Here is a 51,659-nt window from a genome sequence, read left to right on the forward strand (position 1 = left end):
CATGTTAGGACAGCGAAAGTTTTAATACGTATGTAAATTGTTTTTTTTAAAGTTAGATGCTGCAGCTTTAAGCAGAGGTTCGGTGTGAGAGTCACTACCAGGTGGAGCAGAAGCGGCGCTCCGTCTGTCAAATATTACTACCTGTAGCGCGTAGCAGCGGTTCAACAGCGAGATCAGAACCAGCGTCTTACATCGCAGCTCGAAGACTTAAATTATTTTGCGGGTTATTTGTTTAGCTTTCTGACCGTCATGCTAATCCGGGTGAGTGTTTGTAGCTGTGCGCTGCTTTACCTGCTGTCTGATCCTCCATATGTCCTTTTTACTGCAGTGAGCCTCGATGTAGCCAAATTCCGTCAAGTATGGCATTGTTTTTATGCCATATTAGATTTGTCGTGTTGATGCATTTTGACGTGCTTCAATTTTCCGCCGCAACACGCAAACTTCCCCATTCACTCAGTGCGTTATAGTTCCACATCGCTTAGGATTTGTTGCTGCGCGTTTGCGCAGTGTGAAGGAAAGAGGAGACCAGCTGCACAGGCAGGCTGTGAAATGAGATGCAGGTGATCGGTTTGTGTGGTCGGCAACAAGAGACCGTGATTGGCGATCACCAATCATACACTTTTTCACGGAAATCGGCCGATTATGATCGGTGGCCGATCGATCGGCACATCTCTTAGAATAGCAAGAAAAGATTTGACATGCGCAAATTAGTTCGTTTTGCAGGAAAAAAAATTCATGAGACAAAAATGTGGGATTTTAATTTTAAAACAAGTTTTTTTAAGCAAAACTCAGTAGGCTTTTCTCATGGCGATATGCATCAATTTTTTTTTCTGCAGTTCCACATTAAAGTTTGATGCAGCTCTGCTTTCCCGAAAGGACCATCTTCACTGCAAGTGCAGCAAACAGGGCAGCTTTTTTTTTCATAGATTAAAGTCCACTAAAGGTTGCATTTGCCATGTTCGGCTTTAACCTTCTGACCCACATGCAAAATCAACAAGCCTGAGTAAAGGTAAGGATTTTATTTTCCTTCTTAAAGACAACAGACAAATCTTCTTATCCTTCTGGGGTCGGTAGTGTCATGCAATCAGAGGTGCCTGGAATGAGAATGGGGTTACTGGTGGCTTTGATTGTGTATCTCACAATTTTGTAATTTATCATTGTTAAACACTGAAAGCTCTGTGGCTTTGTTAATATTCTGTCTTATAATGCGGTTAGATGTGCCCCTTTTTTTTTTGAGCACCTGCCCCTTTAGTGGCCTCTGCACGGCCCTGTAAATAAACATTTTTGTACAACATACCTGACAAGAATACAAAGACAAAACAACCGTGTTAAAGGCTGCCCGCTCAAACTCAGAATTCTGACTTTTTTAAAGTCAGAATTCTGACTTTAATCTCAGAAGTCAGAATTCTGACTTTAATCTCACAATTCTGACTTTAATCTCACAATTCTGACTTTAATCTCAGAATTCTGAGAAAAAGGTCAGAATTCTGACTTTAATCTCACAATTCTGACTTTAATCTCACAATTCTGAGATTAAAGTCAGAACTGTTTTTTTTCCCAGTGGCCCTAATCCTCTTCCGTATAAACTGAATGTATTTAGATGGAAAAATAAAGTGCACGCACCTTTCCCGCAGGACCACATGACAAAAGGGTAGGGGCTAATGAGCGCAAACAATTTAAAGACAATACCACAGAAGAAAAAATAAAAAGGAGGGGCTTCCGATCTTAAAGTAACATGATTAAAACAATGACAGAGGTGTTTCAGTAAGATAAAGAACAAGACAAATAATCAAAAAAAGACACTTTGTGTAATTATAACAAAAGAGAATTACAACCAGGTTACACGCGTGGCCACCGCACATCTGAAAAACCCGTCCAGAAACTCGACCAACCAAAATAGTTTTTGTGTCCCCTTGTTAAAAACTCAGCAGACACGAAATGGAAGAGCTACTAAAGCCACATTAGCAGCATTGAATTAAATCTGCGCAGTGCAGCGGGTTTAACACATAATACAGGGTCGGAGCAGAATTTGCTTTAGGGGCTTCTTCTGTTGCTAAAAACATCAGCAACTCTAACAGCTTCTGTGTTAGATTTAGTGAAATCTAGGACAGGGAGTAGTTTAATTGGCAAACCTAAAAAGCAGTACATTATAATTGCAGTTTACCAATTTATATTTGTGAACAAACGGAGCTGAAACTAAAAGATTAAACTCACAGCATCAGATGGTTGCTATGGTAACAAACCTATCTGACTATGAGTATTGTTCTTTGAACTTCTACAAAGTAAACTTGGGAGCTCCTTAAAATCTTTCGTATAAATGTTAAATTTAAAATCTTTTGATTTATGTATGCTGAAGCCATTATGTCAAATTTAGCAGCATTGATAATCTCAATAAACAAATGTTACATTTATGTATCTGTGGTTTGTGCTTAAATATTAGCATTTATGGGGCCCCTGAAGCTCTGGGAGGCCTGATGGAGCTGCTGACTTAATTTGGATTAAAGAAAAGTGGAAATAATTTATATTTATTTTAATTGTATTTTTTGATTAGTTATTTTTAAGACTAGTTGTGGATTTATATAGCAGTTCACTGGCAATGTTTTTCCATAGCATATAATTACCCAGTTATATTTTTACTTTTCCTGTCTACTTAACATATTTTAATACAAAAACACGGTGGACCGCCGGTGGACCGCCTCAGCGCCCTGACCACTGGGCTTAGCAAGTTTTCTGGGGGAAACCCTGAGATTATAGGTGGAGGACAGGCAGTACTACCAGCACTGAGTTCAGTAAACAGTGTGGAAAGAATAATAGCATTATCAATCCCCTCAGACATAGCAAGTGTTTCACCTTCCAGTGTACTTCTGACAATTCTCTTTGACTGCCATGAAATGGGAGAGAACCGCCCATTGTCACCCATCAAAACAATGAAGTGCCCATCTTGAGTACCCCCTTCTGAAAGGTTTCCAAAAGATACATTAGTGAATGTGACCATATTTAAGTTACTGATTTCTCCAAGGTTTTGAAAATTTAATTCAACTGACTTGGCCTTGAGTTTACACATAACTCTGTTTGCGTCATTAATGGTCTGTACTGCAGCCTGTTTGAGACGAGATGCTAAATTACTAACATCAAACATGACATCAGGCCTTCTTTGTCTCACCACCCACAGAAGTTGGCTGATCTTAGACCTGAGCTGCTGTGTCTCTTTTTCAGTGAGAAGTGAATCTGACTTTGCTGCTCGTGAGGATGAGAGTTATATGGGCTGCAGGTGCTGAATGTTTGTTTCTTGGTGTATTTGTACCTTCTTACCTTCAGTAACAAGATCTACACCCACATAGGAAAAGCTATTGTATGCTTCATGACCGATATTAAACTTTGACCTCAGGTGAGGTATGACTGACTCTGAAAACGTGTGATCCACATCAACATGCCAAGCAAGAACACCAGTTACATTTTTGGCCTCATCCAGCCAATAGAAAACTGCAGGGTCAACCTTAGACGTGGTGCCTCCTGCTTCAATCATGATGCTTTTTACCCTGTTGTACCGATACAGTGAAGCATCAGCTAAACCATACACACATTTTCTCCAAAACATTCCTGTGCTATTGGCCTCTGGTGGAGGTTTGATGAGACAGTTCCATTCCTTGTAAAAAGGAAGTCTGATCGACTTATTTAAAAATGCCGAAGAAATTAAATGCCAATCAACCTCTGACCTTTTTATACCAGAAAATAGAGAGAGTTGATCTCAAACGTGAAGGTTCTCTTGAACACGTTGACTTTACCACATGGAGGAATGGATATTACATTCCCCATTTTCTGTGATACAAAACCCTTACATTTTGATTTGAGTGTTGATAACTCTGACCTTTAACCTAGAGCTGACTTACTGTATCTGATTCTTCATTAGCCAAATATATTTTCCTGTTTCACTATGAATATTACTAATCATGCTTCACTTTGTAGTTCATGTTAACTTTGGAAATGTTAGCCAAAATTCTATTCTGGGTTTATGAAGAACTTAATTAATAAACAAATGGATTATACTTTATCTAGATGGCAGGAGAGCACAGTTTAGTAAATCTGTTGAGTTTATAAGAGGGCTTTGTTTCACAAATGCCTGTATCTTTTTTACTACATATTATCCAAATCTGCCTTTGCATTTACATTTGCTTGCTTTATATCTTGTCCTTTTGTGTTTCTCTAATACTTTGTGTTCTACTTATAAATAAAGTCTACTATTAAATTCAAAGTAACATAATTGTTACTCATTGCGACCAGTGACTCCTTTTGAGGGGGGGGGGGGGGCAGAAGGGGCGTGCTGATGCCAATCATGGCAGTCACTTGGACAGATGCAGATCCAGAGCTACTATCCTACACTGGTTAAATGCATCCAGTCCTTTTTTTATTTTGACTAGGCCACTCTAAAAACTTTATTTTGTTATTTGAGGCACTTCGAGGACAACTCTCTATTGTTTCAGGGTTAATGTCTTGCTGCATAACCCAGGTATGCTTGGGATATGAGGTCATAAACTGATGGACAGACTTTCTCCTTCAGGATAATCTGGCCCATGAGCAGAACTTGTTTACATCAGAACGGGACACAAATCTCCAACAAGCTTCTACTTTTGTCTCATCAGTTCACAGAATATTTTTCTGAAGGTCTTGGGCATCATCAAGATCATTTTTTTCAAACATGTGATGGGCCTTTAGGTTCTCTTTGCTCAGCAGTACTGATGCACACTCTCAGTGTAATTGAGGAAACTCAGACCTGCAGTACTTTAGAGGTTGTTCTAGGTTGTTTTGTGACCTCCTAGATTGGTCATTGATATGCTTTTGTAAGTATGTGATTTTGTGTGGCTTCTGTAAAAGTTGACCACTTACTTTGCAAGTTATTTGTATAAATTTAAAGTTAGGTCCAGGTTGATATTGCTTTTAATCTTTTCTTAAATTTACTTGAATCAGGACATGATGTGATACTTTTTGAACATTTTTAGCCTTCATGTTGTTGTAGCCTTCATGTTATGTTCTACTTAAATGATTTATTAAATATGTAAAGCACTTTGGGAAAATGTTGATGTTGCTGGAAGAGGTTTGTTGGACAGTAACAACATTTAGGTATTACGTTATGTAATGCATGTTACACATTTATTAAAAATCTAATAAATGTTTTATGATTTAGTTTTTTTGTCTTCAGATGAACTTGACTTGTTGGGATCCATCAAGGTTTCTGAGTTTGAAACTGTTGGTTAATCATGACAGATGAAACCAAAACTGAATCCTGAGATTGAATCAAAAAGTGGTGCAACAAAGTGTTAAAGGTGGCGCTGAAAACTAATAAAACTGGTTTAATGTAATGCATTCTTTACTTTTTACTTTTTTCAGTTAAACTGCACAAGATTAATCAAGTGAAAGATGGTAAAAGCTCTCAAATGACTTTAGTCTCATTTTCTTTAGATCACAAAATCACTGACAATTTGTTACAGTAATACAGTCCAGCTCAGTTCTAATTAAGGCTCATTGAAGCCAAAGTTGATCACATGGTCCAGTTTAGTGAGAAGATGGCTATGTACACATTTTTCCAACCTGAATAAGTATTTATGTTGACAGTGTCATTTGTATTTTCTGTGGAAAAAATAATACATACTAGCATGGTAGCAAGTGACGTGGAAACAAAGTCAAAAGTTATTTTTTAATCATAATGTTAGCAGGATGTTCCTTGAAATAGAATCTCTTTTACAAATGATTCCTGGCCAAGAGTCACACTAATGTATGAAAAACAATTATTAAAAGGTCCAGAAAAAAACACAATAAAACTCACTTAAGTATAAATGAAATAGCTTATAAGATCACAGCATAAAATTAAGACTTCATAAAATAATTTAAGAATAGCACTTATTTAGCAATATATTAAACAGCTTTTAAGTTTTAACTTGATTCATGGTAATAAATTGTTGGAGTTTAATAATTTTTGTTAATTGTTCTCTTTGCATTTTCTAATAATTGCGTACAAACAAAACTTACCAACAGAGATGTTTCATAGGTGGAGTCACAGTTATTAACAGACAATATGCTGTACAGTCAGGTTTCTACACTGAAAAAAGAAAACATGTGATACAATTTTTTAAAAATGGAGTTAATTTGTTTAATCAAATTTAGTTTATTCAAGTAAATATATTAAGTTTATTAAGTTGTAATGTTAAACAAATGTAAATAGTGTAAGTTTGTCAAACTTAATCTGATTACATGAAAATTTTTATTTTTTTTTTATTTAAGTTGGAGCTTCGTAGTCTTACCCCGTTGTCTTAAAGGAACAACAGCTCCTGTCTGCACTTTTAGTTTCACTTTTACATCGCAGCCATGGTGAGTAGCAGCTGTCGGCTTCCGCTTGTTTATTCAAAATTACACTTTTTTTCACTTGGAATCGAAACAATGTCTGAACTTTCCCCCTCTACTCTCTGTTTTGATCCGTCCAGGCCGGAAAAAGTACGAGGTGAGTTTGCTGATCCCACTGAAACACATCTGCGTCATGGTGCGTTGACGAGCGTCAACTTCTCTCTGTTATTTTTTTAGACAAGAACAATTTCTGAAATTGCAGCAAGATTTCAGAACAAATGCCTTCGAGATTATTAATCAGATGGTTGATTGGTGCAATACGACTACCGGAAGTAGCCACCTGGTGGACGAGGTGAGTAACAGCTGAAGACTAAACCAGTCGCGGTTTTTAAAGAGGTTATCGTTCATGTTTTGTTGTTCATCAGATACTTCACAGCATCTTCTTTCTGGGAAAAATCAACACAACGCCATTCACTCCAGAGGAAATTATCCCCAATGAGGACATGCTAAATACCCTAAAGGAGAAATACCCCAAACCATTTAAGTGCTACTTGACTCACCTTCCCAGGCGCAGTCCGTTCTCCTGTGTGCTGGACATGGTAAGATATTAGTTTGACCGAGATGTCAGTATTAGTTACACAACACTAATCCACCTTTAACACCTCAAACTGATGGTAATCACAAAGTTATTAACTAAACTGCAGCAGTTTATACCTGAAAAGCAGGTCCAATTTTTAAACGCATCATAATCTAAAAACCAAACAAAAAAATGTAAACTCCAACTTATATTCACATGTTAATCATTCTTTTTTTCTTTTGTTAATAATGATGAAACAATGAATTTAAATAAAATTTGAAAACAAGATTATTTGAGTTTCTTAAATCCATACAGGGTTAACATTTTACAAACAGATTTAATTCTAGACAAGGGGAGCGAACTGGGATTCAGAGAAATTACAAACTGTAAATCTGGAGTAAAGAAGAACAAACATATCAAAATCTAATAGCACAAACCTAGCTCAACAAATCAGCTGGCACTGTAAGATCTAAAAGGTAAACAAACAACAACAAAAATTACCCAAATAAAACCCAAAACTCAAACTCACAACGACAACGCCTCCATCATCTGATATTATTTTGACTGAATATTTGACTACTTTTATTGGTAGAAGTAGATCAAAACAGATTATTTATTAACTATAATATTTGTAAGGGAAGTATTGTTTTTAGGTAGGAGAGGCTGGTGTAGATCATACAAGGATATTGTGCTGAATTATTACATTTAAAAAAAAAAAACCCTCAGAATCCAGCTGCAGTTGACTGATTCTCATAATTGCTTCCAGGTTGTCCTGAAGAAGAAACCTGAAAATGAAAACCAGGTAAAACAGACTTTGAGTGATCTGGTCAACTGTCTGAAAGAAGGTTTTCTTGTCTCCACCACCATCTGTATCTCGAAATCCAACAAGTTGGTGCAGCAATATGGAGTCTCCATGTCCACCAGCGGCCGTAATCCTGGCAGGATTATGATCGCTGCTTCCTGCTTGAGCTCCTACTGGGATGAATATGTGGCTGGAGCAGTGATGACCTTCTATCCCGTCAAGACGAAGAAGCAATACTTTGATGGAACCTTGAAGCTATCTAAAGGCGCCACATGCAGGGCATATAACATCAAAAAGGAGTCTGAAATGGAGCCTTGCAAATCATGTTCAAATCTCTTTGGCTTCCAGGAAACTTGTCAGAATGATTGGCCCTATGGCAACTGTGCTGAAGTTGAGAGTCTGAGCAACTTGTTTAAAAATGATGACCAAGTTAAGCAGCAGTCCAGACCACAATCTGACACATTCACACCAGAGAACAGAAAGAAGGTCAGAGATGAAACTCTGGAGAACCTCAAGAAAACCCTGAAAACGATTCAGTTTAAAACGTGGAGCGGTAAATTCTACGTCCCATCAGAGTAGTGGACTTGTAGAGAAGGTTGAGGCTTTAATATCTTTTATCACAAGTTGACTTCTTATCTGTTTTTATATAATTACCTAATTGCTAATTATAAGTATCCTAACTGCCTTCTAAAAGTTTACTTAGTATGTTATATCATCTGATGCTGTTAATTAATGTCCTAATAAAGTTTGGTGATATTAACAAAAAATATTGAAGACTTCAGTTTTTAGTTCTTGCTAAGATATATTTTATAATCACATGAGGCACATGTGTCAAACTCAAGGTACGGGGGCCAAATCAGGCCCACCAAAGTTTTTTTATATGGCCCTTTAGACTCCAAATTACATCAATAAGTTCTTCTAGGTTTTTCACAAATCTGCAAAATTCACACAAAATCAACAAATCTCCAATTTTGTTTCAGATTTTACTGGACATTTTCTCAACATTGCTCAAAATCATTGAGTTTAAGTCACTGAAGCCTTAATTGATGTCAAGTTATAGTAAATAATACAGCAAGTAATAAAAAGTCCCATTTAATATCATACATTTGCGCAAATATAAAAATTTCTTACAAACTTTTCTAAATTGGCACCACAAAATCTGCAATTTTGATATAAAGAAAAAGAACACTAAAACAATCACAAAGTCCTGGAGTAAAATATATGTATTGATATATTAACAATTTAATTGGTTTTATCAATGTTTTATCTGGGAGAACCGGCCCTTCAAGAACATTCAGGTTTTTGATATCAGACCCAAAGTGAAAATGAGTTTGATGCTCCTGACATAAGATGGACAGACCAACCACTAAATGGCAGCAGAATCAAACAAATTATTTTGCATTATATTTTACAGTTTCTCAGACACTTTGGTGCGTTTCAGAATAGAAATTCTCAAAACTAATCGCTTGCTATTCAAGTAATTGTGTCCCTTGTGCACATCAAACAAGCAGTTTCTCATTCCTTTGAGCAAAGTGCAAATCCTTTTATATGTCCATTAAGTAATTCTAAACAATTCTCTGCTTTTTGACATTGTCAACTACTTGTGTGTTATGTCGATCAAAATATACAATGTGGATCCGTTGAATCTGTCCACATCTTTGTCCTTCCAATGTCAGAAATGTAATATTGTGTTGTCATTTAGTGGTTCAAGGGTATGGAGAGAGATTTCAGCCAAAATTAAATAAATAAATATAGAAATAAACAAATAAATTAGTAATTTGCATCTTTATTCCTAGTTATATTTATTCATTTATACATTTATTTATTCCTGACTGTTCTTTTAACCCTTATTCATTAATCCTTTTTCAATTTTTCATTTACGCTTATCCTTTTTTCATTTACCCTTTTTAAGGATAAATAATAATATGATAATGAGGAGGGGCAGCATCAGCAGGCTACAACTTCTCTGGTTGGTTAGCATCACACTGTACTTTGCTTCAAGAAAGATGGCGACCTATCACCAGCCTATCAGTGAGCTGGAGCTCAGCAACTTCATTATAAAATAGTGTTATGACTCATGACTATTATTTTTTCATGTGGACGCTCCGACAGTGTTTCAGTGAGGATCAATGATAAAACATTTCCATTAACTGCACTTTACAGAAACCTACAAAAAAATAACAACAGAGCAACTAAACAGAGAAAGCACTTGCATTTTAAAGAGTACAAAAAACAGCAAAGAAAAAAGTCAAGCTTACAATTTTAGGACTTTGTGGACTCGCTATGTATGTGACATAATCAAAACTAATGATAATTGGGACCAAATGCCAGGAGTGAAGAAGCATTTCATTTCATTAACACACCAGTTTTTGCTGTTGTTAAAAATGTGGACAACTGCTTAGTGTAAAAAAATAGAAGAAAACCTTCCACCATGAAGACAATGTGGAGGTTCATCCTCAGAACTGGTTGCTGATCTGGTGGAACCAGAGCCTCTTTTGAGACGTAAAAGTCTCTAGGTTTTCTAATTCCTGATCCTGGGCTTCATCTTTCATCTTCATTTGCTTAGACTGCAAAAATATGTTGAAGATAAAAACAATGATGAACGCGTTATAACAGCAACCTCACAATATCATAGACTCTTTGGTGTACTGAGCTTAGTTAAAACTAGTTTATGAAGAAAACTATATTAAGTCGCAACAAACAGCCTCCATGCAGTTATAACATGAAGCTGAATGATTGTTATAGTAATAATCATAAAAATCACAATAAAACTATTTCTGAAACCAACGTAAGTTTGTTTATATATGTACTACACCGTTTATTTATAATTAAACAAATATTTTTAGCATTTTGATGCAAACTTACCGCTGGCTAGCAAGACGTTAGCAGCCTTCGTCCCTTCGGTTCCTTTCGTGACCCACATTTCATTTCCATCCGGTTCTTGTTCTGTTGTGTTGTCTAACTCAGACTAGAATGCCACAAGCTTAAATTAATCAAACTCAGACTAGAATGTCACAAGCTTGAATTAATCAAAACTACTATTATCAAGGCCCTCTCTACTTTTAATTCAGTATTATGCGAGTAAAAATTTGAACAGCGTCTGTTATCTTCTCTGGTACATGGCTTTTTGATTAATTATGCCTTCTCTATTGGAGAACTGATCAGAGCTTTGGGTAGAATAGTGCCCCAGGGAAAGATGAAGTGTGTTATATTAAAGCCTGTTTATAACCAAATCTCATTATTTCTCTAGGTAATTTACACCCAGAGGTTCTGTTCGGGTCCTAAAACTGGTTAACGGACCTTTTGGAGCCCAGAGACAGAAATTAATGAACTCTAACATAAGAGTGACTTTCGTAGAGGGAGAGGAGCAATGGAAACTGCTTAGCAGAAACTGCTAAGCAGTTTCTTAGCAGTTTCTTAGCAGTTTCCTAAGAAACTGCTAAGTTTCTTAGGAAACTTAGCAGTTTCCTAAGATGATGTTAGGAAACTGCTGCTGCCGTGTTTTTTGATGTAGATAAAACAGGATATTCTGTGGAGAGAAGGGTTAATGATTAAGTTACATCAGATAGGCATAGGAGGAAATATGTTTGGTTATGGGATTTTTTTATATGAACTGTTCAAGTTAAAATAGGATGCTATGGACGTGTATTCCAATTGTTGGATAAATATAAAAGGTCATAATGAAGATCATCCAGTTAAGAAAGTGTTAGAAAATTGTTGGGAAAGAGCAAAGGAACAAATCAATAGTTTTGGGCGGGTTGGGATAATAGAGCAAAAACATTTAATGATTTAGTCCAACAGTATTGTGTCCTTTAGACATACATGGACATGGAAATACTTTTATGTAGACAGATCATTATCAAATATTAGAAAATAAATATTACAGATATTTGCCAAGAATTATATAATCAAATACAAAATAAATATGACTATTTGCAAATTTATACTGATGGTTTGAAAGATCCAAAAACTGAAGTACCAAGTATCGGTTCCTGAATTAAAGATTAACATATCAAAAAAACATCTAATTATTTGAGTATATACACAGTAGAACTGTGTGCCTTAATATTAGCTTTTGAGTGAGTGGGGGATAAATATATAAATAAAATAACATTTGTAGTGATTCATTATCAGCATTGTTGAGTATTGAAACGGGAAGTACAAATAATCACCAGAGGTTATGGCTGTTCATCAAAGTTTGTTGGTTGGCAATTTGTTTAATTAGTTAATTAATTTCAGTTCGGAACATGGGTGTTTCACAGTATAAATACGTAGGTTTAGGTAGCTCATTATGCACGTGGGTGGTCACAAGGTTTTTTGCCAGTTTACCAGTTACTTTGACAGTTAGTCTACCAGTCAGTACCAGTCAGTCAATCTGCAGGTGAAACAATCAGGTAGCCAAACATTAGGGCTCATGTGCTTGTACCATGTTCAACTGTGGAATAATGGTAATGGCGAACCAACCGGACATTGTGGTGGTGGATAAAGAACAGAGGAAAGTCGTTGTAGTGGATGTAGCAATACCAAGTGACTACAACATCAGGAAAAAGGAGCATGAGAAATTGGAGAAGTACCAGGGCCTCAGGGAGGAACTGGAAAAGACCTGGAAGGTGAAGACCACAGTGGTGCCTGTGGTCATCGGGGGCCTCGGGGCAGTCACCCCCAAACTGGAGCAGTGGCTCAAACAGATCCCAGAAACAACATCAGACATCTCAGTCCAGAAATGTGCAGTTCTAGGCACAGCCAAGATACTGCGCAGAACCCTCAAGCTCCCAGGCCTCTGGTAGAGGACCCGAGCTCAGAGGATGAAACAGACCACCCGCGGAGGGTGAGAAGGGAATTTTTTTATAAAATTTTTTTTTGGAACTGTGTAAGTCGGAAACCCTCTGTGCATCAAGTGGCTATTTGAGTTGAATTCTCTTTTGCTTTGATCACCTTGAAGATTTTTGGTTTTTGAGTTTTTGAACAAGTAATCACTACAGTGTACATACTGCATCTGTGTATCAGAGTGTATTTACAAATTCATTGCAAAGGAACGCTATAAATGTCCCCCCAAGGTACTCCGTATGAATCCTACAGATCTGATCTGTTAAAAATGATCAGATCTAACATCTAACATCTATTTTGTTAATGTCCACTAGGGGGCGATGTTGGTTAATTTAGTATTGAGGAGAAAACAAAGCAAGATATTTCATTATTTAAATCTCAGCTTTTAAGAAAGGGGAAAAAATGCTGTTTAAGACCTTGTCCGGAGACGGTGTGTTGTCTTTTTTGTGTTTGTTCGTTACTATCCGCTGCTGCTGACGGAAGGAGCCATGTTGGTGTCTTTTTATAGAGCCTGCAGTCGGGTCCTGGCTGGAACAGGCCCGCGTGCTGAGAGACAGCACAACCAGCCAAACAGGTTGCTGCTCAGATCTCAGGCGGAGCTGGTAAATATTGCATAATGGTACACTTGAACATTGCCCAGCTGGTTGAGTGAAGAGAACAGGAACAAAGAGCGATGCCAACACACACACACACACACGCACACACACACACACACACACACGCACACACACACGCACACACACACACACACACACACACACACACACACACACACACACACACACACACACACCCTCGTCACCACCGTTAGCCAGCCGTCGACTTTGGTAAAAACAATTAAGAGGATGAACTGACCGGAGAGGTTAGAGGTTTTAATCCATACACCTGAGCAGCATAATTTAATTCATGTCACCTTCACGCTGTTAGTGCGTTTTATAGCATTACAGCAAACAGTTAAATGAACAGACGTCAGGTGGAAATATACTTATTAGTAAGTTAAAGCTGTTCATTATCAGGACAGATAAACGCGCTACTTTCTGTGCGTAGCTCTGACGTTTGAGCTTACGGCGCTGTCATTCATGGGCACCAAACCGGAAACGGTAACAATTATTCTTTCATGATAAAAGCCAGAATCTATTTCAGTTTTAGTACACAAAAGAAAATCAGTTTTCATGTTAGTATTTTATCCGGTTCTAATTGGGTTATATTTACATCCCCTTTATTCTAACACGTATATCAAATTAAGCAGTTTTATTTGGAATAATTGCTCATGAAGTATTACATGCATTTCATTTTATTTGTCCAACTTATTACTTAAATAATTTATAAAAGGCTTGTCTGAAATATTGGCGGCTTTTAACATGAGTGGTATGGCTCTCTGCTAAGGGTGGCATGACGTGGAGGGCATCCCAAGCATTCGGGAGTCCAATTAGATGTGCCCTAATGTGCTTTCCATTCCATTGCTGAATTTTAAGTTTATTTTAAGCCTGTTTACCCCCATGTTTTACACACTAAACCCTGCATGAAAACATGGCTGAATAATGACTGAAAACTGAATAAAGATTTTGTCTGATTCGTTGTTTCCAGTTTAGTAATAACTTAAAAAAGTGATTTCACTGACTTTTTTTTCTTCTTTAAAGCATCTTAGCATGTTTGCTAGTTTGTTTTAGACAGTTTATCTTCCTTTATTATTAGGGGGATAAACTTTTGTATCTATAAATAGATACATCTTACAATATTGTAGATGTATCTGTAGATACACTGATAAGGCTTAACATTGCAACAGGTGAAGTGAATAACTTTAACAAACTTTAATTGTTGTTTCATCATGGCACCTGTTACTGTGTGGGATTGTTTGGCAGTTGTGATTGTTATTTTCCCTTAAAGTTACTGTACTGCATCACAGGGAGGCATTATGGGTAAGATATTAGTTCTTTGAGTGAGTTTGACAGGTGATAAATTGTGATGGTTAGATGACTGGATCAGAGCATCTCCAGAACTGCAGCTCTTGCTGTTTTGAGGATATTGGGCTGGTGTTCCCAGTCTGCTGTGGTCAAGATCTATGAAAAGTGACCCAGGGCAGGAACACTGATGACTCAGCGACGCGGGGTCGTGGGAAGCCAAGGCTCATTGATGCATGTGGGAAGCGAAGGCAGACCCATGTGATCCAATCTAATAGATGAGCTACTGTCACCCGTACTGCTGATGAAGTTAATGCTGGTTCTGGAAGAACGGGGGACTATTCTTAGGCAAGTGGTCATAATATTAACACTGATTGATGGATATGTAGTCTTATACATGAGCAGCTATCAACTGATGCATGGTAGGTTCAATAGATCCCCTGGGCTTTAGCTCCATGTTGTTCCAAAAAGTGTACTATCACATCATAATTTTCAAATATTGAAATTGTGTCTATTTTCATAAAAATCCTTAAAACAATATTTAACATTACATATAGGCCTTTGAGTTTAACACAAAGTACGATGTTTTCAAAACACAAATTAATAAAAAGAAAGAAAATATTGTAATATATACATTGTATCTGAATGGTTTTTTCTACTTGTAAAACTGAAAAAGAAATGCTTAAAAAATAAGAAATAAAATCATATTTTTGTGAAACAGAATGATATGGATAACTTTCTTGATGAAAGTAAAAAAATATATTTCTATTTTTCTGTTTTTTGCAAAATGGGCCTTGTTAGTTTAGTGTAGTTGAAATGGAGAAGGGGGCTGAAGAGAAGAAGTTCGCCCAGGGCACCAATAATAACAGAACCACCTCTGCTTTAAGAACAGTTTGAGTTTCAAGATAAAATCGAGTGTATCTGAGATAATTGCTGATATAGATTTAATATGCTTAGTGGGTTTATTATTATCATGAACAATTATTATTATTATTATTATTATTATTATTATTATTATTATTATTATTATTATTATTATTTCTGACAGCTAAATGAAATCAAATCGTCCACAGCAGCAGTCTGGGTCCTTTTATTTTGAAAGGCCGGAGCTCCGCATCATCCTGCTACCTGTGTTTACTTGGCGCAGCTAATAGCGCCAGAGCGAAAGGGAAACAGAGGGCTTGAGTTGACAGTGTGACAGATTAACTCTGGACTGTTTGGGAGCGACCTTCCGCCAGTTCTCTCAGTGTAAGCGGCAGCAGTGTATTGAACTGACCGGTGACGGATATCAACCTGGTTAGAAAAAAAGAACAAGAAGAAGAAGAAAAATACCCGTCCGGGAACCGCGCACAATCCCGCAGCATTGAAATGGACCAGATAGGACGCCTGGCGCTGCTTCGGATTTCTCTGTGGTAAGTCGGGCTGGTTCTTGGTGGGAGAATGCACGCAGGTAGAATCCGGGGTGTTTGATGTAAAGTTGGGTTGTGGTTCTGATGGATTGTGTGTGTTTGTTTAATGCATCATGTTGCAGCGCTGGCCGATGTGCCGTTTGGCGCAGGCTGCTGCTGCTGCTGCTCTCTGCGCTGTCATGTTGTTGTGGATGCAGCCAGCAGGCGTGTTGACAGCAGCAGATTTCATGTGCAACCACAAACTCTACATTAAATGTTTAACTCTGGACACTGACCTAGTCTGGATGTACAATGTTATAGATAATTCACAGACATGATGCTCTATCTGTGCTGAGGGAGCTTCACTACAGCCTTGCATGTAGAACGAGGACAACATTGTTCAGGCAATGCTTGTATTAAATTAATATGTAGGTCATCATACACAATTATTTAAGGTTGTATTGTGTTTAAAAGAAAACGTGATACACTAAATTGTTTTTTCCCCTCATGAAGGCATCATATACCACATATATCAGATCATAAACTATCCTGATGCAACATTCAGTGACATTAAGAAATCTGTAAAAGATTGAGTAGCACTTAAACCAAGCTAAAAATGTTCTGGTTAAAACCAACCTTCTTCCATTATAATAGTTGAACATATCGATTACTTCGTGTATAATGTTAAAACAATTTCTTGTTGATTTGATTCTGCTAAATATTCAATCTTTTAAGGATTTTACAACACTATAAATATATTAGCTGGTTAATTAGCAAATCCAAAGTTGGCTCTTAACAGGTGCCTGTCTCAAAATGGAGTTACTTTAAGAAGACGGATGTTTCCACCCCAATGCTGTTCATGTGTTTCACATGAAATAAATCAAATTAGTCTTCTTCGTTTAGAGTAGATTTCTTCTTTCCGACAGCTGACAGGCAGTGCGCAGCAGCCTGTAGGGGATGTGAAACTCTGCACTACTTTTTGCTCCGATAAATTTTTGTCATCCTCTTTGGTAAAAAAGGATTCCAAACTGCATAGCACGAGGAATAATTGTTCATCGTTTTGGAAGAGTGTAGCTTTTTAAAACCTCGATAAGCTGAAGCTTGGAAAAAAAAAAAAAACAAGGAAAAGAATTTGTAAGATTCGATGGAACAGATTCAAAAGCGTGCCGTTTCCACACAAGCATCTGTACGCACCAGGTTGCAACATGCTTCTAGAGAAAACGAGGCCACATTTTATCGTACGTTAAATTCCCCCCCGGGGTTTTTTCCAACTGCCACCTGGAGTGTGCAGCCATGTTTTCCTTCAGAGGTTTGACTGTTACTCTGTCTATCATGGATTGAGCAGACAAAAGAAGCAAAAGAAATGACTGCAACTGACATCTCAACTTTTCTTTCTTCATTTTTTTTTGTCAACCACCTCTAGGCCTGTCACAATAACATTTTCTGGACAATAAATTGTCCCAGAAGTTATTGCGATAAACGATAATATTGTTGCTTTGAGACCATTCTCAAATATTATAATTCTGTTGGAGTAATAACGGAATAACACAATGTTAAAGATCAATAACCTTTCTAATGATCATTTAACTAAACAGAAACAACAAATAAAAATGAATTATAACATCTCTGTAAACAAAATTGTCCTTCAAAATATCCTAGTTTAGACCAAAACACCAGACTGAAGACCAATTTTGGTAGAAAAGAGAAAAACAATAAATCCAGCGAATGGAAATTATGGAGCTAGTTTTAACTTATCATGCGATCAATTGATTTATTGATTTATTGCTTATTGCAAGAGGCCTAATCACCTCTCATCCCTCAAGTCTTGCTGCCCTGGATGGAGAGCCATATCGTCCACATCGAAATCAACCACCATGTTTGATAACATAATTTGTACATAAAATATCTAAGCTAAAAAGGGTTATGTCTCATTAAAAGGAGCTTAATTCATAGGAAAGGTAAATTCTTTAGGTTCACGTCCAGGTATTTATCGGCTGATCCATATTTCAGTTTTTCCTTGGTTATTCTGAAGCAACATATCTGGGATGTTTCCTCACCTGGGTGTCAAAGTTTCTGCTTATATGCCGAATTAATCAACAGTCAGATCACGCTCTTATCTGGGATTCATCGGAAGCTGTGGGAACAGTGCAGCTATTAAAACAGGCCTTTGACCTCAGATGCAGATACGTGTATCTCCCTGAACACACACACACATACACACACACAGCTTACTTTGTAAATCAATACACCACCAGCTAACTCCAACGTGTTATGCAACCAACACTGAGGCCTGTGAATAGACGTGTCACAAAAGCCTAGCAGAGGGTGCGTAATTAACAATTCCTAACCTCATTCTTAGTTCGCAGATTTGTCAATCGGTTGCTCTGAGCCAATCAAGTGATTAAACACTCCCCGTTTAGGCCAATAAGGAGTCTGGATTTAGACTGGCAGATCAGCCATTTGCTGATAATTAGCGGGTTTGACTGAGGCCAGCTCGGCCGCCGAGCGCCGCGCCGCAGCAAGCATTGATCTCACCTGGCCTGCCCCATCATCAGCACTCTGAGTGTGTGTTTGTGTGTGTGTGTTTTGCCCTTTCGTCGCCTCGGTTACTGGAAAAATCAACACGCTTTTGATTGGCCGTTTCGAAGAGAGAGAGGGTATACAAGAGTTGGTCTTTTTTGTTGTTTTTTTTTACATTTCTCTTAAAGTGTGTTTGTCTGTATGATGTTTAGTTGGAAAACTGACAAACTCTTTTTCTCACAGTTACAGTTTCCCAGTTTTGGATCAGGCCAAATGCTTTCCGAGCCTTTTATAGTTTCCTTTGAGCAACCACAAGTTTCCATTTAACCACAGATGGCAGATATTTCTTCATTACCACTAGTTATGCCCACAGGTGTGCTTCCTTGGCAACCTTTATTTAGTTTTATGTTGTCTTCTTCTCGGAGCCCGTCGACAAACGGGGCACGCCTCGGAAAGCATCACCTCCCTGGAATGTTCCTCGCTGGTACATTGTGTGTTTCGTGCTGCAAGTTTTGATCTTGGCACGCAGGTAAATTCCTGGAAGTGGAATGGCATCCTTGCCTGCAGGGTTTTTCTTTTTTCTTTGTTTCACAATCAGAGTGATGAGGCCACATGCCGCACGACCGGAGAGCATGAATGATCCGAGCAAAAGGTTAGAAGTGAGCAAGACACGCAGCGTCTCAAAAGAACACAGCGTTTGAGTCATTGCTGGGAGGAAATATGCATTCATGCAACTTAAAAAAAGAAAAACAGCTGATGAGACATGGAGATGATTGCTCATTTTTAAAGGAGTATAACAAAGCAACAATTGGATTAATTCTTAGGCCTGTCACGATAACAAATTTTGCAGGACGATAAGTTGTTCCTGAAGTTATCGCAATAAACGACAATATTGCTGTATTGAGACTATTTTATTTATAGTTTTGGTTTCCTTCCCCAACTTGACCACTAGATATCACTTGCCTTTGGATAACTGCTTGTGTTTTGGTTTTCCAGTTCACATGTCGTTTATTCAGCCAAGAAATTTTAACTTCAAATGAACGTATCTAGAGTTTTCAAGTTGATATATGTTATGATTTTACGTAGCGTTTTAATGGGCCTTCATGGTTTTGACGACCAGTTGTTGAAGACTTTTTCTCAAGCTCAAAAGAAAACCTGCTTTATCATAGTTTTATTTTTATTATTTAACATAAATAACAGGTAATACTTATGGGAAAATATGGTTGTTTGGATTCTGGTTTAAATTGACCAAACCATGTCACTGAACCCAGGACCTGGTTTGGTAACCATAGCGATAGATGCATATTACAAAAAACTAAGAAATGTTTCCTCAGGTATTAGAGAGTCAGTGTTTATTTATTATCACTCTTGAATGAAACTTTACTGTAAAAATACCTAACATGTCAAAAAGCCATTGATAGTACAGAGTCATCTGCATATTTAACTTAAGCTGAGGTTAAGTATAAATTTTTATCTAACGTTTATTTTTAAATGCACATTTTTATTTCTGTGTGTGGGTCAAGAAAGTTAAACTTTTATAGTTTTAAAGAATAAATTGTCAGAAATCATCTTTTATAACAGATTAGTTACAATTGTACAGCTGTAGACTTCTGGACTAGAATCAATGCACAGCTTCAGTTATTACAACTAAAAACCAGCGATCAGGCCCGAAACCTGGGAGTACTGATGGACTCTGACCTGAACCTTCAGAGCCACATTTAGACAGTCACAAAGTTGGCCTTCTATCACCTGAAGAACATCTCTAGGATTAGAGGACTTATGTCTCAGCACAATCTAGAGAAACTCATCCATGCGTTTATCTTTAGCCGCATTGATTACTGCAACAGCGTCTTCACAGGTCTGACTAATAAATCCATCAAACAGCTGCAGCTGATCCAGAACGCTGCTGCTCGTGTTCTCACTAAAACCAGGAAGATAGAGCACATAACACCAGTTTTAAAGTCCCTTCACTGGCTCCTTGTAGCTCAAAGGATGATGTTAGTTTATAAATCACTGAACGGATTAGCACTACAATACCTTAAAGATCTGTTATTGCCGTACCAACCGTCTAGACCCCTCAGATCATCTGGTTCTGGTCTGCTCTGCATCCCCAGAACCAAACAAGGAGAAGCAGCATTCAGCTTCTACGCACCACAGATTTGGAACAAACTTCCAGAAAACTGTAAAACAGCTGAAACACTGGGTGCCTTTAAATCTCAACTTAAAACCCACCTGTTTAGAGTTGCTTATGGCTAAATTAGGGTTAGAGTGCGGGTTTTGATGTCTTCGATGTTTTTAATGATCTATTTATTAATTTCTTTTTATTTCTCTTTCTCACTGTTTACGTTTTAATGATGTAAAGCCCCCCGGAAAACGTCCCAGTTAAACGACGTTTAACTAAAGTCCTATGGGGTTTAGAGTCGCAGTTCGTGGCGTTTCAACTAAAAACCTATAGGTTGGAGTTCTTGTCAAACGGTGTTTTTGACTAAAGTCCCAGAGGGTTAAAGGACTAAAAGGACTTCTGCGGGTTTTAATGTTTTTATCTTTTTTAATCTTTTTAAAAAAAAATCTCTTTCTCTTTCTCGCTGTTTATTCAATGTCACAGGCTGTTTTTATTTTAATTATGCAAAGCACTTTGAAATTCCTTGCTGCTGAAATGTGCTATACAAATAAAATTTGATTGATTGATTGATTCTGTACTTTGAGTGAAAAATCACTCACTATTATTAGAAATCACAATCTTAACCAGATCACGTTTGTTACTGTCACATTTGGGGTAGAAGTCAGTTTTAATATTTTTCTTTTTTACTTTCCTCGCCCTCAGATCACCACTTGATGGGACTGAGTTAAGCCGAGTGCCGACGGCACAGCAACACAAGCCTGACTATTTAGCGCAACAGCGGAGATCCCAGCCAATCGCTAGGCTCTGTACGACTACCTCAAGACACGGGAATGAAATAAAAGCTCCCAAAACAACTTCATCTAACTTCAACTGACTCAGGGGAAATGGAGAAGTGACAGCTGAAGACCAGCAGGCAACAAAAGGCTGATCCTTCAGACATGTCAGGGCTGAAGCGCCATCATGACGGGAAGATCGCCGGGCTGTACGATCTCGATAAGACGCTGGGTCGAGGACACTTCGCAGTGGTCAAGTTGGCACGACACGTATTCACCGGAGAGAAGGTACGCGTGTACATGAAGCACATAAAGGTGTATTGCTGTAGCTGCAAATCCATTACAAATTAGTGCAAATATATGTGTCTAAAAAACACAATTTTCCAATTGTAAAAGTAGTTTGTTTCTTGACTTCTCCCTCTGACTCTCCTCCAGGTTGCAGTGAAAGTCATAGACAAGACCAAGCTGGACCCGGTGGCACGGGGCCACCTTTTCCAGGAGGTCAGATGCATGAAAATGGTCCAGCACCCCAACGTGGTGCGCCTTTACGAGGTCATCGACACGGCCACCAAGCTCTACCTCATTTTGGAGCTGGGCGACGGGGGAGACATGTACGACTGCATCATGAAGCACGACGGAGGCCTCAGTGAAGAGGTGAGAGGGGCGGAGAAGGCGGACGGCGTTGGATTGTGTAGTTACCAAGAGCTCGTCAACCTATTAGCCAGAACCGCATTGTTTGTCTTTCATGTCATCGTCTGACCTTGGACTTGCCTCAAGAGAATTAAGAGAGATAAAAAAAGTTCAAAATTAATACTCATTATCTTGGGACAGGATGAAAATCTGCAAATGGGAATTTAGATGGATTAAAATCCCGTGTTTTGAAGTGAGAACAATGTTTTTGGTTGAAGGCAGTGCAGCAAAGTTCAACGTTTGTCTGGGGCTTATGAAAGCATTGTGCAGACAGATCCTTTGAAGTTCATTAGTTTAAGACCCCCAGGGGTAAGTCTGTGGCATTTAGCATAGCAGCACTGCAAGTCAGGGCACAGAAACGGACGAGTTGTTCAGTTTCAATAGACTTTAGTTGAACTGTTTCTTCTTATTTAGGTATCCAGTGTCTTGAATCTACTTTGAAATAATTTGGTTTCTTGGCATATGAGAACAGGGTTACAATTTAAAAGGTACATTTTCTTGTTTCTTTGAGTCTGGTGTTAAATGAATTGGATTTTAAAAATGTATATTATGCCAGTTATAGGTTTTTAGTTGATATTATTGCTGAAGCAACATGTTTTAGCTTCTTCCTCTTTATGGGCAGCTAAGTCCACTTTCCTCTGACTGGCTAACTTCCAGAAGCTTGCTGCAGTGCTCCACAGAGCCCCATTAGCTGTGCTCCCATTACATTGTAGGTATGCTGCACTCGGATTCTGTGGCCATATAAAGAATTCCTTTACTAGCTGACATTAGCTTGGAATGAAGTTGGAAAAAAATAGCTGTAAACCTAATACTTAAAGCAGTGCTGACACTTTTATCTGGGGTGATGGAAACTTTCTTATTGCATAGTCATTTAAAACTCTATGCAATAAACTTTCCTCATGCTATCTTTGGACTGGGTTAGTTGTTTCTCACCTAGATGTTCTGCTATTTTAGCAAAGAAATAAGAACTATGACTTGTTCATACAGATAAGTCTACATTCTGATAGTTATTTCTTTACTATTAATTTGGAATAGCACACATTACTTCCAAAAGTACAATTACAATCTTCTTTTTTAGCTTCATGCTAAAATGTTTTGTTTTTTTTTGCTAACAGCTGTTGTCTTTTTAGCTAGTTAACAGGTTTCTCTGTTCTTACTGTTTGTTTTTCAGCAGGTTAAAAGTCCAGCAAATTTTTTATATTTTAATGTCTGACACTATGTCACACTTGTGTTTTTCTCTGACATCAGTTATTTTACATGTATTTATTTGTAACTTTTACCAAATTTTCACCGTGTGCTAGCTTGATTCCCACCAATGTTGTAGCTACTTTAGCAACATGAACAAAACAAATCTGGTTTCTACAAGTTCACATACAGAAAGTCGCTCACTTAAGCACTTATTCGTATGAAATTATGTTCTTGACCCTATGTTTTCTCCACTTTCAACAGCTTTTAAGAGATGTTAAACTTACTCACTAATTATCTGTTTATTGCTCAGATATTGCTAGCTGCTTAGCATGTTTTATTTTCTGTTCTTGCATGTTTCTGAGCAAGAAATACTATAAAACAGTGGTTCTTAACCTGGGTTCGATCGAACCCCAGGGGTTCGGTGAGTCGGTCTCAGGGGTTCGGCGGAGCCTCTGCCGCGGAGGTAAAGACACACTTGTGTAAAGTCGAGATGACGCCCCGCTTTGCCATCACTTGCTGCAGAGGATCACGTTACATTGCTTAGCTAATCAGTGCTGCGGAGGAGCAAGGAGTTCCACTCTCAGCATGAATTTGAACTTTTGTCTTGAATAACTTCAGCAAAGCTCACAGTTTTTACCAAATTTTATAGTCTAAATCTGCTCCTTAGTCGCATCTTTTCGGGGTTGGTACTGCCTCTAGTGGTGTGGGGGTGGTTACACAGCTAATATAATTACATTACTAAATCAGAATACCGCAAAGTATTTTGTGTGTCGGGGTGGGGGGGTTGGAATAAGAAGGGTTCGGTGAATGCGCATATGCAACTGGGGGGTTCGATACCTCAAAAAAGGTTAAGAACCACTGCTATAAAAGAAATCTTTTGCATTAGCTTCAAATAATGTTGGGGAAAATGTTTAAACATCAAACTCAGCCGTTCTGACGGGTATTTGGCTGAGATAAATGTAATTATTTAAACGCTCTGTAAAATGACAACCTTCTTCTTTCAGCCACACCCTCATGTTGCGTAGGCATAATGACTGTGACATACAGTGTACATCCTAACCTTGCTAAACGGCTAATGGTTATTGTCTGTTTCTGCAGTTTATTGTAGGCGGTTGAAATACCCGCCAGGTAAACTGAAAGGCGTCCATAAAACCACAGTTCTGACTGTGTTTCTCCCTCATCTCTCGTTTTTTTCAAGGTGGCCAAGTGCTACTTCGCCCAAATCGTCCACGCCATCTCTTACTGCCACCGGCTCCACGTTGTTCACAGGGACCTGAAGCCTGAAAATGTTGTCTTCTTTGAGAAGCAGGGCGTCGTCAAGCTCACCGACTTCGGCTTCAGCAACCGCTTCCAGCCCGGAAAGACGCTGAACACGTCCTGCGGCTCGCTGGCTTACTCGGCTCCTGAGATACTGCTGGGGGACGAGTACGATGCTCCGGCAGTCGGTAAGTCCGCAGTGGGAAGGAGGCTAGCCTGATCCCAGCAGCCACTGGAATCAGTTGTTGCTGATTCTAAATAAAAATAATAATAAGGCGACGGTGTTTCCGCTAAAATGACCTAGAGTAATAGCGTTGACCACAGTGTTTGACCTTTTCCACTTTATGGATGGACTCTGCTGACTACTTTGGCCTCCTGGCAGCTTATCAGCCAGCTGATAAAAGAGACGGAGGTGTTCGATATCCAGAATGTGCAAGTTGCAGCTTAGAAAGCAGGTAATCAGCAACAATGCACTCTTACACCTCTGATCTATTTTTGTTGGTATTTTGCTTTAATTAACAGTATTGGCCCTTCTACCGATAACAATAAATCTGCCTGATCGGGACAAAGCAGATTTCTGTTTTTCTGCATGTACCTAAAGTAGCTTTGCCGTCTTTGTTTCCACCGCAAAGACGCATCTCTCCCAAAGATAGCAAGCATTTGGGTATCAAATGAAATTGTAACAAGAAACCAAATCAAAACGGCGGCATCGCAGACCCCTCGCTACGAGGGGAGAGAAAGAGGTGCAAGGAACAAGAGGGAAGTAGACGGAGCGAGGAGAGGCATCAGCAGTTCTTGTCTGCCCAGAGGCCACTGCGTCAGAGCAAATGCAGGGGAAAGGAAAGGCAGCAGCAAGAGAGAAGCAGTTTCTGTTTTTCTGACTGAGTGAATTTGCTGTGGCTATTTCCATCTGTCTCTCTCTCTCTCTCCCCCTTTTTGCCGAGCATCTTCCATATTCCAAAAAGTAGAGTAATCATAGTGCTCTTTGGTTGGATGTGTGTGCTCTGTCTGAGGACTTGTTTGTGTATATTGTCAGTGCACGGATGTGCGTGTGCGTGTTCTGTGCTGTGGAGCAGCTGCATCGCCCCTGCGTTATTGTTCATTCGGCTGAGATGATGATGTTTTGATTGTTGGGATTATCCACCCAGCCGGCATGTAATATCGTTCCCCGCCGTAGTGGCGGCTAAAGCCTGATGCAGAGCAGTTTGGAAGGAGGCCGGCGGTCCTGACATTTAAGGGGCTCCGGGTTACCTGTTCGTGGGTTACAAGCAACAACGGCGACAGATCCGCAGGACGCCGAGGTTCCTCTCAACTCACTCCAAGTGGCACGGAGCCCAGTTTGCAGCAGAGATAAAGAGGCTGTTAACACTCAGGCTTTATCGAGCCGGGCTCGCTCAGAGGTTGTCGGTCGGATAAGGAAAACCTTGAGAACAAGAGATAATTCGACCAGGAGTTCATGTAACAGAGTGGTTAATAAGTCACAGCTGAAGATTCCAATAAAAAATAAAAAATGCTACACGCACAAGTAATGACGCAAGTAAAATTGTTGCCACCCTTTTGCAAAGATAATCTCCAACCTTTAGTTTCGGTGCATTTATTCAGTTGAGGGGAAAGAAGTGCCACAATAAGAAATAATTGTTTTTCACTAACAAACTTGGAAAAAAATCTTTGAAGCTCATTGTTAGAGAATTGCAGCATAGCTTTGCTTTTTTTTTTCAGTTACCTATTCTCCATAAGAACCACTAGATATGAGCTGTGCAGGGTAGAAAATGGCTTACTCTGTCCTGCAATGAGGAACTTAGTCTGTTCAACTTTACTTAACCTCGCCATTGCAATCTGGCTTGATTCTCATCTCGCTTCAGTGCTGCCCAGGTGAAAAAAAAGTATACTTTAGTATACTAAATTTTAATATACTTTAGTATACTTTTATCGATGCACTTAAACTGTACTATTTTGGAACAACTAATTTTGTGCTTAGTATACTTTAGTAGTATTTAAATAGTATTAAATTACAACTAATAGTATATTTTAGTATACTATACGTACTTTTTTGGAACAACTTCAAGTGTACTTAAAGTATACTTTTTAAATATAATATTTCAGAGCTTTATTATTATTATATTTTGAGTGTAATAATTCTGTCTCAGAATTGTTAAAATATATATTTAATATACTTCAAATATACTATTAATATATTAGTAATGTATTTAAATTAAACTTAATTTTTATTTTTGATTTCCTGCTATTGATAATAAACTACAATTTTAATTACTCATGAAAGTCTTTATTCCTACGTACCCATTTTGAACATGACATGTTCAAAATGTCATTTTTAGTACTTACATTGTGTTTTAGTACAATGTAAGTACTAAAACAGTACTTACATTGTTTTAGGCTAAAATTACATGGAAAGATTAATTACACAAGATGCCCAAGGTAATTCAAATATTTTGTTTTATTACCGACATTTTAAAATTGTCCAGTTTTACTCACAACTTTATGAACTTTACATAAATAATCAGTTTACACATCAAAAGTGAACACATGAACATGAAAATTTAAGTGTGACAATAAAACATGAAAGTGAGGATCAACAACAGAACATTCCCGTTCACTGCACCTTACAGGAACCTACAAAAAAAGAACAATAGAGCAATTAAACAGAGAAAGCATTTGTATTTAAAGAGAACAGAAAAATGGCAAATAAAAAAAGTTATACTTACAATTTTAAGACGTTTTGTACTCGCTGTGTATGTGACATCATAAGAACTGATGATGATTGGGACCGGATGCCAGGGGTGGAAAAACATTTCTGGGTGTCTTCTTTGCCTGTTTATGTTAGAAGTAGAAAAAAATAGTCAGCAATGTCATAGAGTCAGTTTATGTTGGCATTAACTGTGAAGCTGTTTTAAGTGTGGACTTAAGGAGACAAACTACCTTAAAATCTTTCCATCCATGATCTGAACACACTGATCCTTGCAGGGTGGTGAGGGGGGCTGGTGGTGCCCATCTCCAGCAGCCATCAGATGAGAGGCAAAGTTCACCCTGACAGGTCACCAGTCCATCACAGGGCCCTGAAAGTCAACAACAAATTAAAAAAAAAGAAAGAAAGTTAGATTAACAAGGAGAAAAATTCTTTCCAGTTATCTTTAAATCAAATCATGTTTATTAATCACTTAGTGTTGGTAACAGCAGTTTTTGTTGTTGAAAATGTAGCTAGCTCCTCATTGAAAAAACAAACTTACATCATGGAGACGATGTGGAGGTTCATCTTCAGAGCTGGTTGGTGATCTGGTGGAGTCAGAGCTTCTTCTGAGACAGAAAGTCTTTAGGTTTCCCAACACCTGATTTCTCTGGCTTCCTCTTTCATCTTCATTTGCTTAGTTAGACTGCAAACATATGTTGAAGATAAAATCATTGATGAACGAGTTAGAACAACCTTACAATATCAAAGTCTCTTTGTCTTATGGAGCTTAATTAAAACCAGGTTAGTTTATGAATTAAAGTATAAGTCGCAACAAACAGCCTCCATGCAGTTATAACATGAAGCTGAATGATTGCTATAGTAATGATTGCTATAGTAATAATCATACAAGTCACAATAAAATTGATAAAATAATTATTTAAGAAACCAACGTAAGTTATATATCTTTACTGCATTGTTTATAATTAAATGAAGATAATTAATAAGCAAACTTACCACCAGCTAGCAACACTTAGCAGCCTTTGTCCCTCCTTTTGTGACCTGTTGTGTTGTCGTCTAACTCGGACTAGGACGTCACCAGCTTGAATTTACCAAAATTAGTAACTATTGTCAAGGCCCTCTCTACTTTTAAGGCAATATTATGCGAGTAAAAATGGCGAATTTGAACAGCGTCTGTTATCTTCCCTGCTTCAAGTTTTTTCTTCTCTTTGTGGCGTTTTTTAAATAAATGAAATTTATTACCACCACCATCTGGTCTGGAGTGTGAACTGGAGCTAATGCCGTTGATTATAAGGTTTTACATCACACATCTGAAAATTGATTTACTTTCTTAAAAATTGCATCATGTTTATCATTTTTTTTAAATTGTATGCAATTTTAAGAAATAGTAAAATATTATTAATCACTTAAAAATTCATACATATTTTGTTCACTTAAAGTATACTTTTATTTAATATATTAAAAGTAATTTGGTACAATTATGTTTAAGTGTGTTTAAAGTTCTAATTTCAAAATTGGTACAAGTGTATTTTTAGTATACTTCAGATATACTTATATTTAGTACACTTAATAATTAGTATACTTAAAGTGTACTTTTACAAATTTAAGTATGTTTGAAGTATACTAAAGTATACTTTTTTTTCACCTGGGATGCTTCTGAGATTTCTCCCATTGAGTTGGATTTCTCTGCTAGAATTTCAACCAGGCCGATCAGTGCGCTAAAGGAGGAGTTGTGAATGATGACGTAGAGTTTCTGCTCTGTTTTTGAATCGTTGTCTGCTTATGGTTGTAGTTAGCAGTAGAGGAAGTAAACGAAGCCATTCAGTCCACGTTGGCCACGCTTCTAAATATTGAGCAATTAATGTCTGAGCAAGAGGAATGTTTAAGACATTTTATTACTGGCAAAAATGGCTCTCCTCCCTTGGGGTTCTACAGAAGCCTTCAGGGTAAGGCCGTTTACAGTGCATGTAATTTCCAGTCAACTTTATAGCGTAGCTTCTTCACAGTTGCCCTAGCTTATTACATACGTCATGGCCAAATGTTAGCGACTGGCTAAAATCCAGTACGATTGTTTGAAACTTCCACAAAGTCCACGCCTCCATCAAGCAATCGTTCCTAAACATTCGAAGGTCCAGACCCTCTGTACGAAGCGAAGCGTAGAACAAGAGACTAGTTTTTACCAGGTGAAGCATTATTGGGACATCAAATGAAATTTTTCAATTTGGTTGATCTAGCAACAAACATTTCAGGTGGGTTTGACGTGATAACAACAGATTCATTTATGTAATTACTACTGTCAAGAACAGTTTATAACTCATCATTTTCTTCTTTTCTGAATACCTTGAACTTTTGCTTAAACTGTGTGGCATCATAAAGTCTTTGAAATACCAGAAGGTTTGAAAATCTAAGTAAAATTCAGACGTTTTAAAAAAAAAAAGTACATTCTGTTGAATTTATTGCTGGAAAAAAAATTCAGCAATAATTCCCACTCACAAAAATCCATTTAAAATCGTATTACTCTGATGCCCTACAGTTTAAAATTGTGTAAACACTTGGCGGGTTATTTTCTAGTTTATCTTCACCTTTCCTCCCCGGTTCTGCAGAGTCTTCCCTTTATTTTTCTGGCAGGATTCCACTCTCATACCTGCGCCAAAATAAATTGATCTCTTAAAAAACCTCATAATGAGCAGAGCCCTCTGGTGCTCGCTGTTTTTTTTTTTTTTTTTATTTTTTATTCTAAGATCTTTAAGGAAATTGGGACTGATGCGCATTTAAACCCATCAGGAGGCTAACTTGGTCTTGCTCCAATTAGTGGAGCGAGCCAGGAGGGGAGGAGTGGGAAGAGGGAGGTTGATGATGCGTCAGGGACCCCGGTTATGACGTGACCGCTTTTATTGACTCACAGTTAGCAGGTACTGAAGAGCAGGGGCGTTGTCCAATCTTTTTGACAAAACCTAATATTGGGAAACTTTTGTTGTTTCTCGCCTCATCGATGAGGATTCTTTGTCGTCGTCATTACTTTGTCAAAAACTTAAAATGTTGTGAATTTTGTGTTGCATCTGCTGATGGCCATATTGCTGCTAGAGCCGTTCTGTTTTATTATTAGCGGTGGAATCTATTCCATTGTCATTTATTAATTAGCTTATTTTTGTCTGTGCTTATTTGCTTGATAATAATGCTATTATTTGAGAAGGATTGTGTCATTAAATGAGAACATTTGCAATTCTGTTCTTCTCAGAAAACCTCGAAGGATGTCGGAGATTTGTATTTTTGTGTTGTTGTTTTTTTCTTTTGGAGTGTATGATGTCGGACTGATAAGTGCTTTTTCTTCTCTGATGTTCTCCACTGTGTGGGGTTTCTTTTTGTCTCCGATAAATGGGAAGTTAAATATAGCTCTGCTCCTCCTCTTCAAAAAAGCTCAAGCTGCTCTTAAAAATAATAACTTACCTAATAGCATTCCCAAAGAACACAAGCAAGGCGCATGCATCATTCAGAGTTGCATCTATGTATGAAATGGGGGTATTTTGTGTCATTATGTGTTGCATAATGCAGTGCCAGGCATATTTATTAGCGCTATTGGTAGAGATGGTTAAAAGAAAAAAATAGAAATCCTAAAATAAAGTCAACTTTTATTGCGTAAGTATTAGCGCTATATTTTGCCGGTTTGTGTTTTCCTGGCAGATGTTGTATTTTCAGAGTACAACCAAAGATCATGTAGTTCTTGCTCCACAGTGAGAGAACCATGCTTCAAGATAATGGAAAAAGGGGTTAATTTCTGTCTTTATTAGGCTATATAAAAGGCTCCTGATCTTTCAAAGAAATCAAGATGATAATTTTTTTTAGATGGGTATCTGTTAGCGGTGCACCGATTGTGATTTTTTTAGCCGATCACCGTTTGCCAATCTTTTAAAAAGCTGAGCATAACTCATCTTTTAAAAGAGCTCAGTCTTCTGTGTTTGCCTAATTAAAGTCTCGACTGAATTGTTGCATAATAAGATTTGGCAAATCCCCCCCCCTTTTTTTTTTTTCAGCTTCTCGGTTTGGCTCATTTTGATCCTATGAACCTGTTCCAATTATAGATGAAAGACAAAAGAGATAAATATTCCTCAACATAGTACAGTTTTTCTTTTTCACGCCAAATAAATGTACTCTGAATATTTTTGGTGAGTGATTTTTGCTACTGCAATAAAATCTAAATTAACAGGAGGAGTTTTATAAATTATAACCCAAGGGAGACAAATATATTTATTCCCCAATCAGCAGGACGAGGCTGAGTTTAGCTCATTTAGGCGCGGGGTTAAAAATATCAGCACACAAAGGACTGCTTATTGTTGTTTATTTCGAGAAGCAGTTATATAAAGAGCAATATTCTGGGCTGCAGAAAGGAACGTTCACTCTGAGAGCCGTCAACACGAAGCAGCATTCAGTACGACGCTACTGTCTGTCAACCATCTGGTTTATAAATAAAGTTATCGAAAGGAAGTTCGAACGAACAGCTGACGTAAGTAATGAGGGAGCGGTGCTTGCCGTTGCTAGGCTACGCCGCTGACGGGTGGGGGGGAGGGAGAGGCGGCCGCAGCAGCCTTCGCTCCCTCCATCAGCAGAATGAGACGCCGCCGCCGCTCACGGTGAGGCAACACATTTTTACTCCGACAGATTGGATTCTCCGGCGTGTTCTGGCAAACTGGAGCGAAGCGGAGACACGCAAAGATAAATCACCGGGGGTCCGAGGATGATAAATCCACTAGGGCTCCTCCGCATTCAGACTGCTACGAGTTACAAAAGCACACGTTTTGTCAAGGGGAATAACGGATAAATCAACCTCTCTTTTAAAAAGGAGAGCTGTCGCTTCTGTTTGGTTTTAATTTCCACCCTCAAGTACGTTTAATGAAAAAAGTACATAGTTGTTTCAGGAGATTCTTTAGAATCGCACCATGGCAGCTTTTAAGACATTCACAGTGAATTAAACGAATGCCCTCTGTCAGCCAAGGGCGGTCCTAGCCTGTTTGGCGCCCTGGGCGAAAAACATTCAGCGCCTCACTTTTCTCCCAGCTTCTTCAACCAACCATGACACATCATTTAAATTTCCATACACTCTGAGAATTTCTGAAAAACATGAAAGTGTGACACAGTGCAGGGTTATGGGCTGTTTGACTGAAGCAGAGAATGAAACAATATATATATATATATATATATATATATATATATATATATAATCTCTATGATATTGGTAAATATAATATCCACAATGGAAGACCACGCAACACTTTTTAGTTAATGGCTATTTAGCACGATCCACGTTGCATCATAAGATCATTGCCGTTAGTAATTCTAGCTTCAGTTTCTTATATTGTAGTTCAGTTTCAGACAAATTAAAATCTTAAAAAACTGTAATATTTTTTTGAGGAAAGTTAAATATGTCGTCCTCAGCTGCTAACCGCAAACAACAAAACTCATGTCGTCCCCGAGACGAGAAGCCGCCCTGGGTCGCTGCCCGGTCTCTCAGTCTTTCTTGGTTTCTTTTGAGCTCACATTGTTGCCACTTTAATGTCGTCTACATCTAATTCTTACAGCTGACGGGTGTAATTCTTAAACCTGGAGATCAATCCGTCACTGATCTTTACTGTGACACATTTAAATAAAATAAAAATAGACGAAGGTTAGTCAAACCATTATGTTTGATAAGAAGTACATCTGCGACCTAATTCACCTGAAAGTCTTTCGCAGCGATCTGAATGTATCTGGGCAGGCTTTCAGCTGATGGGCATATAGATTTTTTTTAATGTTTAAACAGTAATTTAAGAATTAGCACTCTAGTTAATTAAAGCAGGAAGAAAAGAAACCCTCCCTCCTTAAATCAGTCGGATTTTGCTGAGAAGGGGCCGAAAAGTCACTGATTGTGCGCTTCTACAGGAGTCGGCGTACGAATGTGTGATATGTGTGTCAGTGGAGCATCCTGCTGACCGGAGCAGCAGCAACAGCCCTGAGCACAGAAAGCTGCTGCTGCTGCTGCTTCTTCTTTTTTAAATAATCAGACTAAAAGAACTGTTCCATGAAATTAGCATTTGCATGAAGCTCTGAGGGATGAACACGTTAACCCACTTTCCTGTCAACTGTGTGTGTGTATGTATGTATGTGAGTGGGTGTGTGTGCATATGCGTGTGTTGACATGCGAGCGCACCGCTGGCTGCAGGCAGCCGTGCCTCGTCTTCACTTAGACACATCCTGAGCTGGCACGTATTTATGGAAATGGTTTCTGATCGAATGTGCTTCACGCTCCACTTAAACCCAGGGAGGAGACAGCTCATATGTACATATATATATATATATATATATATATATATATATATATATATATATATATATATATATATATATATATATATATATATATCTGTGCATGATGTGCACAGATGTTTTGGAGGGCAAGTGGGAAAAGAATGGCCACTTTGTGCAGCACATGAAACCGCCAGCAGCCTTAATAGTGTGAGATTTAAGATAGGCACAGCTTGACCGTCATGTATATCTGCCTATTCCAAGAGGAGGATCTATCAGCAGGTCTATCGATTAGTGAGATTTGTTTGCAAAACGCAACCAGCCACAAATTTAGCAACTTTTTTTTCTGGTGGCATTGGAGACTTTGTCGACATTGGCTTGCAATTCTATTGACCATACATTTGCACAACTTGACATTTAAAAAATAAATTTGCTTAATGGAAACACACCAATTTTTTTTTTGAGGGGGGGGGAGTCGTATCAAAATTGGTTTACTTTTGCAAAACTGCAATGGAAACGCTTTTGTCGCAACTCACCAGTCACGTGATCAACAACCGAATGTTACTACTGCCGAAAACCAAAAAGAAGAAGACAAACAGGAAGTAGTTGGATGATCACAGCGTGGCATGTTTAATAACTTAATGCATGGTCAAACTTATTCACGTCTGATTATAATTGTGTTTGTCATTTAATGGAAACACCACAATTGTAAAATTGCGTTTTTTCTTCCACATTAGAGGAATAGAGACAAAGGTTTGTGCACATTTGTAATGGAAACGCAGCTACTGTCAATCTATTTTTTTTTTTAAAATAAATCGGCCAGAAAACTACCATCTGTGCACCCTTAATTTTAGCCCATAGCCATATGTTTTCTGATGGAAATAAAAACAAAACAAACAATTTCAGAAGGGCACTTCTTTTGTTCAGAGGAAACCAGGTAGATGCTCTAGCACCACCTAGCGTCTATCTGTGCGCATCTGTATCTTATCTAGGTCACTAACCAGTGAAAATATACATGCCTCACTTTGTGTTTTCTTCCTTTTAAAAATAACCCTTCTTGCTTTACCGTTGACAGTGTTCCCTCTTTGTGTGTGTGTGTAGATATCTGGAGTCTGGGGGTGATCCTGTTCATGCTGGTGTGCGGTCAACCCCCCTTCCAGGAGGCCAACGACAGCGAGACCCTCACCATGATCATGGACTGTCGTTACACGGTGCCTCCACACATCTCCCCTGCCTGCAGAGAGTGAGTAATGCCCCGGCAACGCAAACCCACACAGATGGACAGAGTACTCTGCAGGTGCTGCATATTTCATGTTTGGAGATGTGTGAAGGAGGAGAGCAGAGCAGAGGAGCGAAGGGTGCGGCCGTTCTTCGTTGTGGCCTGCTTTTTTTCCACCCAGCTGCTGCTGCTGCTGCAGCGAGCGAGCTGCTCCAGCAGGGATGCGGCGCTGCGTTAAGTGGAACTAATGCACCCGCTTTCAAATCGCCTCTTCTCTTGTTGTTTTTTTTTTCTTTCTTTCTTTCTTTCTTCGAGCACAGTGAGGGTTTAATGTCGCATCCAGACAGAAAGAAAGAATTTCGAGCAGCCGTAGCCCGGAACGCGCATTGTGTTTGGCCTCGACTTTATTATTCTGTGTGGACGTTAACACAATGCTTCAAACGGTGGCACTTACCCTGGTTTCCCATGAGGCCTTGAGGGGGGAGAAACAGGACTTCTTCCTGTTTGAGTGACTGAACAATTTAGCCACGGAACATCTGCTGGGGTGATGGGCGTATGAGTTCATGTTTTAAATCGGTTGAGCAGAAAACACAAATATAAAAGAATGCTGGGAAAACATTAGTCTTAGCAATAACTGACTTAAAATAATATGGTTCAAAGGTTAGTGTATGGAAGTAATTATGTGCCATCAGAATTTGAATAAAAAATGCATCTGAAATTTGAATGTTGTATATTTGTTCTTACTTTTTCAATTTAAAAATTAATTCAGAATATATTTTTGACCTAAAAAAAATTTCAGTGTCATTATTTGTACATGTATGCAAATTTCATTTGTTAAAAAAAATTCACATTCCTATTTCAGAGATCAAATTTTCAATATATATATTTTTTCAGTGTTAAAAAAATTCAACATATAAAAAAATTCAACTTTTAAAAATTCAAATGCAATATTTTCAGTGTCCTACAAATTCAACTTGCTCAAATTCGCTGTCTCAAATTCAACATCTAAAAATTCGCTGTACAAAAATGGCGAGGTTACTTCAGGTCACAGACATTAGCAATCGTTGTCAGATTTCAACACTGAGCTAATCACATGACCTAAGCGTCATATTGAAGAAATACCAGCATCACCGAGGCCAGCGACCATGGAGGCGAACGCAAACCCAACGGTGAGTCTATGCTTTCATATTTCTGTAGTACATTTTATTTTGCGCATGAACTTTGATACATGACATTAAAGCTTGATTTAAAACACGGGTTTGGGCCGTTGTTAATCTTACGCCATGTAATGCTGGCATATTAGTTCTCGCTACCCGCTAGACCTCCACCCCCTTCTCTTGGCTGTCCTACGCCCAATTTTCCCCTGTTTTATTTAAAAAAGGAGTATCACTTGCGCCAAGTCTAGAATCTTTAAAGATAACTGATGGGTAGCGACTTTCCGGGTTGTTTGTATGTTGTCTTAGGTGAGACTGATCAGGCGGTCTTAGTAAAGTCGTAATTTTCCAGGAGATGCTACCGCTAATGTAGAAGCTAATATGGCTGCCTTGTGTGCTTCAAGGAGGGGCTGTGAACTCTTCCGACATTAATTATAACCACAACCCCATTCTGTTCATCTACGGTATTGTTCATGTGACTTCATTTATGAATAAATTTATACATTTATGGTCATTATAGCGTCATCCAAACGGCTGCTTCTCTTATCTGACAAGTGTTGATATATATTAATTTACATTCTTTTACTTTGCGTTACAAAACGTCGTTCTGTTACCTAGCAACATTACAAACAACCTCCCTTGTTTTTTCATTTGATTTTAACTCATTTTGAAGAAAATATATGCTTGCAAGTACAGCTGTTAACTTATTAAAATCATTTTAATCCCCACTACTTTGTATCTCCAAAATATATCTTTGGTTACAAAGAATGTTTGAGCTATGCTAAAATTTGTGATTAATGTTGTAATTAAAAGCAAATTCTGATTAAGTTACACACCATTCAATTCCTGAACCCCACAGTGCCTTGATAGAGGTACATTTTAATTGGATAATTTAATGTGTAGCATGTATACTATCATTCATTTAATTTATTACATAGGAATCTGCAATCAAGTACATTTTGAGTTCTCTTGATCCCTTCTTTGTGTTTTCCAGGGTGTAGATTCCCGAAATTGAATGGGAGGAGAGCGGGCTTCCTCTTCAGGAAGAGTCAAACGTCACAGTACCAAATTCAAGTTGTGCAACTGACTGACGAACAAATGGACTTAAGAGACGCAGTAAACCCAAAAGGCACATCACTGTCTTTTGGTTGTGACATTTATATTGGTGCAGTTCTGTTTTGTGAACAGTTCTTCACTCTGTGAAACTTGTCCAGTTTCAAAATTCAGCATTTATGAAATGTAAAGCTAAGTGCTGATCATATTACCACAAAGGTAAAATTTGTGATTTGGAAAAGTGAGTCATAGTGCTTTTATGGTAGACATGTTAAAGAACTAAAATGTTCTAAATGTGAGTTGATTGTTCTTTTTTTCTCAAAAGGAACCTAGTAGGTACAGGTGTGTAGGACCTTAATTTTCTTGCATTATAAGAATGGAAAAGTTAAGTTTGTCTTATGTCATTTATTTTCTAATACTTCAAGCATAGATGAACATTCAATAAAATATTGCATAAAAACAGTTTCCGTTTCATATTTCCTGTACAAACAGTGCTGACTCAGAAACTCTGAACATAGTTACTCTAACATTTAAGATTTACAGGGATGCTTGACAAACATTTCAGGTACTTAGTCGTCACTTCAAAGAACAACTTAATGTCAAGACTGCGGTGAATGATGAACAGTATTTGTAAAAAAAAAAAGAAGCTAATAATAAAACGACTTTGTAATTTTACTTAATTGCCATATTGAAATGCAATTATTGAACAAATGAAACACCAATGCACTGAGTTCTCAAAGAAGACCAAAGCCAGTCCCAACCGATTTAAGACACCATCATGTCAGCATACAGAGCCTGGTAGGTAGAATAATGGCTTGGAAGGCGTAAACGTTCACTGCAGGTGGATGAAGTGGGCATGTGGTTTGGTCCAGTTGACTGCACTACTTCAGGCTTCAGTTCCTGCCATGGAGCCTCCCAGCCAACCCAAAATCTCATGAGCTGGTGCAGATTGTCTGAAAATGCTAGGAAAAGTATAATTTTTTTTAGATACATGGTGAGTTTCCTGTAGATGGAATCATTCATAAAGCTGACTTTGAGATATGACTTTATGCGAATGTCTTTTCCATCTAAGAAACTAATGAATATGAATGTGATGTCCTTCAAAAATCATGCTGGTATAATACCAGCATAATACATTTGTTATTTATCATTCTCAAAATAACAAACATTGGCCAAATGTTTATACAGACATTTTACCTTCTTTGAGAAACTGATGGAGAAACCCTGTCACCTGCAGTTTCTGCTTCCAAGACATCATCGCTGTTGTCACCGTCATCACTTTGCTTCTTCACCTGTGGCCAACTGATTGACTGCAGGACCATCTGTAATTGTAGAAATAGAAATGGCTCCAAACGATCATGGAGTCTATCAAAAATATGATCCATATGTTCCTTGAAAAGAAAAAAGAAAAAAAAATGTCAAAAACATTGTCAGTAAAATAAAAAAACTATTTTGAAATCAGTAGGTCGGAAATCAATTAATGTCGGAAGAGTTCACAGCCCCTCCTTGAAGCACACAAGGCAGCCATATTAGCTTCTACATTAGCGGTAGCATCTCCTGGAAAATTACGACTTTTACTAAGACCGCCTGATCAGTCTCACCTAAGACAACATACAAACAACCCGGAAAGTCGCTACCCATCAGTTATCTTTAAAGATTCTAGACTTGGCGCAAGTGATACTCCTTTTTTAAATAAAACAGGGGAAAATTGGGCGTAGGACAGCCAAGAGAAGGGGGTGGAGGTCTAGCGGGTAGCGAGAACTAATATGCCAGCATTACATGGCGTAAGATTAACAACGGCCCAAACCCGTGTTTTAAATCAAGCTTTAATGTCATGTATCAAAGTTCATGCGCAAAATAAAATGTACTACAGAAATATGAAAGCATAGACTCACCGTTGGGTTTGCGTTCGCCTCCATGGTCGCTGGCCTCGGTGATGCTGGTATTTCTTCAATATGACGCTTAGGTCATGTGATTAGCTCAGTGTTGAAATCTGACAACGATTGCTAATGTCTGTGACCTGAAGTAACCTCGCCATTTTTGTACAGCGAATTTTTAGATGTTGAATTTGAGACAGCGAATTTGAGCAAGTTGAATTTGTAGGACACTGAAAATATTGCATTTGAATTTTTAAAAGTTGAATTTTTTTATATGTTGAATTTTTTTAACACTGAAAAAATATATATATTGAAAATTTGATCTCTGAAATAGGAATGTGAATTTTTTTAACAAATGAAATTTGCATACATGTACAAATAATGACACTGAAATTTTTTTTAGGTCAAAAATATATTCTGAATTAATTTTTAAATTGAAAAAGTAAGAACAAATATACAACATTCAAATTTCAGATGCATTTTTTATTCAAATTCTGATGGCACATAATTACTTCCATATTAGTGTATTTGTAAATTTGTTGTATATTTAAACTCTGTTTTGAACACTCCAATATCTCTTGTATCTCCTAGGTAGAATTTTTAAAGGTTTAGATCAGTGTTTCTCAACCTTTTTTGGGCCAGTGCCCCCCTAGCCCTTATCCAGGTCCCTCACCGCCCCCCACCAAATAATTTGTAGGCTACTTTACACTGACTATTATTTTATTATTAATATTACTATCACTATTGTAGATGTTTTAATTGTTTTGCTTGTTTCTGTATTTATCATCAAAAATAATTTCCTAGAGAACAAAAAAGTCATGGGAATAGAAATTATTTTCACAGGTGCCTACAAAAAATGCAATGAACATTCAAGTTAAACTTGGTAAGCCTAACAGCAGCCAAACAGAGTGGAAAAAATATTATTGTTCTTTGCCATTTTCTAGTTGTTAAATATTCCACAAAATGACCAGATAAAAAATGTTCAACATGCCAGTTTAAACTTTGAACTATTTGCAAAACGACTGAGCTCTGCAACATTAAAACATGGATAGAACTGTAACTACATTAATCATAGCTCTTCTTCTCTTCAATGTTTATGTCAGTTTCTGGTGGTGCAGCTCTGTGCTGCCTTCAGGAAAATGGGACATCAGAGTATCATCCATAAAATGTCACCCACATGGCATTTATTGTGCAAACCAGAGCTTTCAGTGGAAAAACAAAAGTTCCAGATCCTTTTAATGTCATACAAATATGAGACAGAAACATGGATTATATCTTTATATAGACCTGTCTATTGATTTATAGATTAATAGTTTCACTGGACAGAAATTACAAAAACAAATCTGGTTCTTAATCAAATCCTAATGAGTCAAATTGAAAGTGTCATGGAGTCATCAGCCTTATGACATTAACACTGACATGAAAAAATAATATTGAAGAAATAAATATATCAAATCTATTTAAAAACATAAATAAGTGATAAGTTCTTTACTGTTATGGTCTGTAAGATATATTTATTCTCAGTATTAGATATGGTCTCAACAAACCCATGGCACTTCAACAATATTATTTTACCTTTTAACTGGAAATAGTGTCTGTTTATTATTGCCATACGCTCTATTAAGTTTTGATCGAAAGGTCTTGCCATACCAGTTTATTCCTCTGTATTTACTTTAGTTTCTTAGTTTATTCTTGCATTTTGTTCTTCATTCATTTCCATTTAGTTTCCTTTGATTAGTATTATCTACTCTTGGTTTATTGCTATGTCCACTTTAGTTTCTTTCCTGTTGCTAGATTTATTTGATCGTTTATTGACGCCCACCATCACTAATCTTCACTCATCACTTGCTGTGCAGTTGTTCAGCGTCGGATTCTCTGTTTTTATGCCATAATTCACATCTAGTTCGTCGCTCCATTTTATGTCCATATTCTCCTGTTTCAGAGTTTTGCGCAATGTGTTTTGTTTGTTTGTTTGTTTTTTTAACCCCCTAAGGTGCAGGGTGGTCGGGAAACGTATCAGTGGGGAAAAGGTAGACCTTTTAAAACAATTTATGTATTCTGATTATTGAAATATAAAAGTGCTGTGGGACCGTTGTTCCATCACACCCGTTTCATACCGAACCACTTACAGTACCGGTGTTAACGCTATAAAATGAATGCTCTCTATCGTGGTATCACCCATGGAGGGATTTCTTTATTTAAATGGGTTCATTTTTTAGAGGGATACACAGTCAGGGTATCGTGATTTTAGTAATTACATGTTTATAAGAGCGATTTTCTGTTGTCCTTCCATGGAAGCGGGCAGCATCCAGATGGACAATAAAACACTTTTTAATATAAGTTGCTACTTAACATGATCACAGAACTGCCAAAACATATGTACAAAAACAACAGACAAAGTGAATCACAGCAACGCCATCAGCCGGTGTAACGCTGAAGCTAGTAGAAGGAGCGGAGCCGAGCCGAGCCAAGAAGCTACAAACACTGAAGAGGAGGAGAGCTGCCATCGATACCGTTGCAGCCAAGCATGATTTAATGTTACGCAATACAGTTTACCTTTGACCAAACGCCCCCCAGAGGAATCTCAGTGCCCCCCTTTTGTAAAAATTTCCGCCAGCGCCCCCTGCCGTCCACTGAACGCCCCCTTTGGGGCGGTACCGCCCACGTTGAGAACCGTTAGTTTAGAGCTTCCAAGAACAATATTTTCAAAATGTATGGAAACCTTAATTTAATAATATTTGCAAAAGTATGTATACTTCTTGAACTTTTCAACATTTCATTACATTTACAACCCACAAATTGGGATTTTATGTGACAGACCGTCACAAGCTGGTGCATAATTGTAGGGTGGGTTTTCATAATTTGTTTTCCAAGGGAAAATCTGAAAAGTGTGGCCCTCATGTGTATTCTTTCTCCTCTTTTAAGGCTTTTCTATCTAGCTCAAAAACAAATCACGATATAAGCGTTTCATATCGGTCAAATCGAAAATTATTGATTTGTTTTTTTTGGTGTGAAATTTCCTGTTTTATCCACAACTTTTGCTCCACAACATTGTTTTTTATTTTTAAGTAGTTTTGAGGCAGTGTGAGAAACCTGAAACTGCTGCTGAGCGAGTTACTCAACACGTTGTTGCTAGGTAACCAAATAGGGCTTAACTTGCCATGAGAGGTTGAGCGGCGAAAGCCTTTCTTATGCCTAAATCTCCCAGAATGCTGTGCAGTATTCACTGGATCAGAATTCAGTGAATATTAATGAATATTGAATATTCTATCAGACATATTATCTATCAATATTTATTGCGCGTCTATAGCAATATATATTGTTATTGATTTATTGTCCAGCCTACTTTAATCTTATGGTGGATCTTTTTGTCAATGTTTATCAGGGAATATGAAGCTTCATCAAGGTCAGAGAACACAGCAGATTGGTTCAGGGATAAAGTTGGGAAGAAGTTTAATAAGAAGCAAAACCTCACCTGATCCGCTTTTTAAATTTTTTTTTAATTTGGAAATCATTGATTGAAATTCCATGATGCTAATCTCCACTGTGCCTCCCTCCAGCCTTATAGGCCACATGCTACAGAGAGACCCAAAGAAACGAGCGACGCTAGAGCAGATCGAGGGCCACGAATGGCTCCAAGGCGTCGACCCCTCCCCAGCCACCAAGCTGTCCACCCCCTTGGTGTCGTATCGCAGCCTATCAGAGGAGGAGCACGGCTCCATCATTCAGCGCATGGTGCTGGGGGGCATCGCCGACAGAGACGCCATAACCGAGTACGTATCTCCCTCCGATCGAACCATAAACACGCACACACACGTAACAAAATAATCTCCAATAAAGCTTAATTGACCGTCATCAACTGTTTAAAACACAGCTAAGCAGCTAATTGTGAGTTTCTGCCATGTTGAATTATGGGTTATGGTGGTTATTCAAAAAAACAAAGAAGAAGAAGAAGTTGATATGAGGGGGAATTCTTGATTTAGTTTTTGTAACTACTGTCTCAGGGCTCTGGAGTCGAACCAATACAACCACATCACAGCTACCTACTTCCTGCTGGCGGAGAGGATGCTGAGGGACAGGCAGGAGAAAGAGCAGCACAGCCAGACGCGGTCGCCCAGCCCGAGCAAGGCCCAGTTCAGGTAAATCTATACGTCCCACCTCGTCATACACACACACAAGTACACACACGCCCGCGTTTCTTGAAGCGGACAGGAAGTTGTCTCTGCAACGTCGCCTACGGTCAATCTCCAGAAAGTAAACTCGACAGAAGATGGAAAGTCAGGGCTGTTTGCTGAGCGGGGAATGAAGAGCAGACAGAAAAGAGCCGCAGCTCTGGAGAAACGGCGAAGAAGAAAAAGTAACACTGTTTATTCAGTTAGAGAGAAAGACATGGTGAAGCGTTGACCTTAAATCAGACATAGAAAACATTTTAATTTCAATTATGATAAAACTTTCTTAATTAAATCAATTAATTTTTTATTAATATTGATGTGTTTGTGAAATTAACTTGGAAGCATCTAACCAGCTACTTAGTACAGTTTAGCAATCATGGGTACCGCACCTAATTCTCTGTGTTAAAGATTAGCATTTAAAAAATACGTATGTATATTAGTATTACTGCTAAAAAAAAATTAATAAAAAAAAACACCAACCTGAAACTTTCCAATTTACATATTTATTTACATATTTACCACAAATTTGTGGTTTTGCTTGAGGTAAAATGATTCTGCGATTTTCTTATTTGTTTTTTAACTACTTTGAACAAGCACTTATATCATAGCTTTTTTTTTTTTATTGGTTCTGTATTTTAGCTTTTAAATCTGAAACATTTTGTTTTCTTTGCTAGCATCTCTCATGCTTTGCTGACATTGGATTTTATTCTCTCTAATTATTCATCTGAGATCAACATAAATAACCTTTCATGTGTATTTTTCAGTAACATTATTGTGTGCAATCCTTCACAGGCAATCTTGGCCTACCAGAGTAGATGTTCACCAGGAAGTCAGTGACGGGATTGGAGGTCCTGCCATATCACACCCCGGAGGGCCCCAGTCCCCCGCCCGCAGCGCTGAGAGCCTTCACAAAGGTCCAAGGCCTAAAACCGCACTGCTGGACCTCAGTCAGCGGCAGGAGATCCAGACGCCACCTTGCAGCCAACTGCAGCCTGCACGACAAAATCAGGAGAAGAGTTTGAGGCCCCTGGGGAAGCCCCACTCCAATCCCCTCAGGCTGGGCTCCCTGGGGTCTGTGGGACCGTGCAAACCACGAAGTCCCAGTCTGTTCAGCGTCGAGGAGGACGAGGAAGAAGAAGGAGCAGAGGATAAATGCTTGCCCCCTTCTGCTCTACCTTCGCAAGTAGTGCTTCGCTCCAAAGCCTCCTGCTCCTCTTCCTCCATGTCTTCTTCTAGCAATCGTATGACTTCTCGAATGAGCGCTCCGGTTCTAAACCAGATCCATGAGGAAGACAAAGAAGACGACGAAGAGGAGGAAAGTAGAGAATTACGTGGATTTGGTCCTCCGAAGCCAAGTCTTAGCCTCAATTTGAACTCTAGAATACCATCGCCATCGACGCTAATATCCTCTCCGAAGACGCCTACAAACGGCACTTTCACCCCCAGCTCAGAGACGAGTGACGAAGAGACGGAGAGTCATTTTAAACCTCACGCATTGACTGTGGTGGACGATAGGGAAGACAGGAAAGGGGACGGAGAAAAAAGAGGGGCAGGACAGGGAAGTCCGCCCAACTGTGCCAGTCCAGGGTCGGGGTCAGTACAGGGCAAGGGTACGGCCAAGGCAGCCAGTGGGCTGGTGGAGAGCCTAAAACTCATGAGTCTGTGTCTGAGCTCTCAGTTCCACAACCTGACAGGTGGAGGCGGGGGCGGAGGAGGAGGAGGCGGTGGAGGCTCTGGCGGCGTCTGCGGCAGTGTCGGCGTCAGCAGCAGCGTCGGGGCCGACTCCCAAGAGCGCCCCATGTGGCGGATGTGCATGGGCGGCTCCACCGGCAGCCTGGACAAAGTGTCGCTGCTCGGCGGGCCGTCACCGAAGGGGAACCTCTACCACCAGCCGCCGCTGGGGGACGTGCTGGCGGACCCCCTGCTGGACGGACCCTGCTCGGGAACCCTGAGACTGGGGGAGCTGGACTTGGCCCGGGAGAACCACAGGAACATAAAGAACCGCGCGCTGCAGATGCCGCTAAACGAGAAGACGCTGTCGGTCAACATTCACCGAGGCCCCAAGGAGGGTCTCCTCTGCACCCCGACCCCTCACAGCTGCTGCCAGGTCATATAGCCCCACGCGGCCGTGTCAGTCACACTCCACCCCCTCTCCCGTTCAAATCACTTCTCTTCCTGCTTTTTATTCAGCTTACAACGACTGGTTGTCGTGAGTTCACACTGTTTATTTTATTTTATTTTTTTCGTTCTTGTTTGGTTTTGATTAACACCTAACGGTGGGTCGCTGGGAGGGAATCCAGACGCTAAAAATTGCACATTTGGAGACGTAAAAAGTCTCCATGGAGGTACATGAAGCACTTTCAGTAAAATTAAACAGAACACTAAGGGGACGTTTTGACTTGACGGTGTGTTTAATCTGAGTCTTTAAAAATAGAAGCAGATAGAGGAGGAGCTCAAAACCACTCCGCTTCTTCACACTTCTTCTTCTACTGTATGTGCACAGTGTTCACACCTAGATCACTAAAATAAGCTGACGACTGAAAGATGGCAAACTTTAGTATTGTGTTACATATCATGATTTGTGGGGTTTTTTAATGTTTTTTTAAAATGTTTTTTTAGACTATCTTTTATTATCGTAATGTTTGGTGTCCGCTTTCATTTGAACGAGGGAAAAATACTGGGCGAAAACGGATAACGGCACTTAAGCATGATAGAGGCACACAATTTATTTTTTATCATTGTTAGATGTTTTATTTATCTTGAACATGGTCTGCAGAAAGAAAACGCACACTTTGGTTTTTGTTTTGTTGGCTTTTTTGGGGGGTTTTTGTTGAATCTCTGCAGATTTTGTACATAATGTGAATAGCCTGACAGTACTCCATACCTGTAGTATTAATGGTAAAGTCGTATCGCAGTAGAGACCCGAATGCTAGATCCTTGTACACCATTATCCTGTCATTCCTACTGCATCTTCAAGAGCTGTTGGTTTTTTTTAACGCTCGCAAACAAAAAAAAAAGAGAAAAGAACCTTAAGCGGAATTTAAACTTGGCAAAGGCAGCTCTGAAAACTCAAAAGCGGCCCTCGATCGCGTGAGGAAGGGGTAAAAAGAAACAACAAAATAAAATCAAACTCTGGGTGCAGACACAAACCGCGTCCATCCTGTAGTTTTTCCAGGAGCACAGTAGCCACTGCTGTAGCGTATTCCAAGACTACAACGAAAAAGGGGGTTTTTACAAGAACACAACAACACTACCCCACCCACTCAAGTGTTGATCTTTGTAACTGAATGTGTAACCCACCCCCAGTGGAATATATAAACCGATGACAGTGCATGTGTTTTTGCTGTAGCAACCATCATCTCTTACCCACGAGGTCAAAACCACCTGTTGTCTCTAACCTAAGTAAATGGATAGAAGTGGTCACTTTACTGTAACCTCACAGCAATACCAGCAACTGCAAAATGTACAATGGATGTGCCATAAAAATCTGTCTTAAACATATTGTACTGTATGTATATGATAGAGATCTATTACAATAAAAATGATGTGAATGATGTCTAAGAGCTGTTGTCTTTTCCTCAAATAAGAGTTCAGTCCTGACCGCTGCAGTAGCGAGTTATGAGAAAACTGTGGAAAATTTGAGCGAGTGCACTGCACAGGCTCCTCCCATTTTCCTTCCGTAGCTCCTCCCCCTCAGCAGAGAACTCGAGAAATTGCCAGTTTTCCTTTCACTTTAGGTTGTTTCTCTGCCAATAGCACAACCGCAGCCCACCGGCAATCTTTATCTTGAACGGCGGTACGTGTTCTGCAGGGTAAGGGTGTGAGCAGCACGTACACAAGCATGATTGACACTACTATAACACTCCTGGCTCTGATTGGTTGTTTCTTGTCAGGAGTGGTGTATTTCTGCAAATGGCAGTGGGACTACTGGGAGTAGCTTGAATTTTTTTTTGTCAGGACATAGTGACAGTTTTAATAAATATGTTAAAAATATATAAAAAAAAATTTCAAAAGGTACATGAAGCTTTAAGGTTCTACTTACCCTGGAGTACTGTGTGTACGTTCAATTCTTTTCCATCATGGCACTCACTGGCAGAGCCAGTCCATATGCATATGCGAGAAAAAAAACAGCTTAGGGCCCCAACACCACCAAGGGGTGCTCAAAAGCATCACTGATTTGATTTGGTTTGATAGACTGCACATTTTACATGTCTGTTTCAAATTCTAAAAACAAAAGCTGTTAAACTTGTTCACTTGTTTACTGTAAAATCAGTGTTTGTCTGCAGATGTTACTTAAATTAATATGCCACACTTAAATACCACTACTCATTTCAAAATGAAAATTAATTGCAGCATATTTTCTTGTTTGCTCTCCCAGATGCCACCAAATCTCAAAGACGGGCCCATGGCCTCATTCAACCATGGAGTAGCCTTGCTTTTGCCTCCAACAATTTTTACACCGTAAACGATGTTTTTAATTTTAACAAACACATGAAGACATTAAGCCATAATGCTTAAACAGGAAAAAAAAAACATATTGAATGAGTGTATCTGTGTGTGTTTATTTTTCCTGCATGGTTCCAGCATTTCTCTCCTCAAATAGGGGAGCAGCGTAATCCCTCCAACATCTGGGCTACTGTCCCACATCAGCCAGCTGGGAGGAAATCAGATCAGACCAGATGAAATCTCAGGCCGCTTTGTGAACCCATGTGACGAACGCACGCACGCGCACACACACACGCACGCACGCGCGCACACACACACACACACACACACACACACACACACACACACACACACACACACACACACACACACAAATCACAAGACTCATGATGCCAAGTGCAATCACAACCCCTACATTAACAGGGGCACAAAAAAGACACGTGGGATTAGATACACACAAAGTGCGCAAGCGACAGATTTATCATGTGGCTTCCAAACTGTGAATGGAGCACGGAGGGAACCGTGTCAGAGACCGGATGTCACGTGCGCACCGAGGCAATCGGGTCGTCCCATCGTTCTAAAAGCGTCTCCCAGCTGCAAAACACGACAAAATTACCGGATATCTCACTAAAAACGGTCATTTTCGACACTAACCGTCTTACTTCTTGGCAATAATTTATGGTTTAGATTGTAAAGGGAGAAATACATGTGTTCTGTCCTGTATTTTTTTTTTGTGCTAGCTAACGTTCGTTATCTGCAGGGAATCGGGTTGGCGTACATTTAAGTGCTTTAACAGTAGTGAGTTTTAAACCCGTCAAACCTGATTTTTATCTAGAGAGCAAAAAAATAAAAAAATGTCCAACTCATTTTTACACCCCTTCGGCGACGAATTAAAGGGAAAAATGCAATTTTTTTACTAGTTAAAGAAAACATAATAATGATTAAAAAAAGCCCCAAAATAAATTAAATTAATTGTGAAATAAGCTATAAAATGCTTACAGAAATATTCCAACTCCTGATTGTGACAGACATTCTAATAAATAAAAAAAATCCTATTTCACTAAAGAAAATAATTTCAGATAATAACACAAGAAACACTTAAAATTATACTGAGTGCTATTTTGGTAGGCTACCATGAACCTAAATTTAAATTTTTAATGGAAAATAGACATTTACTCCTCCCCTTATCTAGTTTCATAGAAATGCTTCTCTTGTCTGAAGATGCTCCAAAATAAACCATGTCCACTCTTGTGGACGTGGGACCAGAAGGGGTTTTGAAATGAGCCAAACGTAACCTTTGTGGTTGATGTATGAAGCTTTGGACTCTTGAGCAGATCAGATAGTTAGAAAACTGCACTGCAGACAAAGCACATTGTGACAATGTAGCTACTATGGAGCCAGATGTAGGTGCACAAAGCTAAAAAATAAAATAAAAAAGCAAACAATACAATGAATGAAAACGTCTTGTGCATGTACAAAAATCAGATGTTCATTGAATGGCTGTTTGATTGTCTGCAAATTCATGATAGCATTTGCCTGAAGTAGTAGATTAAAATACGGTAGTGGGATTTTTTTCCCCCTCATACAGACAAAGACGTTTTATCACATGCATCTTTAAAACTGTGTGATTTGCATGTCTCAGGAGGTTTTTGCCATATCAACTGGCAAATAGCCTGAAAAACTCCGGCTTGTCATTAGTGTAGTGGTCGGTATGGCAAGCTGAATGGGCACATATTCAATGGCTTTGCTATTGAGGGTAATATTCCCGTTAGTTCGTTCTGTTTAGACATTTGGTTGCTGCTTCTTTGACCTAATAATGCACCAGTTGATCAGACAAAATTACTATCAACCACGAGCCACTAGCAATACCTGGAAAGTCCAGACTGGTGGATGTTTTGGTTCTCTAGTTGACAACTACAAAATGGTGGACGTCTGGTAAATTTTTTGACCTTCATATTTGATGGGTAAAACTAATAATCTCAACTACTTTAAAATGTCCAAGACCTGCTCTCGTTGTTTTTAGGACCAACTTTTGATTTACAGATTTACAGTTGAAGCTCAGCTATGTTAACTAAACTTATATATAAACTCTTTCCTCTGCATAATTTTATAATGTATGAGTAGTTGTATGAAAACCTTTTCTATCTACTTTTCTGTCAGCTTTGATGGAAACTTCAAAGAAGCTCAGTACATATTAGATTTTCAGATTTTAACATTTTAAAAATGTTGTTTATTGTACTGTTCATAATTTGATACTGTAGGTTTTTGTAATGATGGTTAAGGGGATAATTTTCTAATTTATCAGACTTTCAGCTTAAAACATACAGTACATGTTCTTTCCTTTGTCAAAACTCAGAAAAAGAGAAAAGCACATGTCAGACACACACAATCCCAGTTTTAGATTTCACATGTGCAATTTTTTTTTTAATTAATAAACTGAGCACACTTTGTGTTGGTCTCCTAAAATGTAGGAAAGCCAAAGACTTGTGAATATTTTAATTTTATTAACAGCTTCAAGTGTGAACTGTAGATTATTTGTATTGACAAAAACATTGTATTTTACTGAAATGTTCGTGTAAAAACCTTTTTTTTTTAAACCAAAGTTAACTTCAGGTTCTGCAGGCTGAAGACAGGGAGCTGTTGGAGCCAGTTGTGTTAATGTGACAATAGAGTAGGCCGGAGATGCAGCAATATCTTCTTCAGGAATCTTATGTCCTTTAATCTTTTTGGTGATTTTTTCCCCCCGTGGCCATTAGCTCATATGTCTCCAGCGAGCATTAAAGTTTTCATTGCTTCTATGACAAATTGCAATGAAAATAGCTGGATTGTTTTGTGAAACGCCTCACAGCAGCGCTACACCACTTGATTGCTAGAGCATGGTTTTGCCGGCATGCGCTGTGTTTGTTCTGCGTGTGGGTTAGGCTTCAGTTTGAAGTGTGTGTCTGTCAGCGGGACATTAAATCTGACTGCCAGTGGAGCTGATTGTGGAGGCTTAACAGCTGCCATCGCTGCTGCAGATGAAACAGTCCCTCAGTCATCTCTTACGCTAGCAAGGCCGACTTTTGGTGTCCAGGCAGCTGCCTCGCACACATTGACACGCTTTTCTTCATCTCGGCCAGGACAGGCATTCGGTGTGCGAAGTGTGTGTGGTCGATGCTCTGCCTGTCCGTGTCTGTTTGCGCTTTGGGTTTAGCCAGAGTGGAACACAAAGCTTCTGTTTGCTCGGGCTGCGCAATGAGAACTCAAGGTCTGCCAGAGAAGGGCGAGCCGGGGACAGGAACGCAAGCCAGAACGAGAGATGGAATCTCTTAAACAAAAAGATGTCACAACCTGAAACAAAAAAAAGGGGAAGCAACAAAAAAAATCAATTATTAAAGGGGAAGTGCTATGTATTGTCCAGCCACATTGTGCTATAAAATGGCACTATGAAGAAACTCCAAATGCTATTTGACGTCCTAATTTAACACCTTGAAATTGGGCCTCTGTCTCTTTAAGAAACTCCTGCTCTGTCTGAATCTCTGCCCTCAGCAGGTCATCACAACATGGCTCCTCTAGGAACCCTTCAAAAACATTTTCACCAGCGTTTCACTTTGAAGTAGCTCGTGTAATGAGCTCAGCTGCAGCGCAGTTCCAGCAGGTGTTTGCTAAAAGCTGCTGGCTAGTCTGCAGGAGCTGAGAGGGCGAGAGGGGGAGTGGCTGTTCTGTGAGGCGGAAGCTTGGAGCTTCGTCCTCGGAGGCGGGGCTAGGTCCACCCAGGCATTTTTGCACAGCTGAATGGTTGCCATAGAGATGAAAGGACTTTTTTTTCAAAGACACATGAAAGAATCAAGGCAACAGGTATGTTGTTGACGACGGAGTAATGTTATAACATGATGTAAAGCTCAAAAAAGTTGATTTTACGTAACACTGCTATCACAAGATGAAATGACTAATGGCCTAGTCAAAGTACAATGTAAAAATCTGTGACCAGACTAGAAAATTGATGCTCATCCATCTTATGATTCAGTCAATATTAAAACAAACTAAATAAAAACAACTACATAATAAACTAAAAAAAATAAAGAAGCCTCATTCATGCAATACTTTGTGGTCCATCCCATAAAAACCACAATAACACACTGAAGTTTGTGGTTCTAAAATGATGAAATATGAAGGGTAGACTTTTGTAACGCGCTGCGTTTCCACAGGCTCCTGCTAATGAGAAAACGTCCTGCTGCTGTTCGGACGTGTTTCTCTCAGAGCTCATGAGGTTCTGAGTTCAGATGTGAAAATGTTGACGAATTCTCAAACCGAGCGAGAAAAAAGGCCTGCAGAGTGATGCCATAGTCTAATTGCTCAGTATTCAATTTAGTAAAGACAACTGCTGCTATGAAAACA

At 38.8% G+C, this 51,659-nt stretch overlaps 2 protein-coding genes and 3 long non-coding RNA genes across 5 annotated transcripts; 3 read left to right on the plus strand and 2 right to left on the minus strand.

Annotated features, from left to right (window-relative positions):
- Positions 1 to 6,292: 6,292 nt before the first annotated feature.
- LOC108166713 (uncharacterized) lies at positions 6,293 to 9,480 on the plus strand. The gene is made up of 5 exons (XM_017307456.2): positions 6,293 to 6,363; positions 6,477 to 6,493; positions 6,574 to 6,688; positions 6,762 to 6,935; positions 7,680 to 9,480. Exons 1-5 carry the CDS (start codon positions 6,361 to 6,363, stop codon positions 8,292 to 8,294), a joined length of 924 nt encoding a protein of 307 aa, XP_017162945.1. The 5' UTR covers positions 6,293 to 6,360; the 3' UTR covers positions 8,295 to 9,480.
- Positions 9,481 to 15,572: 6,092 nt separating this feature from the next.
- On the plus strand, positions 15,573 to 46,392 carry LOC103472082 (SNF-related serine/threonine-protein kinase-like). The gene is made up of 8 exons (XM_008421459.3): positions 15,573 to 15,855; positions 21,176 to 21,534; positions 21,682 to 21,900; positions 24,323 to 24,569; positions 34,463 to 34,604; positions 42,225 to 42,437; positions 42,669 to 42,803; positions 43,629 to 46,392. Exons 2-8 carry the CDS (start codon positions 21,412 to 21,414, stop codon positions 44,950 to 44,952), a joined length of 2,403 nt encoding a protein of 800 aa, XP_008419681.1. The 5' UTR covers positions 15,573 to 15,855; positions 21,176 to 21,411; the 3' UTR covers positions 44,953 to 46,392.
- Positions 26,851 to 27,420, minus strand: LOC145553643 (uncharacterized). Its single transcript, XR_014089697.1, has 3 exons — positions 27,319 to 27,420; positions 27,105 to 27,210; positions 26,851 to 27,012 (listed from the first exon to the last, which is right to left on the minus strand). It is a non-coding gene; the product is annotated as an uncharacterized LOC145553643 (long non-coding RNA).
- On the plus strand, positions 34,611 to 37,250 carry LOC145553642 (uncharacterized). Its single transcript, XR_014089696.1, has 2 exons — positions 34,611 to 35,749; positions 36,729 to 37,250. It is a non-coding gene; the product is annotated as an uncharacterized LOC145553642 (long non-coding RNA).
- LOC145553641 (uncharacterized) lies at positions 37,173 to 39,162 on the minus strand. The gene is made up of 3 exons (XR_014089695.1): positions 38,683 to 39,162; positions 37,985 to 38,178; positions 37,173 to 37,749 (listed from the first exon to the last, which is right to left on the minus strand). It is a non-coding gene; the product is annotated as an uncharacterized LOC145553641 (long non-coding RNA).
- Positions 46,393 to 51,659: the final 5,267 nt, after the last annotated feature.

Source organism: Poecilia reticulata, chromosome 11 (assembly GCF_904066995.2).
Source record: "Poecilia reticulata chromosome 11, P_reticulata-male-v2, whole genome shotgun sequence".
Lineage (NCBI taxonomy): Eukaryota > Metazoa > Chordata > Actinopteri > Cyprinodontiformes > Poeciliidae > Poecilia > Poecilia reticulata.

Excerpts from the sequence above, each read along its gene's own strand:
- LOC108166713 (XM_017307456.2), top strand. Across the intron at positions 6,689-6,761 it reads GTAGCCACCTGGTGGACGAG|ATACTTCACAGCATCTTCTT; the intron begins GTGAGTAACAGC and ends GTTGTTCATCAG. Across the intron at positions 6,936-7,679 it reads TCTCCTGTGTGCTGGACATG|GTTGTCCTGAAGAAGAAACC; the intron begins GTAAGATATTAG and ends AATTGCTTCCAG.
- LOC103472082 (XM_008421459.3), top strand. The coding sequence starts at position 21,412 with ATGTCAGGGCTGAAGCGCCATCATGACGGGAAGATCGCCGGGCTGTAC. Across the intron at positions 21,901-24,322 it reads ACGGAGGCCTCAGTGAAGAG|GTGGCCAAGTGCTACTTCGC; the intron begins GTGAGAGGGGCG and ends GTTTTTTTCAAG. Across the intron at positions 42,804-43,628 it reads CCGAGCAAGGCCCAGTTCAG|GCAATCTTGGCCTACCAGAG; the intron begins GTAAATCTATAC and ends AATCCTTCACAG.